Source organism: Amblyraja radiata, unplaced genomic scaffold (assembly GCF_010909765.2).
Source record: "Amblyraja radiata isolate CabotCenter1 unplaced genomic scaffold, sAmbRad1.1.pri S118, whole genome shotgun sequence".
Taxonomy (NCBI): domain Eukaryota; kingdom Metazoa; phylum Chordata; class Chondrichthyes; order Rajiformes; family Rajidae; genus Amblyraja; species Amblyraja radiata.
This window is the reverse complement of record NW_022630104.1, coordinates 800,514-872,203: the sequence shown is the minus strand read 5'-3', so window position 1 is coordinate 872,203 and position 71,690 is coordinate 800,514. Positions and strand designations below refer to the sequence as shown.

Genomic DNA, 71,690 nt, shown 5'->3' with positions numbered 1-71,690 from the left:
GTGAGGGAGGAAGGGAGGGAGGGAGGACAGGGGAGGGACGGAGGGGAGGGAGGGAGGGAGAGGTCAGCAAGCTGTTTTCCCCTTCTCTCCCTCCCCCTCTCGCCTCCACTCTCTCCCCCACTATCCTTAAGGGGATGAAGGGGTGACCGCGGCTGACAAGGGACGTCAGTGACAGTATAAAAATAAAAGAGAAGTAGTACAACGTAGCAAAGATGAGCGGGAAGCAAGAGGATTGGGCAGTGTTTAAAGAGCAACAGAAGAGATTAGTATGCAGACTTAAAGCACCCGGCATTGGGGGTTCAGTATTGATGTGGATAGAGAACTGGCTGGCAGACAGGAAGCAAAGAGTAGGAGTAAACTGATCCTTTTCAGAATGGCAGGCAGTGACTAGTGGGGTACCGCAAGCCTCAGTGCTGGGACCCAGCTATTTACAATATATATTAATGATTTGGACGAGGGAATTGAATGCAAAATCTCCAGGTTTGCGGATGACACGAAGCTGGGGGCAGTGTTAGCTGTGAGGAGGATGCTAGGAGGCTGCAAGGTGGCTTGGATAGGTTGGGTGAGTGGGCAAATGCAGGGCAGATGCAGTATAATGTGGATAAATGTGAGGTTATCCACTTTGGTGGCAAAAACAGGAAGGTAGATTATTATCTGAATGGTGGCCGATTAGGAAAAGGGGAGATGCAACGAGACCTGGGTGTCATGGTACACCAGTCATTGAAAGTAGGCATGCAGGTGCAGCAGGCAGTGAAGAAAGCGAATGGTATGTTAGCATTCATAGCAAAAGGATTTGAGTATAGGTGCAGGGAGGTTCTACTGCAGTTATACAGGGTCTTGGTGAGACCACACCTGGAGTATTGTGTACAGTTTTGGTCTTCTAATCTGAGGAAATACATTCTTGCCATAGAGGGAGCACAGAGAAGGTTCACCAGACTGATTCCTGGGATGTCAGGACTTTCATATGAAGAAAGAGTGGATAGACTCGGCTTGTACTCGTTAAAATTTAGAAGATTGAGGAGGGATCTTATAAAACTTACAAAATTCTTACGGGGTTGGACAGGCTAGATGCAGGAAGATTGTTCCCTATGTCGGGGAAGTCCAGAACAAGTGGTCACAGTTTAAGGATAAGGGGAAAATCTTTTTGGACCGAGATGAGAAAAACATCTCATCGGTGAATCTGTGGAATTCTGTGGAATTCTCTACCACAGAAGGTAGTTGAGCCTAGTTCATTGGCTATATTTAAGAGGGAGTTAGATGTGGCCCTTGTGGCTAAAGGTATCAGGGGGTATGGAGAGAAGGCAGGTACAGGATACTGAGTTGGATGATCAGCCATGATCTTATTGAATGGCGGTGCAGGCTCGAAGGGCCGAATGGCCTACCTCTGCACCTATTTTCTATATTTCTATATTTCAAGGAGGACTCATTTGAGAAGATCTGGGAAAATGTTTCTATGTAAGCTAACCAAGAATATAAAGCAGGATAGTAAAAGCTTCTTTGGGTATGTGAAGAAGAAAAAAATAGTTAAGACCAAAGTTGGACCCTTGAAGACCGAAAAAGGTGAATTTATTATGGGGAACAATGAAATGGCAGATGAGTTGAACAGTTACTTTGGATCCGTCTTCACTAAGGAGGACACAAACAATCTTCCTGATATAGTAGTGGCCAGAGGATCTGGGGTGACGGAGGAACTGAAGGAAATCCACATTAGGTAGGAAATGGTGTTGGATAGACTGATGGGACTGAAGGCTGATAAATCCCGAGGGTCCGATGGTCTGTATCCCAGGGTACTTAAGGAAGTGGCTCTATAAATTGTGGATGCATTGGTGATCATTTTCCAATGTTCAATAGATTCAGGATCAGTTCCTGCGGATTGGAGGATAGCTAATGTTATCCCACTTTTCAAGAAAGGAGCGAGAGAGAAAATGGGGAATTACAGACCAGTTAGCCTGACTTTGGTGGTGGGAAAGATGCTGGAGTCAATTATTAAAGAGGTAATAATGGGGCATTTGGATAGCAGTAAAAGGATTAGTCCAAGTCAGCATGAATTTATGAAAGGAAAATCATGATAGACTAATCTTCTGGAAATTTTTGAGGATGTGACAAGTAAAATGGATGAAGGGGAGCCAGTGGATGTAGTGATTCTAGACTTTCAGAAAGCCTTTGATAAGGTCCCGCACGGGAGACTGGTGACTAAAATTAGAGCACATTGTATTGGCGGTAGGGTGTTCACGTGGATAGAAAATTGGTTGGCAGACCGGAAGCAAAGAGTAGGAGTGAACGGGTCCTTTTCAGAATGGTATGTAGTGGCGAGTGGAGTGCCACAAGGCTCGGTGTTGGGGCCGCAACTGTTTACCATCTCTCCCTCTCACCTGTTGTCCACTCCCCGGTCTCTCTGGAGTATCCAGCTCCCTCCGGGAACGTTCTGGAAATTTCTGGAAATATCTGCTCTCCTGAAATCCAGAAATTTGTGCCTGGTCCGGCATTTCCTGACAATTTGGGGGAGGGGGAGAGAGGGGGGGGGGGGGAGAGAGGAAGAAGTAGGAAGTGAAAGGGGGAGAGAGGGTGGGACAGAGATAGGGTGGATAGAGAAAGGGGGAGATGGAAAAAGAGAGTAGGGGGTAGAGAGAGAGTGGGAGAAAGAGGGAAAGTGAAATGGGAAGAGAGGGAGAGACGGGCGGTGGAAGAAGTGGGGATAGAGGGAGGGAGAGAGAGAGAGCCATTAGTTAGGGGCTGAGGATTCACCCTGCCTCCCTTTCTGATCCCCGTGTTGCTGAAGGTTATTCAGCCCATCTAAATCGGTGCTATCCCCTTAACTCCACACACCCACCCTTCAACTCTGACCCTAAACAGTTCCATGGACAGAGGAGGGGGAGAGCGAGAGAGGAAGCGGGAGAGACACGGGGAGAGAGAGAGGGAGAGGGAGGGAGATACAGATGGAGGGGTGAGATAGTATGACTGTGTCATGGTGGGGGTGGTGTGGGTCTCTCTCTCTCTCTCTCTCTCTCTCTGTCTCTCTCACTCTCTCCCCGCCTCTCTCTCTGTCTCTCTCTCTCTCTCTCTCTCTCTCTCTCTCTCTCTCTCTCTCGCTGTCTCTCTCTCTCCCCACCCCCCTCCCCCCCTCTCCCTCCCTCTCTCTCTCTCTGTCTGTCTGTCTCTGGATAGAGTGGATGCAGACAGGATGTTTCCACTAATGGGAGAGTCCAGGACCAGACGGCACAGCCTCAAAATTAAAGGACCTTCATTTAAGAAGGAATTGAGGAGGAATTTCTTTAGCCAGAGGGTGGTGAATCTGTGGTGAATTGTTTGCCACACACAGTCCCCCAGCAACCCCCCCCCCCCCACCCCCACCCTCACATCAGTCTGAAGAAGGGGTTTGAGTCGAAACATTGCCTATTTCCTTTGCTCCATAGATGCTGCCTCACCTGCTGAGTTTCTCCAGCATTTTTGTCTACCTTCGCTTTTCAAGCATCTGCAGTTAGAAACATAGAAACATAGAAAATAGGTGCAGGAGTAGGCCATTCGGCCCTTCGAGCCTGCACCGCCATTCAATATTATCATGGCTGATCATCCAACTTAGTATCCTGTACCTGCCTTCTCTCCATATCCCCTGATACTTTTAGCCAGAAGGGCCACATCTAACTCCCTCTTAAATATTTCAATTTCAATTCCAATTTCAAAGCACTTTATTCGTCCCCGAGGGGCAATTTAAAAGGGCGCATTACAGTAGCTTTTTTTTTTTTAAAGGGACACAATCAACAAACATAAGCAGCACGCATACTGCAGAATCAACCAGCACACGCATTTCACAGACACACTACACAATCATACAACACACACCGCACAACAACATTCAACACATAGTAATAGTTTTTAAAGTGCTTCCTTAGGTTATTATTTCATTTCATATGTTCATGAGTCAATGATCAGCATTAAGAAGCTGGACAGCCCTGGGGATGAAGGTTGCCTTCCTCCTCTGTGTCCGGCAACCTGGACAGCGGAGTCTGCGTCCTGAGGGGAGCCACTCAAACTCAGGAAACAGGATGTGAGAGGGGTCCTGAAGAATCCTGCGTGTTAGCTTTACAGACTGTTGGTCCCATAGGGCAGTGAGAGTTCGGACGAGCTGCTCAATGATTTTTGAGCAGACCTTGACCACATTCAACAGGAGGTTTCTGTTTTGCAGGGTGATGGAGTGGAACTAGCTAGTGAAAGAGAAGGTTATTACATTTTCAATGAATGCGTAGTAGAATGTGGTGAGAATGTCTTTGTTAATCCCAAATTATTTCAGCTTCCTGTGTAGGTACAGTCTCTGATGGCACTTTTTAAGGATTTCCTCTGTGTTAGAGGAAAACATTAGCAGGTTGTCGAAGGCTGTTCCCAGGTATTTGTATACCTCCACTATCTCCACTGGCTCCTGCTGGATGATAGTGGTGGCTGCCTCAGCCATCTGTCTCTGTTGGGGGGAAAAGGTCACAATCATGTCCTTGGTTTTGCTTATAGTTAGCTCAAGACAAGACTTTTCACACCATACTATAAAGTCCTGCAGGGCTGAGCTGTGATGTTGTGTATGGCTGGGAAGCAGAGACAGGAGGACTGTGTCATCAGCAAATTTTACAAAGTGGCAGTTTGGCTGGGTGGATCTGCAGTCATCAGTGTAGAGAATGAAGAGAAGTGGGGAGAGGACACAGCCTTGTGGAGAGCCAGTGAAGGTGAAGAGGGTGTCGGACAAGGTGTGATCTATTGGTGAGGAAGTCTATAATCCACAAAGTGAGTTGGTGGTTGAGGTGGAAACGGGTGATGAGCTTCTCAGCCAAAATATGTGGCTGCATGGTGTTGAATGCTGATGAGAAGTCTGCAAACAGAAGTCTGGCTGTGGTCTTGGGGATTTCCAGATGCTTATGGATGGTGTTTAAGATGAATATTTTTGCGTCATCGACACCCCTTCCAGCCTGGTAAGCAAACTGCAATGGATCCATCATCGAGCCAGTTGCATTGGTGATGTGCTCCTTGATGATCCTCTCCATGCCCTTCATGACCAGGGAGGTGGGAGCCACCGGTCTATGGTCATTCAGGACCTTGGTGGTGCCCTTCTTTGGGATGGGAATCACTGTTGAATGTTTCCACATCGCGGGGACTGTGCTGCTGGTCAAAGAGCCCTGGAACAGATGCTGGAACACACCACCCAGCTGCTCAGCACAGTGCCATAGGGTCCGCCCACAGATGTTGTCTGGCCCTGGAGCTGTGTTCTTTTTAGTCCTTTTGAGGGCTCTCACCACCTCTGATGTGTTGATTTTGAGGCCGGAGTCATCAGGTCTGAGTGTGGAGACGATTTATTCTAGCTCGGTGCTATTGTCCTTTTCAAATCTGGTGTAGAAGGCGTTGAGATAATTCGGGAGTGAAGTGAAGCTGCTTCCTGCTACCTGAATGGGCTTGCGGCTGGTAGAGACAGAGTTCACTGCTGCCATGTTCTTAAGGCCCTGTCAAGCCGCACGGAGATTCCCCTTTCCAAAGGTCTGCTCCACTTTGTTCTTGTATTTCAGCTTGGCAATTTTTATGGCCCGCTTGACCTCTCTGTTCACCTCCTTCTTCTCAGCTTCAGAACCGGTAAAAAATGTTCTATTTTTCTTATTCAATATGTTTTTTAGATCTTTAGTCACCCAGGGGTTATTGTTATGGAAGATTGTGACCTTCTTGGAGGGGATAATATTGTCAACACATAAAGTGATGTATGCTGAGACTGTATCCGCTTGCTCACTGATGTTGGTGGAGGAGGATGTGAGGGTATTCCAGTCTGTGGTTACAAAACACCCTTGAAGCCTGTCAATACTGTCCGGTGTCCACTGTTTGATATCCTTGATGGCTTTCTCTGTTCTGCTTTACCACAGGTGTGTAGGCAGGAGCGAGCAGTATGCTGCTGTGGTCAGCAGAGCCTAGGGGAGGTAGGGAGACGGCTCTGTAGGCGTCTGGGACTGACCCATAGCATTTGCCTAGTGTTTTCCCTAGACGGGTGGTGCAGTTGACATACTGGTAGAATCCTTTAAGTGACTTGTCAATTGAACAGTGATTGAAGTCACCCATGATGAATTTGGGGGCGTCCGGAGATATCAGTTCGAGTCTGTCGAGCATATTTCTTATATGTTCCGTAGCAGTGGATGCATTTGCTCTGGGGTGGATATAAACCAGAATGAAAAACAGTTGTGGGAATTCCCTGGGAAGGTAGAAGGGGCACAGGGAGACAGCCAATAGTTCAATGTCAGGGTTGCACAGTTCTTCTCTGACAACAACTGTTTTGCACCAGCGTGGATTGATGTAGAGGCAGACACCACCGCCAAGGTGCTTGCCAGTCAGTTCAGTATCACGGTCTAACCTTACAGGAGACCCGAAGCCATCTATGTGCATGCTGTCACTGTTGTCACTCCCAGTCAGCCATGTTTCAGTGAAAGCAAGAATGGAAGCAGTCCGGTATTCATACATGTGAAAAACGTTAGCTTGCAGTTCATCAGTCTTGTTACGCAATGAGCGCACATTAGCAAGGATCACTGAGGGAAGTGCACGGTGCTTACTTTCTCCTTGCCTAAGTCTTGCTTTAATTCCACCCTTCTTCTTCCTCCCCCGTCTCGTTACCTTCTTTCTATTGTTGTGCAGGTTGCCTGTCCGGTCGGTTGGGAGTTTACATTGTAGCTCCTCCGGCAACTTGTCTATGGCAGGGGCTTGGTGAGAGTGAAATTGCAGCTGAAGTAAAAAGTCCCTGCAGTAAGTAATCCGTTGGTTGTCCGGAAGAGTATATCCATATGATGCAGTGGGCAGATAATCCAAGACGAACAGTAGGAGCATAAGAGTCCATAGTGTCCATGTAAAGTCCATACTTTGGAGCAATGAACGCAAAAAGCTAGCTGGCTAATTAACGTTAGCTCTTTGGTCCGGTGTGTGTGTGTGTGTGAGGTAATGGCAGCGCCCGCACAAACACACCACGAAAGTACTGAACTATACGGCAGCAGTTGACCGTCAATCGATACCCGATGTACTTAAACGAAACAAAACACTCTCACAAACTCACGTAACGTAACGTAACGAAGAGACAAACATTCAAAGCTAATCTCTGCACCGACCGGTCGACCGCACGAGCAGTGACCCGGATGAACTGGGCTCAACTACCTTCTGTGGCGGAGAATTCCACAGATTCACCACTCTCTGTGTGAAAAACGTTTTTCTCATCTCGGTCCTAAAAGATTTCCCCCTTATCCTTAAACTGTGACCCCTTATTCTGGACTTCCCCAACATCGGGAACAATCTTCCTGCATCTAGCCTGTCCAACCCCTTAAGAATTTTGTAAGTTTCGATAAGATCCCCCCTCAACCATCTAAATTCTAGCGAGTGCAAGCCGAGTCTATCCAGTCTTTCTTCATATGAAAGTCCTGACATCCCAGAAATCAGTCTGATGAACCTTCTCCGTACTCCCTTTATGGCAAGAATGTGTTTCCTCATATTAAGAGACCAAAACTGTACACAATACTCCAGGTGAGGTCTCACCAAGACCCTGTACAACTGCAGTAGAACCTCCCTGTTCCTATACTCAGTTCCTTCTTAAACAGTTGTGGAGGCCAATTCAGTGGATATATTTAAGGCAGAGATAGATTGTACAGGTGTCAGGGGTTATGGGAAGAAGGCAGGAAAATTGTGTTAGGAGGGAGAGATGGATTAGCCATGATTGAATGGCGGAGTAGACGGGATGAGCCGGATGGCCTAATTCTGCTCCTATCACCTATGAACTCTCACCATATCTGTCTCTCTGTCTCTCTCCCTGTACCTCTATCAGTGTGTGAGTGTCTCTCTCTCTCTCTCTGTCCTGGGTGTGTGTTTCGCTCCCCGGCTGAAGGTGGTGGAATGTAGTCAGACTGGATGGGACAGCTGCCTGGCAGAAAACGCCCAGTGATCCCAGTGTGTGTGTGTGTGGGGGTGTGGACAAAAAATGCTGGAGAAACTCAGCGGGTGAGGCAGGATCGATGGAGAGAAGGAATAGGTGACGTTTCAGGTCTGGAAAGGCTTTTTGTTAACTTGTCAGCGGACAGACAATACATGATTACAGTCGAGCTGTCCATAGTATGCAGAAACAGGATAAAGGGAATAACGTTTGGTGCAAGACAAAGTCCTGTAAGGTCCAATTATAGATAATCCGAGGGTCTCCAATCAGGTAGATGGGAGGGCAGGACTGATCTCTGGCTGGTCAGATGATTCCTCAGTTCCATGAAAAGAACTGGGAAGAAACTGTACCTGATTCTGGAGGTGCGCATTTTCACAATTCTGTTCCCCTTGCCAAGAGACAATAGACAATATGTGCAGGAGTAGGTCATTTCGCCCTTTGAGCCAGCACCGTCATTCAATGTGATCATGGCTGATCATCCTCAATCCTGCCTTCTCCCCATATCCCCTGACTCCGTATCCCTATCTAGCTCTTCCTTGAAAGCATCCAGAGAACCTGCCTCCACCGCCCTCTTGAGGCTGAGAATTCCACAGACTCACCACTCTCTGTGAGAAAAAGTGTTTCCTCGTCTCCGTTCTAAATGGCTTACTCCTTATTATTAAACTGTGGCCCTTGGTTCTGGACTCCCCCAACATCGGGAACATGTATCCTGCCTCTAGCGTCCAAGCCCTTAACAATCTTATATGTTTCAATGCCTGATGGGGGAAAGGAGAAGAGGGATTGACTGGAGTGAGAGTGTGTGAGTGAATGGGAGCGTTTGTGTTAGTCAAAGAGTCATACAGAGTGGGAACAGGTCCTTCGGCCCAACTGGCCACATCGTCCATCATGCCCCATCTACACTAGTCCCACCTGCCCGCGATTGGCCCATATCCCTCTAAACCTGTCCTATTGATTGCACCTGTCCATATATTTCTGAAACGTTGGGATATTCCCAGCCTCAACTACCGCCTATGATGTGCGTGTGTGAGCGAGAGAAATGGAACGATGCTGTGTCTGTGTGTGATTCTCCCATGATTCTCCCATTCCCGAGCCTGTAGCCCTCTTTTCCTCCCTCGCTCCCTCTCCCTCCATTCCTCCCTCCCTTTCTCACCATCACTCCCTCTCTCACTCACTCACTCTCTCCCTCCCTCTCCCTCCATCCTTCCTCCCTCTCTTCCTTCCTCCCTCCATCTCACCTCTCGAGGCCTCCCGCTCTCCGCAGGCCTGTCCCCCCTGCTCTCTCCCCGTAGCTCGGATTCCCGCGTGTGAACTCGAGTCTCCCTCATCCTCGACCACCCCTTGCCCCTCGGACTCAGCTCCCTCTCCTCTCTCGGCAGTCCCTGGTGAGAGGGTTAGAGACTCGTTAGTCGGGGGGGGGGGGGGCTTTAACTCCTTCCAGGCCTTTAGGCTTAAGGTTTTAGGCCTGTGTCTAGCCTGTAGGCCTAGGCTTCTAACCCATGGCCAGGACAGTGGACCAGGCTTTGGGCTCCATTCGAGGCCTGTAGGTCTAGGCCTTTAGCCACTTCCAGGTATGTAGGCCCAGGCTCTTAGGCCTGTGTCTAGCCAGTAGGCTCAGGCTTTTATGCAACTTCCAGGCCATTAAGCCCAGGCTATGTCCTACATTCACGGCGAGTAGCCCCACGCGTTGAGGCCTGTGTCTAGCCTGCAGTTTAGCTGAAAGATGCAGCATGGAAAAAGGCCCTTCGGCCCACCGAGTCCGCGATGACCAGCGATCCCCGCACACTTACACTATCCTACACGCTAGGGACAATTAACATTGACCAAGTCAATTATCCTACAAACCTGAACATCTTTGGAGTGTGGCAGTAAACCGGAGCACACGGAAAAAACCTACACAGATCACGGGGAGAACGCACAAACACCGTACAGACAGCACCCATAGTCAGGGTCAAACCCGGGTCTCTGCACTGTGAGGCAGCAACATTGCACCACCGTGCCACCCACTTCATAACACAGTATCCTGTAGGCTCAGGCTTTGTGTTGCATTCAAGGCCTCTAGGCCCAGCCATTGACGCCACTGTCTAGCCGGGAGGCCCATGCTTTTAGCCACATACAAGCCAGTCGGCCTAGGTTTTTTGGCCTGTTTCTAGCCTCTAGGCCCGGACTTTGAGGCCTCTGTCTAGCTGAGGCCTGTAGGCCTTAGGTTTAGGCTCCATTCAGGCCTGTAGGCAAAGGCTGTTCGGCAGGCAGCGAAAGCCTGGATTTGAAGTGAGGGAGGGAGGGAGGGAGAGAGGGAAGGAAGAAGGGAGGGAAGGAAGGAGGGAGGGAAGGGGAGAGGAACGGAGGGAATGTGGGGAATGTGGGTGGAGGAGCTGGAGGGAGAGGAGGCCCAGGCTGTATATCCACTTCAAGACCTGTAGGCGTAGACTTTTAGGCATGCGACTAGCCTCTAGGCCTGGACTTTGAGGACTCCATCTAGCTTGCAGGCCCAGGTTTTAACCAATTCCAGGCATGTAGGGCCCAGCATTAGGCTCCATCTCAGCCTCTAGGCCCAGGCTTTAGCTACCTCCCAAACTGTAGGCACAGGCTTTGGCTCCAAGACCTGTAGTCCCAGGCTTTGGTTTCCATCTCAGCCTCTATGTCTTGGCTGTTCGGAAGGGCAGGGAAAGCCAGGATTTGAAGGCCATGGGTTTGGGTGGAAGGTTGAGCCGGGCCTAATGCCTTAGGCTCTGTGGGCCTCACCTCCATCTCCCACTCGGGCCGCTCCATGCGGCGGTCCAGCTGCCCGGCCTTCTCCACCTGGCAGGAGGCTTGGCCAATTCCACGATCAGGAACAACTCCTGCCCTCTCCTCCTCTCGGACTCCTCCTCCTGCTCCCATTCGGGGCCGGGCCTGGAGGTGTAGGCATCACACTCCCTCAGGCTTCAGGCCTCGACGGGCTGACATCAGTCCCCTGAGGTCACCCACAGTTACCGGAGAGGCTCAGTGCCCAGAGTAGGCCTGGCTAACTCACTCACTCAATCATTCACTCACTCGCTCAATCACCCACTCCTCCCCCACTCACTCACTCACTCACTCACCCACCCACTCGCTCAATCACCCACTCACCCACCCCCGCACTCACTCACTCAATCACCCACTCAATCACCCACTCAATCACTCACGCACCCACTCACTCACTCAATCACCCACCCCGCCACTCACTCTATTCCTCCTCAGTCTCCCTTCCTCCATTAATCTCTCCCTCATATTGCCTCCTTCGATCTCTCTTTCCCTCTCTTCCTCACTCAATCACTCCTTCCCTCAATCCCACCGCGGGTGTCCAAGGGTGGAGAGCCAGATCTCACCATTCGGAGTTGAGGTGGAACGACCGGGACGGGAAGCGGTGACTCCGGATTAATCCTGACGCCTTTCACCAGCGAGAAGAAGACAGAGGAATGACGAAGAGATGGCCCACGATGGGGAACGTCTCCTTAATTTGGAGAATTCAATGATCATGTCATTGGGCTGTAAACTGTGAGGCGCTGTTCCTCCAGTTTGCGTGTCACCTCACACAGGCAATGGAGGAGGCCCAGGACAGAAAGACCAGTGTGGGAATGGGAAGGGGAGTTAAAATGGTTGGCAAGCAGGAGATCGCAAGTGTTGGGTGAAATGCACGCCTAGTCTAGATACAAGGAACAGCAGATGCTGGTTTACAAAAAGAGCCACAATCTCCTGGAGTAACTTGCACCTCTGGAGAGCATGGACAGGCAACATTCTAGATCAGGACCCTTCTTCAGACTGCTTGGTGTGGGGATGGAGAAATGTGGAAAGGAGAGGTGGGAGTGGTCGTCTTAGATTGCCTTCCCTCTGCAGATGCGGCCTGACCCACTGAGTTCCTCCACTGCTGTAGAGGGAATGGGCAGACGACGTTTTGAATCAGGACCTTTCTTCAGACTGATTGGAGAGGATGGGGGGAGGAAGCTGGAAAAGAGAGATGGGGGCTGGGCAGAACCTGGCAAATGATAGCTGGACACAAAACTCAGCGGGACAGGTAGCATCTCTAGAGAGAAGGATTGGGTGATGTGTCAGGTTGAGACCCTTCCTCAGAAGTGATAGGTAGATATAGGTGAGGAATACACAAGAAACTGCAGCTGCTGTAATCTTGCATAGAACACAATTTAGTTAGATGCACAGAATCTCTAGCCCAGAGTGGGGGTATCGAGGACCTGAGCTCATGGGTTCAAGGTGAAGGGGAAAGGATTTAATAGGAATCCGAGGGATAACTTTTCAACAGTGGGTGTATGGAACAAGCTGCCGGAGGAGATAATTGAGGCAGGGACTAGCCCAACGTTTAAGAAACAGTTATAGACAGGTACATGGATAGGACAAGTTTGGAGGGATGTGGACCAAATGCAGGCAGGTGGGACTTGTGTAGCCGGGACATGTTGGTCGGTGTAGTCAAGTGGGGCCGAAGGTCCTGTTTCCACACTGTATCATTATGACTCGAACACGAAGTGCTGCAGTAACTCAGCGGGTCAGGCAGCATCTGTGGAGAACATGGATAGGTGACGTTTCAGGTCAGGACCCTTCTTCAGACTGGCACTATGTTAACAGATGAGGGCGTGATCAGCAGATGAGTGGAGTAAGTGACAGAGGCGAGAGAAAATGAAATAAAAGGATGTGCGATAAAGAGAGCGGAATGTATATGTGCAGCTTTAAGGGACATTGGTCAGGTAGCATTTAGAGTATTGCATACAGTTATGGTGACTCCACTCCAGGACTGTTGGGAAGGGTGCAGAGAATGGTTTAAAAACAAGGAACTGCAGATGCTGGTTTACAAAAAATGACACAAAATGCTGGAGTAACTCAGCGGGACAGGCAGCATCTCTGGAGAGGACTGGGTGACATTTCGGGTCGAGACTGAGGAGGTTCTCGACAAGAAACGTTACCCATGCCTTCCAGCATTTTGTGTTTACCTAAACAGCGCCTAGCCACATGGCGGTGTGCCAGCAAGCTGGAGGAGCGTGCATAGGCCTTGCCACACAGTGGGCAGGTGAAGGGGCCTGGCCGGTGTGGACTCGCCAGAGTTCCAGCAGGTGGTCAAGGCGGGTGAAGCCCTTACCACAGGACGGGCAGGGGAAGGGACGCTCACCGCTGTGGGTACGCCGGTGCTGCCACAGACTGGACATGCGGGTGAAACACTTGCCACATTCAGCGAAACACAAAGGGTCTCTCTCTGGTGTGGATCCGCTGGTGCTCCTGCAGCCCCCATGCTCTCATCATAGTGGGAGCAACTGCACGCCGGTGTGGGCCCGCCGGTGCTGCCAAAACACCCGCGAGCTGTCAAACGCCTCACCACAGTACGGGCAGTCTTAGAGCTGGTCGCCGGCGTGCACCCGCTGGTGGGACAGCAGCTTGGAGGAGCGGGTGAAGCCCTTGCCGCACTGGGCACAGGTGTATGGCCGTTCGCCGGTGTGGGTGCGCTGGTGCTCCAGGAGGCTACTGGATCTGGTGAAGCCCCTGCCGCACAGGACACAGGTGTAGGGGCGCTCGCCTGTGTGGGTGCGCTGGTGCCTTAACAGGCTGCTGGAGTGGGTGAAGCGCTTGCCACACTGGACGCAGGTATATGGGCGCTCGCCGGTATGGGTACCTTGATGCACCAGCAGCCCGCCGGAGTGGGTGAAGCTCTTGCCACACTGGGCGCAGGTATAGGGACGCTCGCCGGCGTGGATGCGCTCATGCACCAGCAGGCTGCTGGAGTGGGTGAAGCTCTTGCCACACTGGGCGCAGGTGTAGGGACGCTCGCCGGTGTGGGTGTGCTCGTGCTCCAGCAGCTTGGTGGTGCTGGTGAAGCCCTTGCCGCACTGGGCACAGGTGTAGGGATGCTCGCCGGTGTGGGTGCGCTGGTGCTCCAGCAGGCTGTCGGATCTGGTGAAGCCCTTGCCGCACTGGGCACAGGTGTAGGGACGCTCGCCGGTGTGGGTACGCTGGTGCCTCAGCAGCTTGGTGGTGTTGGTGAAGCCCTTGTCGCACTGGGCGCAGGTGTAGAGGTGCTCGCCGGTGTGGGTGCGCTGGTGCTCCAGGAGGCTGCTGGATCTGGTGAAGCCCTTGCCGCACTGGACACAGGTATAGGGGCGCTCGCCTGTGTGGGTGCGCTGGTGCCTCAGTAGGCTGCTGGAGAGGGTGAAACTCTTGCGACACTGGGCACAGGTGAAGGGGTGCTCGCCGGTGTGGGTGCGCTGGTGCTCAAGCAGCTTGGTGCTGTTGGTAAAGCCCTTGCCGCACTGGGCGCAGATATAGGGGCGCTCGCCAGAGTGGGTGCGCTGGTGCTTCAGCAGGCTGCTGGAGAGGGTGAAGCCCTTTCCACACTGGGCGCAGGTATATGGGCGCTCGCCAGTGTGGGTACCTTGATGCACCAGCAGGCTGCCAGAGTGGGTGAAACTCTTGCCACACTGGGTGCAGGTATAGGGGCGCTCGCCGGTGTGGGTGCGCTTATGCACCAGCAGGCTGCTGGAGTGGGTGAAGCTCTTGCCACACTGGCCGCAGGTGTAGGGACGCTCGCCGGTGTGGGTGCGCTGGTGCTCCAGCAGGTTGTGGGAGTAGGTGAAGCCCTTGCCGCACTGGGCACAGGTGTAGGGGCGCTCGCTGGTGTGGGTGCGCTGGTGCTCCAGCAGCTTGGTGGTGTTGGTGAAGCCCTTTCCGCACTGGGTGCAGGTGTAGGGATGCTCGCCGGTGTGGGTGCGCTGGTGCTCCAGCAGGCTGTCGGATCTGGTGAAGCCCTTGCCGCACTGGACACAGGTGTAGGGGCGCTCACCGGTGTGCGTGCGCTGGTGCTCCAGCAGGCTGTCAGATCTGGTGAAGCCCTTGCCGCACTGGACACAGGTGTAGGGGCGCTCGCCGGTGTGGGTGTGCTGGTGCCTCAGCAGCTTGGTGGTGTTGGTGAAACCCTTGCCGCACTGGGCGCAGGTGTAGGGGTGCTCGCCGGTGTGGGTGCACTGGTGCGCCAGCAGGATGCTGGATTGGGAGAAGCTCTTGCCACAGTCAATGCAGGTGTATGGACTCTCGCCTGAGTGCACGCGGTTGTGCCGCAGCAGGCTGCTGTAGCGGGTGAAGTTCTTGCCGCACTCCGAGCAGTTGAAGGGGCGTTCTCCTGTGTGTACCCGCCGGTGGGCCTCCAGCATGCTCGGGCTCTGCCATGCCTTGCCACAGACGTCGCACTCATAACGCTTCTCCTTGTTGTGCCCCGTCATGTGGTCCTCCATCGAAGCTCAGCCCGCACACTGAGCAGATGGGGTGTTCACCGGCACACTGGCCGCCCTCAATGGCCGCTCATGTCCCCGTCTCTCCTTCCACAGCAACGGCTCCTAAACCCTGCAGGAGGGGAACACAGAGGGTCATCATGGTGGCAAACAGGACATTACTATAACATATTGGGTGCGTTTATGGCGGAGGAAAGCGTTATATATAATTCTGCTCAGCACACTGGCGCAGTTGCTGCCTCACCGCCAGAGACCCGGGCTCGATCCTGACTACCAGTGCTGTCTGTGCGAAGTTTGTACGTTATCCCCTTGACCTGCGTAGGTGTTTATTCCTTGGGCTCCGGTTTCCTCCAATATTTCAAAGACGTTCAGGTTTGTAGATTAATCGGCCTCTGCAAAATTGCTAAATTGTCCCTAATGTGTGTCGGATAGTGCTAGTGTATGGGGTGATCGCTGGTTGGCACGGACTCCAAGTGCCGAAAGACCTGTTGTTTCCGCGCTGCATCTCTAAACTAAACCAAAGAAGGTTGTCGACTCAAAACATAACCCATTCCTTCTCTCCACAGATGCTGCCTGTCCCGCTGAGTTACTCCAGCACTTTGTGTCTATCTTCTCCACAGATTCTGCCTGACCTGCTGAGTTACTCCAGCACTTTGTCATACAGTCATACATTGTTGGAAAGAGGCCCTTCGGCCCAACCCGTACCCGCACTCCTAGATCCCTCGGCTCCACACATTCCCCCAGCGTCCCTCCATTCACAGTGAAGATCCTGCCCTGATTTGACTTCCTGAACTGCAACACCCTCCCCACCCCCAAACAATGTTACCTCCTCCCTGTCCCCTTACCCCTGCCCCTTACCCCTGCCACCTCCTGCTCCTTACCCCACTTTGCTCCCTCCCCCCTCCTCCCCACCAGGCTCCCTACCCCGTTCCTTGACTCACTTGACCCCTTCCCCCAGTTCCCTGCCCCCCTCATTCATCCCCCTCGGCACCAAACCCACTCCCCCTTGAATCCCTCCCCCTCCCTTTGCTCCCTGCTTCCCCCGCTACTCACTTCACCCCTTTTCCAACCCCCAGACTCTCGCCCCTCTCAGCCGCCCCCCGCTCAGATATCCCTCTCTCTCCCCTCTCTCTCTCTCCACCCTCCTCTTTCTCCCTCTTTCTTTCTTTCTTTCTCTCTCTCTCCCCCCTTGTTCTCACCGTCCAGTGCGGGCCGGCTCCATCTTGGCCCAGACGTCATATCCGGGCTGAGGCTGCCCCGCTGCTTCGTCCCTCTGTCTGCGGGGCAACGGTCGGAGCCGTGCGTCATTTCCGGGCAGCGGGCCCTGCGGGATGGGGGGAGGGGACCAGTCCTCCGGCCAGACCGCGGCCTCGCACCCGGGAGATAGTGACTGGGCCTAGATTTCGCTCCTCAAGTATCTTTGTTGGCAACCGTTGCTAGGGCGAGATGGGCGGCTCCGATTGGCGGAGGGCGCTGCCTGTCAGAGGGGCGGGGCTAATGCGTGACCTATAGGACGCGGTCACCTGCGGCGGGGACGCGTCTCTGATTGGTCGGACGCAAGGGAGGGGGTGGGACATGGTCCTCTGTGACGTTGGGGCCGGGAGAAGCGGAACCTGCTCCCATTGGCCGCTGGCGCTGCCCGTCCTGGCGGCGGGAGGCCGCGGTGCAGCGTCTCTGGTCCTCTGGCTGCAGCTCCCCCTGTCGGTTGAAGGCTGCGTTGCAAGGATACAAAGATGGAGTTAAAGGGAAAGAGTTAAAGTTAAGAAAGACACCAGAATTAACAGGGCAGAAAGTGCAGGATCGGATAGTTGAGCAAGGAAAAGTGAAATAGGAATTTGTGGTGTGCCTCCGAGATGGAATCTTAGAGCAGCTTGTATTGGAACCTACTAGGGAGAAGGCAAGTCTGGATTTTTAGTGTCGTGCAATGAACCTGAGGGAACTCGAGGTAAATGAGCCATTCGGAGGTAGTGACCATAATATGATCAGTTTTATTTGAGACGGAGAAGGGAAAATCGGAAGCGTCAGTATTAGCCATGAGGGAGGAACTGGCCAGAGTTGACTGGAAAGATACCCCAGCAGGGATGACAGTGAACAACAATGGCAGGTATTTTTGGCAATAATATAGAAGGTGCAGGATCCGTTCATTCCAAAGAGGAAGAAAGATTCTAAGAGGAGTAAGAGGTGACCGTGGCTGACAAGGGAAGTCAAGGACAGTATAAAAATAAAAGAGAAGAAGTATAACGTAGCAAAGATGAGCGGGAAGCCAGAGGATTGGGGAACGTTTAAAGAGCAACAGAAAATAACTAAAAAGGCAACATGGTGAGAAAAGATGAGGTACAAAGGTAAGCTTGCCAAGAATTTAAAGGAGGATAGTAAAAGCTTCTTTAGGTATGTGAAGAGGAACAATTTAGTTAAGACAAATGTGGGTCCCTTGATGACAGAAACATGTGAATTTATTATGGAGAACAGGAAATGGCAGATGAGTTGACCAGGTACTTTGGATCTGTCTTTACTAAGGAAAACACAAACAATCTCCCAGATGTACTAGTGGCCAGAGGATCTGGGTGATAGAGGAACTAAAGACAATTCACATTAAGCAGGTAATGGTGTCGGGTAGTCAGACGGGACTGAAGGCTGATAAATCCCCAGGGCCTGATGGTCTAAATCCCAGGGTACTTAACGAAGTGGCTCTAGAAATCGTGGATGCATTGGTGATAATTTTCCAATGTTCTCTAGATTCAGGATTAGTTCCTGTGGATTGGAGGGTAGCTAATGTTATCCCACTGTAGGTCGCTATTGGCACCCAGACAACCGCTAACTTTGAGCCCTGGGGAGTCCAGAACTGTAAATGTATTTTAGACGTGGTCCTTAGTCCTTCACTAAGTCTTTATTAAGACACTACATTCACACGTCCCAGCACTGACCACAACTGGTCTACGCACGTACTGGAACCAAGAGGGGGAGGGTGCATGCAGATACTACAGTTATACTACCTAAGGTGGGAGTGTCAAATGGTAATGAGGTAGCTACATATTTGGTTGCATGCATAACCACCTACATCCTTTCCCGTAGAATAAACAGCAGCAGGGTGATTATACAAGCCTGCAACATAGTAACAGTATCAATTAATCAAACAGCACAATATTAAGCAAAGTCGCCATACCGATCAGGGGGCCGGACAACTCTACCTGAGCGGGTCCGTACAGCACCCACACCCTCACTCCCCTCCCCCAAAGAGAAAGGCAGAGGCGGAGAACAACGTGGGGACTGCGGATCAGACAGAAAAACAGGAGACTGGCCAGAAACCGGTGGACTGCTAGATGGCGACTGCCGAGGCGGATAAGAAGAAGATGAGGAAGAAGGAGAAGAATCAGAAGGGGAAAGACGTGGAGGAGACGTGCCAGCCGGGGAGGCGAAACTCGGAGGCACCGTTAGAGGCACGGTAGGGGCACGAACAACAACAGGACTAGGCGGCAAAATCCGAGGAGGAGAGTCGAGCCACGGAGAGGGAGGCTCCGGGAATGGAAGCGGAGGCGCAGGCTCCCGGACAGCTAACAGATGTTGGCGACTGCGACGGTACACAATGCCCTCGTAGTCTACTAAATAGGAACGGGGTGAGTCCGCCACTCCTACTACAGCGGCAAGCTTGGAAAACCCGATAGGTGACTGCAAACGGACAACCTGACCCGTCGTGAGGGGGGGTAGGGGGCGGCAAGACTTGTCGTGGGACCGGCGCTGGATTTCGTGGCGTTGAGAAATACGGCGGTGGACCGCATCAGGGTGGCGTACCACCGGCACAAGCGACTGCTGAGCGATCGGCAATGGCGGCCGGAGGACACGGGACATGAGCCGCTGAGCAGGTGAACCCAAAACACCGTCTCTAGACACGTTTCGCAGATTTAACAGTCCCTGATAAAAATCGCAGTTTGACAAGCGAGACTGCTCTAGCAACGTCTTCGCGCTGCGCACAGCACGTTCAGCCAGTCCGTTACTCTGAGGGAATTCAGGGCTGCTAGTAAAGTGAGTAAAGTTCCATTTCGTAGCGAAGGCAGCAAATTCGGCGCTAGTAAATTGACGGCCGTTGTCAGTCTGGAGCTTGACCGGGGAACCAAAGATAGCAAAATGACGTCGCAGCTTGCCGATGACCATCTCCGATGTGATGGTGGGAAGAAGGTCCACTTCAAACCAGGATGAATATGAGTCCACCAACACCAGGTAGTGCTTCCCACGCCACTCAAAAATATCTGCAGCCAGTGAAGACCAGAGCATGTCGGGGGCCGGCTGCTGCAACAGGGGCTGCCGCTGCTGGTGAGGGGCCATGGAGTTGCACTCGGAGCACGCCGCCACTCGAGCCTTGATATACTTGGCCATGGCAGGCCAATAGTACTGCCCTTGAGCATGAGCAACGGAAGCTTCAGCGCCCGGATGCCCCCAAATGAGCAGCAGAGTAGTAAGCATCATAGAGTGAGGCAGGGATCACCACCTTGTGACCTTTCACGACGATACCCTCCCGAACCACAAGCTCATCCCGAAGCAGGAAGAAGGGGCGCACGCCAGCAGGCAGAGAGGCAGGCTTGCGGGGCCACCCGCGCAGAATGACAGCAGACAGCCGTTGCAAGTCAGGGTCGGCAGCAGTGTGCTCGAGCAGGCACCGCAGCTGCTTTGAAGGAACAAAATTCATATTCAGAACGTGCAAGTCCTCCTGCTCGTATGGACGCTGGGCACAGGAGGACCGAGGTGCCCTCGACAGAGCATCGGCAACATGCATCTCGGTACCCCTCCTATACACAATGTTGAAATCGAACCGCTGTAGCTGTAGCATCATCCGCTGCAGACGGGCCGGGGCAGCATGAATAGGTTTGTTTAATATCGTAACCGGCGGCTGGTGGTCTGTTTCCACCGTGAACCGAACCCCAAAGAGAAAGTCCCGGAACTTAGAGCACGCAAACACCACAGCAAGGAGCTCCTTCTCAATTTGGGCATACCTTTGCTCAGTGTCCGTCATGGTACGAGAGGCAAACGAGACAGGCTGCAGAGAATCTCCATCACATAGCTGCACCGAGACCAAAACGAGAGGCATCGCAGGTCACCACAATTGGTAGTCGGAGATCGAAAAACCGGAGAACCGGAGAACCGGAGTGCTGACCAGCATTTTGTTCAAAGTGTCAAACGACTGTTGGTGCTGCGGACTCCACGACCAGGCAACATCCTTCTTTGTCAGGAGGCGCAGCGGCGCACTGAGCTCACTTAGACGCGGAACAAATTTACCCAGATAATTTACCATACCGAGAAACCGCTGCAGGCCAGCGACATCAACAGGTGCAGGGAACTCGGAGATGGCAGCAGTTTTTGTTGGGTCAGGCTTCAGGCCACGAGAGGTAAAGATGTGGCCGACATACGACACTTCAGACAACCGGAACCTACACTTGGACGGGTTCAGCTTGAGGTTTATCTGGCGAGCCCGGTCGAGGACCCGTCGGAGATTTCGGTCGTGCTCCGTGACATCCCGACCATACACGAGGATATCATCGACAATGATGGAACATGGCAGCCCGGCAAACAATTGCTCCATGGAGCGCTGGAAGACTTCGCTCGCCGAGCTTATCCCAAAAGGCATTCTTAAAAACTTGTACCTCCCAAATGGCGTTGCAAAAGCTGTCAAGTCAGTTGACTCCCTGTGCAGTGGAACCTGCCAAAAGGAACTCCTAGCATCGAGAACTGATAATACGGTGGCTTGACCAACCTGGGCCGCAACATCCTCAACAGTCCGCATAGGGTAGTGGGGCCGCTTAATATAACCATATAACCATATAACAATTACAGCACGGAAACAGGCCATCTCGGCCCTACAAGTCCGCGCCGAACAAATTTTTTTTCCCCTTAGTCCCACCTGCCTGCACTCATACCATAACCCTCCATTCCCTTCTCATCCATATGCCTATCCAATTTATTCTTAAATGATACCAACGAACCTGCCGCCACCACTTCCACTGGAAGCTCATTCCACACCGCTACCACTCTCTGAGTAAAGAAGTTCCCCCTCATGTTACCCCTAAACTTCTGTCCCTTAATTCTGAAGTCATGTCCTCTGGTTTGAATCTTCCCTATTCTCAAAGGGAAAAGCTTGATCACATCAACTCTGTCTATCCCTCTCATCATTTTAAAGACCTCTATCAAGTCCCCCCTTAACCTTCTGCGCTCCAGAGAATAAAGACCTAACTTATTCAACCTATCTCTGTAACTTAGTTGTTGAAACCCAGGCAACATTCTAGTAAATCTCCTCTGTACTCTCTCTATTTTGTTGATATCCTTCCTATAATTGGGCGACCAAAATTGTACACCATACTCCAGATTTGGTCTCACCAATGCCTTGTACAATTTTAACATTACATCCCAGCTTCTATACTCAATGCTCTGATTTATAAAGGCTAGCATACCAAAAGCTTTCTTTACCACCCTATCTATATGAGATTCCACCTTCAAGGAACTATGCACGGTTATTCCCAGATCCCTCTGTTCAACTGTATTCTTCAATTCCCTACCATTTATCATGTACGTCCTATTTTGATTTGTCCTGCCAAGGTGTAACACCTCACATTTATCAGCATTAAACTCCATCTGCCATCTTTCAGCCCATTTTTCCAAATGGCCTAAATCACTCTGTAGACTTTGGAAATCCTCTTCATTATCCACAACACCCCCTATCTTGGTATCATCTGCATACTTACTAATCCAATTTACCACCCCTTCATCCAGATCATTGATGTACATGACAAACAACAAAGGACCCAACACAGATCCCTGAGGCACCCCACTAGTCACCTGCCTCCAACCCGACAAACAGCCATCCACCATTACCCTCTGGCTTCTCCCATTCAGCCACTGCTGAATCCATCTTGCTATTCCTGCATTTATACCCAACAGTTTAACCTTCTTAACCAACCTTCCATGAGGAACCTTGTCAAAGGCCTTACTAAAGTCCATATAGACAACATCCACTGCTTTACCCTCGTCAATTTCCCTAGTAACCTCTTCAAAAAATTCAAGAAGATTAGTCAAACATGACCTTCCAGGCACAAATCCATGTTGACTGTTCCTAATCAGACCCTGATTATCCAGATGCTTATATATATTATCTTTAAGTATCTTTTCCATTAATTTGCCCACCACTGAAGTCAAACTAACAGGTCTATAATTGCTAGGTTTACTCTTAGAACCCTTTTTAAACAATGGAACAACATGCGCAGTACGCCAATCCTCGGGGACTATTCCCGTTAATGGCAGTGTTCAAGTCCTTCGGGTTGATGCAGACCCGTATTTCATTCTTCCCTTTTGTTATAGTGGCAACCATCGTAGGCACCCAGCTAGTGGGCTTACTGATAGCTTCTAGCACCCCCAAGTTTACCATTCTGTCCAGCATCGCTTTAACTTTGTCTTTCATCGCGAAAGAGACCCTATGAGGCGGACGGCACACAGGAGTTATGGAGGAATCAGTAGTAATTTTATATACAAGCGGCAGCTTACCGAGCTGATCATCGAAGAGGTCAGGGTATTCAGAGACAGGGTCCAGCACCACCCTCACCTCATGGACTGTGCTGTCGAAAGCAACCAGACACAGATCCTGGCATGCTTGATTGCTCAGCAGAGGCACACAATCACAATCCAACACAAAAAAAGACAGGTCACGAGATGTCTTCTGTAGCTTGCAGTGGAAAGTTACCCTCCCCACAGGTGTCAACTCCTCCCCTCCGTACGCTCGGAGGACAGAGCGGTCTGCAGTCAAACTTTCATTAGACCTTATCTGGTGGAAGAGTGATGTTGATATTACGCTGACCTTGGCACCAGTGTCCAATTTCGCAGAGAATGTCTTGTCATTAACAGTAACAAGCACCGATGGGTCGGGGAGTCGAGTCTGGTTGTGCAGCAGAGCGTAAACACTGGCATCCCCCATAGAGATGCTGGAGTCTGACTCGGGGGCTGACTCCTCAATGTACTGAGAATCAAGGACACTTTCAATCCTCTGAAGATTGTTTAACACCTGGCGAGGAGGCTGAGCGACGTTCCCATGGGAACGACAGGCCGCCGCAAAGTGGTTCTGTTTTCTGCAATAGTTGCAGGCTTTTCCATAAGCAGGGCACAGAGACTGTGGCAAATGTCCATACCCACAATTGGGGCACTTCCTGGCACTCTGAGGGCGAGGGGCAGGAGCTGGGCGAGGCTGTGGTTTAAAACTGTTCGGTGGCCGCCGCGGCACAGACAGAGCAGCCACGCTAACGGCACGGTTCCCAGATCCTCTCTCCCCACGAAACGGAGTAACAACCTCAGCAATGCGACAAGTATGCACAGCTTCGTTCAACGTGAGGTCAGGCCTCCGTAATAAATCAGCCCGCAACTTCTGGTCTAACATGCCAGTAACTAACATGTCCCGCGTGAGCTGGTCACACAACTCACCAAAACGACAGCGCTGAGCTAGATAGCGGAGGTCGGCAATGAAACATTCCACAGGTTCCTCAGGCTGTTGCTTGCGAGAAAAAAACCGAGCCCGCTCCAAAATGCGGTTCGAGGGAAGGTCACAAATTTCAGTAAACTTCCTCAACAGACACACCGGGTCGTCAGGAGACTCGGCTGGCTCAGCAATCTGGTCATCTTCGCACAGGACCGCTGGACTGTACACAAACGACTTAGCCCGCCTCATGGCATCAGGCCCAGCAAGGTTCAATAGCAGCGATGCTTTGACAGCAGCAGGGTCATTACGGTGTGCAATATTCACATAATGGGTGTAGGCCATGACGAACGTGTCCCATCGCTCTGCGATGTCGGCGTCAAAGACTAACGGGGAAGGCTTGCGACAAGACGAAGCCATCACTACACACACACTCAAAAAGCAAAATAAAACCCGATATACGAGAGGCGCAGATTAAACGCTTCTGACACCATGTAAAGGTGTTTTTGGCGTGGTCCTTAGTCCTTCACTAAGTCTTTATTAAGACACTACATCCACACGTCCCAGCACTGACCACAACTGGTCTACACACGTACTGGAACCAAGAGGTGGAGGGTACATGCAGATACTACAGTTATACTACCTAAGGTGGGAGTGTCAAATTGTAATGAGGTAGCTACATATTTGGTTGCATGCATAACCACCTACAAGAACTATGGGCCACAGTTTAAGGGGCAACAGGTTCTGGCCCCGTTCCTCTTCACCCTGTATACTGCAAACTTTAATTATAAGTCTGACACATTCTACGTACAGAAATAGTAAGATTAAACGAGAATTTACCAGTTCGAAGTTTGATCATTATTTTATGAGGAGTAACGTTGAGGGATTACGTGAAGAACCCGCCAAGACGCATGCGTGTCATTCTTCACAGCAGCGGTGTGAAATCACAGATAACAGTAATGACTGAACATAGTAAGATTAGAGAAGAGGATACCAGTTGAACTTTATGATCAAGGGTGGGAGCGGAGGGCACGTAATCCCTCAACGTTACTCCTCATAAAATAATGATCAAACTTCGAACTGGTAAATTCTCGTTTAATCTTACTATTTTACTTCGGAGTCACGTAAGTGACTACGTGAAGATTTCAAAGCTCTGTGATTTCATGCCGTGGAAACGAGTCCATGCATCACATCTGCCTTAATTGACTAAGGGAGGAATTGTGTTAACATGTTTAAACGTGAATCCGACATTGAAATCCATGATAAATTTATTAACAACAAATTATAGCCCCTATTTTATGGGGTGAAATCATATTACAGAACTTAAAATTGATTCTGCAAAATTCCAGGTTTAACCACTTTAATCTATGGTAGAATTGTTGGAACGTTTTTTCCCTTGACCATCCTGCTGTCTCCAAGATTTGGTCCATCGGTACGTCCAACTCCATAGCTGCCGATGTAGCTGCAGCCCTGGTGTAATGAGATTTGAATATGTTAGTATCCACTCCAGCTGTTGTTAAAACCTGTTTCAGCCATCTGGAAATAGTTTGAACCGACACTTTTTTGTGGGGTTGCTTGTGGCAGATTAGTAGTGCCATCTCATTGCCTCTGATGTTTTTGGTGTTCTCCATATATAACAATAAATGTCTTATTATACAGAGACGATCATCTATAGGGTAGGCCCTAAATTCTATGTTGTGGCCTGATGATCCCGGTCTGTTCTGTTTGACTAATTCGTGAATATGAAAAGTTATATTTCTTGTTGAAGAAGTCATATTGTCCAACCTTAACTTATGTAAAGACTGTACCCTTTGTGCTGTGACCAAAGCCAACAGCATGACTATTTTATGCGTCAGTTTTTGCAGGGATAGAGCTGTTGCTGGAGACCAGTTCCTTAGCAACGTTAGGACAATACTCGCATCCCATATTTGAGAGTACCTGGTTCTGGGGGGATTGATATTAAAAATGCCCCTCATAAGTTTGGTTACCAGACAAATTCAATGAGTCCCAACAGAATGACGCTCTGATCCTCGCCATAGATATGCTGAAAGGGCACTTCTGGCGCAGTTAATGGCACTGTAACTGAGCCCCTCATCATAATGGAGGCCTGCCAGGAATTCCAGAACAGACGTTATGTTCATCGAGCTGTAAGTGATGTTGTTTCTGTGACAATATATCTCCCATTTCCTGATGTATACCAGATATTATTTTTTGCTGGACTGCTTGTGAGCCGCTGAGATAATGTTCAATGTTCGGTCCGTCAATCTTAGTTCCAGTAGAGGTTTCTTTAGACTCTACAAATTAATAAGTTTGTTGTTTTATGACATGGATGGCTATCCCCAGTTACGGGATAAACCAACAAATCTGGTCGTTTCAGAATGGTGATACATGGTTCTAAGACCATGTCGAGTATCACAGGGAACCATGGTTGAGTAGGCCAATCGGGCACTACCAAAATACCAGACGCCGAGTCTTGTTGTATTTTGCGTAATACCCGACTGATGAGGCAGAAAGGAGGGAATGCATAGAAAAACAATTTCCCCCAATGCAGCGAAAAAGCATCTATCGCTGATGCCCCGGGGTCTGGTTCCTAAGAAACATAGTTTGGTAACTGGTGATTGAGTCTAGATGCAAATAGATCGATATCTGGTGTTCCATACCGCGCTACAATTTCAGCAAATACTTTTATATCCAACATCCATTCGATGTTTTCATTGAATTTGCGTGACCTGGGACTGCCACTGAATTTAGGTTACCTGGTAGGTAAATAGCTGATATCCAAATATTTCTCTGGATGCACCATTGCCAAATTGTATTAGCCAGATTGTCACATGATGTCGATTTGATTCCACCCATATGGTTAATATATGCCACCATGGTGGTATTGTCAATCTGTAGTTTAACATGCTGGTGATATATTCCAGAACAGTATGACTTTAGGCCATAGAACGCACCCAACATTTCCAGGTAGTTTATGCCAAGTGTCTGTAGTAATGATGCCTCCTGTGCATTCCATCTACCTCCACAGCTGGAGATGGAATTGGTTGCACCCCAACCAAGCGCATTGGCATCAGTTTGTAGCACCACTGAGGGGTTACTGATAATAATAGGGCTGGAACAATGCCGAATGTTATCCCTCCACCATTTTAATTCCATAATTGCTTTGATTGGTAGCTTCATTGGTCTGTCGAAATGACCAGCATTAATTTTGAGTGCTTGTATTTTTGCCCTTTGTAAATTTTAATAATACAAAGGTCCAAATTGTGTGGCTGGAAAAGCAGCCACTATTTTGTCAATCACCCTTGCTACCAATCTGATAGATGGTTCACTGATGTCAATGAGGTTGTTGCAGGCCTCAGTTAAGACTGTAGCCTTGTCCTTTGGTAAAGTCACCGACATGTGAACTGAGTCAATAGTGAACCCCAAATAATCCATTATGGTGGAAGGCGTTAGTTTAGATTTAACTGGATGGATGATAAACCCCAGTTTCTCAAACAATTGTTTGGTGGCTGATACAGCTAGTTTGACTAATTCCAAAGTTTTGCCCACAATCAATATGTCATCTAGATAGGCCATGATCATATGTTTTTGTTTCCGAAGAAACGCTAGGGCTGATTTCAAGATTTTTGTAAACAGCCTGGGGGCTGATGTTAACCATTTGATAGAGCTCTATACTGCCAGTGCTGCCCCATCCAATTGAATTTTAAATAACGTCTGTGGTCAGTCCGTATAGGCACTGAATAGTAAGCATCTTTTAAGTCGATGCTAGCCATGAAGTAGCCTTGTTTGGCAGTAACAAAGGTTTCCATTTTAAAATGAATATATTGCACATATGTATTCTAGTTGGTCAAATCTATGACAACCACCATCTTTTTTGTTTTTGGTAAAGATATTAGACACAAATTCCAGAGAATCGTGTTGGGTTTTTTCAATTACCCCCTTTGCGTGAAGTCTCACCAGTTCAGCATGTGCTTCTAATTTTTCTTTTCGTAAAAGTACGAAGTTCGGTTCGGTACATGCTGAACTGGGGGGCTATTTTTGTGTACAAATTCAATGGTATATCCCTGGATACTGTTTAGGATATAAGTGTCTGTTGTCAATGCACTCCATGCCCCCCAAAAGAAGTGTAATCTCCCACCGATATGTGTATTATCCACACTTCCTATAATTTGCAAGGGACCAGACTCACCTACCTCCATGGTTACCAGTGGAAAGTTTACTTCTTCCTCTGTGGTCTTCGAGGAGGTTGACGCGCCGGTGTCCGGGTTTGGGTTTGGGTTTGAGGTTTGCGCATTTTCCACGAAGGCCGGTCTGGGCCATGGCCTAAAAAAGACTGCTGTCCTGTACGCCCGGCCTTTGAGCTTTCACCAGCTTCTCCTGTTCTGCTGGTGGGTGCGTAAGGGTGCTGTCTGTGGCTGTGGGAGGTCCTTGCTGTTGTCGCCTTTATGAGCCCCAGGGTTTTTGCCTCCTCATCGAGCTCCTTAACCTGCTTGGACAGGTTTCCACCAAATAATAATATTGGTGGCTTTGTGTCTCCAGGTTTGCACAGGCCTGCAAATTTTGGATTTAAGGCAGGTCAGATGGCACTCTACTGATACTATTGATTTCATACTGCGTATTGCAGAATAGTGCCAGTGCATCCTGTTGTTCTTGCGACATTTCCTTCCCATCCACTGTGCGAGTGAATGCTGTGAACCCTGCTGTTAGTAGTTTTAGTATTCTCTGGAGCTTGACATCCATGCTTCTAACTGCTGCTCCGACGTGTTTCCAGATACAATTATTCACGACTGGAACATTCAGGGATACGCAATTTCCTGGTGCCAGATATTTGGCAGTGGTGTCCATCACAGCCTGTTCCTGTAGTTGCTTGAATGACAGGACATCAATGCTGGCAGCTAGTTTCTGTTCTAGGTTTCGTCCAGTCTCATCCGGCTGTATGTAGTTGGACACCATGTCCAGTAGATTTTTCCCCTTCCTGCACACTTTTAGTTTGTTCAGCAAACCCCTCTTCGGGGTCAGCCCAGAATTGATCCCCCAGTACTCCCCTCTGACGAGGGAGATCCACTGTGCAGCCCTACGTAAGGTGCTGCTATGGGTGTTATATATGACCCACGGTGACTAGACTACATATCCCGGAGTCTGTCACGTTGGAGCATTTGCTCCATGAGCCGCTCCATCCAGCGCGCACGGTCGCTGGCCGCTCGCGGCTCCTCAAAGTCAGACTCATCTGAGTCAACGGCTCTGTTTCTTTTTCTTTTTGCCTTCCCGCCCGGCCGCGGTGTTGATCTGGCCGGTGCGGGGGCTAAGTCGGGCACAGCTGATCCCATTACGGGTGATTCCTGTGCCACAGGCCGCTGCTGGCTGCCCGCAACTCCGCGGTCCTCCCCCGCCAGATTTGTCGCAGCTCTGGTTGACTTTTTGGATTTGTCCATCTTTTCCCCAGCTGTGAAACAGTATGGGAACAATAATGACTGCAGAGTAACCACTTACCTGTCGGTCCCAGCTTTTAGACTTGCTGCTGCGGGGGAACGTCGTTCCACCCCGCCTGTCGTTTCGCAATGCTTGTAGCGATAAACACGCATGCGTCCTGGCGGGTTCTTCACGTAGTCACTCACGTGACTCCGAAGTAAAATATTCAGATGACACAGCGATTGTGACATGTGTAAGAACGGGCCTGAGGAGGAATACAGGAACTTGACCAGTGTCTTCTGTGCCTGGAGTAAAGAGAACTGTCTCGTCCTGAACACAACTAAGACTAAAGAGATGGTGGTTAACTTTGGCAGGTCCAAGCTCCCCCTTCAGCCGGTCAACGCTGCAGCGGCTGACATTGAGGTGGTGCAGACATATAAATACCTTGGAGTGTACCTGGATAACAAACTGGACTGGTCTGTCAACTCTGACAAAAAAGGCCAGAGCAGACTCGTTTTCCTCAGAAGGCTCAAATCCTTCACTATGCGCAATGATATGCTGCACATGTTTTACAACACTGTGGTTGCAAGTGTTATTTTCTACGCTGTTGTCTGCTGGGCTGCAGCATTAGTGTAAAAAACAACAGGACGCTGGACAAACTGGTTAAACGAGCTAGCTCAGTGCTGGAGGGGAGGGTGGACTCTGGGATGGATGTGCTTGAGAGGCGTATGAGGCGCAAGGTGCAGGTCATCCTGAAAAACCATATAACCTTATAACCATATAACAATTACAGCACGGAAACAGGCCATCTCGACCCTTCTAGTCCGTGCCGAACACGTATTCTCCCCTAGTCCCATATACCTGCGCTCAGACCATAACCCTCCATTCCTTTCCCGTCCATATAACTATCCACTTTATTTTTAAATGATAAAAACGAACCTGCCTCCACCACCTTCACTGGAAGCTCATTCCACACAGCCACCACTCTCTGAGTAAAGAAGTTCCCCCTCATGTTACCCCTAAACTTCTGTCCTTTAATTCTCAAGTCATGTCCCCTTGTTTGAATCTTCCCTAAACTCAGTGGGAAAAGCTTATCCACGTCAACTCTGTCTACCCCTCTCATCATTCTAAAGACCTCTATCAAGTCCCCCCTTAACCTTCTGCGCTCCAAAGAATAAAGCCCCAACTTGTTCAATCTTTCTCTGTAACTTAGTTGCTGAAACCCAGGCAACATTCTAGTAAATCTCCTCTGTACTCTCTCTATTTTGTTGACATCCTTCCTATAATTAGGCGACCAAAATTGTACCCCATACTCCAGAATTGGCCTCACCAATGCCTTGTACAATTTTAACATTACATCCCAACTTCTATACTAAATGCTCTGATTTATAAAGGCCAGCACACCAAAAGCTTTCTTTACCACCCTATCTACATGAGATTACACTTTCAGGGAACTGTGCACAGTTATTCCCAGATCCCTCTGTTCACCTGCATTCTTCAATTCCCTACCATTTACCATGTACGTCCTATTCTCTTCTCTACTCTTCCAACTGGCATAAATCTCTCTGTAGACTTTGAAAATCTACTTCATTATCCACAACCCCACCTATCTTAGTATCATCTGCATACTTACTAATCCAATTTACCAAACCATCATCCAGATCATTGATGTACATGACAAACAACAGTGGACCCAACACAGATCCCTGTGGCACCCCACTAGTCACTGGCCTCCAACCTGACAAACAACCATCGACCATTACTCTTTGGCATCTCCCATTAAGCCACTGTTGAATCCATCTTGCTACTCCACCATTAATACCCAACAATTGAACCTTCTTAACCAACCTTCCGTGAGGAATCTTGTCAAAGGCCTTACTGAAGTCCATATATACAACAGCCACTGCTTTACCCTCATCAATTTCCCGAGTAACCTCTTCAAAAAATTCAAGAAGATTAGTCAAACATGACCTTCCAGGCACAAATCCATGTTGACTGTTCCTAATCAGACCCTGTTTATCCAGATGCATATATATATATTATCTCTAAGCATCCTTTCCATTAATTTGCCCACCACTGACGTCAAACTAACAGGTCTATAATTGCTAGGTTTACTCTTAGAACCCTTTTTAAACAATGGAACAACATGCGCAGTTCGCCAATCCTCCGGCACTATTCCCGTTTCTAATGACATTTGAAATATTTCTGTCATAGCCCCTGCTATTTCTACACTAACTTCCCTCAATGTCCTAGAGAATATCCTGTCCGGACCTGAAGACTTATCCACTTTTATATTTTTCAAAAGTGTCAGTACTTCCTCTTCTTTGAATCCCATAGTTTCTATATTTACTCCACTTGTTTCCCTTACCTCACATAATTCAATATCCTTCTCCTTGGTGAATGCCGAAGAAAATAAATTGTTCAATATCTCCCCCATCTCTTTTGGCTCTGCAGATAGCTGTCCACTCTGACTCTCTAATGGACCAATTTTATCCCTCGTTATCCTTTTGCTATTAATATAGCTGTAGAAACCCTTTGGATTTACTTTCACCTTACTTGCCAACGCAACCTCATACCTTTTTTTAGATTTTCTAATTCATTTCTTAAGATTCTTTTTACATTATTTATACTCCTCAAGCACCTCATTTACTCCATGCTGCCTATAAATATTGTAGATCTCTCTTTTTCCGAACCAAGTGTCCAGTTTCCCTTGAAAACCATGGCTCTTTCCAATTTTTACTATTTTCTTTCAACCGAACAGGGACATAAAGATTCTGTACCCTTAAAATGTCACCTTTAAATGTCCTCCATTTCTCTTCCACATCTTTCTCATAAAACAAAATGTCCCAATTCACTCCTTTTAAATCCTTTCGCATTTCCTCAGGTAGCCTTTCTCCAATCAAAAAATCTCAACCCTAGGTCCAGTTCTGACCCTCTCTATAATTATATTGAAACTAATGGTATTGTGATCACTGGACCCGAACTGTTCCGCAACACACACCTCTGCCACCTGACCTGTCTCATTTCCTAACAGGAGGTCCAGCACCCCCCTTCTCTAGTAGGTACCTCTATGTATTGCTGCAAAAAACTATCCTGCACACATTTTACAAACTCCAAACCATCCAGCCCATTTACAGAATGTGTTTCCCAGTCTATGTGTCATAGAGTGAAACAGTGGAAACATGCCCTTCAGCCCAACTTGCCCACATCGACCAATATGTCCCAGCTACACTAGGCCCACTTGCCCACGTTCAGTCCATATCCCTCCAAACCTGTCATATCCATGTACCTGTCTAACCTTTTCTTAAAGTAGGGATAGTCCTGGCATCAACAACCTCCTCTGGCAGCTTGTTCCATACACCGGCCACCCTTTTTTTGAAAAGGTTACCCCCCTATTAAATCCGTTGAATCCTATTAAAGATTCCTATTAAATCTTTCCCCCTTCACCTTGAGCCCATGTCCTCTGGTCCTCGATTCCTTCACCTGGGGTAAGAGATTCTGTGCATTTAACTAAATGGTGTTATATGCAAGATTCCAGCATCTGCAGTTTATTGTGCCTCCCTCACCTATCACTTCTGAAGAAGGGTTTCAACCTGAAACGTCACCCATTCCTTCTCTCTAGAGATGGTGCCTATCCACCTATCACTTGCCAAGCTTTGTCCAGCCCCCATCTCAGTCTGAAGAAGGGTCCTGACTCAAACGTCATCTTTCCATTCCCTCTAGAGCGGTGGAGGAAATCAGTGTGTCAGGCTGCATCTGTAGAGGGAATGAAATCTAAGGCAACCACTCCCACCTCTCCTTTCCAACTTTCTCAACCCCCCACACCAAGCAGTCTGAAGAAGGGTCCTGACCTAGAAAGTTGTCTCCAGGGGTTCAAGTTACTCCAGAAGAGAGGGCTTGTACATCGGGCCATCTGTGGCGGCGACTACGGAGGTTTCATGGCCCTGACCACTGGTGAACAAAGGAGGAAGATTGTGTTTTTTTTACTTGTATAGCCGTATGGTAAATCAAATATCACTGTACCCTATTTGGTGCAGGTGACAATAAATGTGAACTTGAACTAGTATTATGTTTGCATATTCTGTTGTGCTGCAGCAAGTAAGAATTTCATTGTCCTCTCTGGGACATCTATATAATTAAAGGATTTGCTGGCCTGCACTCCGCTTGAAGTGCTGTGAGATTGTACTTGCTGCATGCACCCTGCTTGGAATGCTGTGAGGTTGTACTTGCTGCCTGCACCCTGCTTGGAGTGATGTGTGGTTGGAGTTACTGCCTGCAACCCACTTGGAGTGCTGTGAGGTTGGATTTGCGGCCTGCACTCCGTTTGGAGTGCTGTGAGATTGGATTTGCGGCCTGCACTCCGCTTCAGGTGCTGTAGGATTGGATTTGCAGGCCTGCACTGAATGATGACTTTTGAGGTAAATTCTCAGATTTTCTTTGTTAAAATGTGACCACACGACATCTCTATATTAAAATCTAAAGCAAAGAGGCAGTGAGCAACAGAACACAACAAGAGACACAACAAGAAATAACTGAACTTAATACATCTCATCTCTAACAGTTAAATTGTTGTGATATTCATATTTTAAACTTTAATAAATCCTTTTTCCACTTGCCATGCCTGCATGTTCTTCATCATAATGGGAAGCTAATAGGCAGGAATGGCTGCGCTGTCGGAGAGCCCCAAAAGAGTGCATGGGGGGGAGGTTGAGGGGAGATGGACTGAATGCGTGGGGGGGGGGGGGGGCAATGGCAAGGAGCAGAGTGGTGGGGGGTGAGGGGTGACTGAGTGAACTGCCACCTCACCAGACGTGACAGGAATGCCAGCCCTCCAGCCATGAGTAAATGAACTGCCAGCCCACCAGCCATAAGTCACTGGACTGCCAGCCCAGCAGCCATAAGTAAGTAAACTGCCAACCCACCAGCTGTAAGTGACTGAAGTGCCAGCCCACCATCCATGACTTAGTGAAATACCAGCCCACCAGCCATGACTCACTGAACTGCGAATCCAAGAATCCATTCAGTCCACCATGTCCATACTAGCCCTCGGGAAACCAGTCCCGTCAGCCCACAACACCCATATTAGTGCTCCAGAGATCCACGCAAGGATAGACTTTCCTCCTTCATTGCTGTGATCTGTAAAAAAAGATGACATTTGAAATATGCCCCCCCCCAACCCCCACTGGCCAGCAATATTGGAATTGGTGGAGAGGTGGAATATTGCATTGGGGGCCCAGCCCTCCCGTGTGAAGCTGGGACCCAACGGGTCCCACTTAGTCTAGTATATATGTACCAGAACACCCACAAAATATCTCGCAGTATTGCTCTTTGGTTCAGAGGTTTGGTACGTTGGCACCGGCCCAGTCTTTTAGGTCCCAGGCCTGTGTTCTCGGATTCCAGGCCTGTTTCGTAGCTGTTTTATAGGCTTCAGACTCTTTCTTCTCCTCCCCTCCCTCCTATCCTCCCCTTCCCACTTCCCTCTCCTCTCCTCCCCTCTTTCGCCCCTTTTCCCCCGTCTCCTCCCCTTTCTCCTCACTCCTCTCCCTTTCCTCCCATCCTCTCCGTCCTTTCCTCCCCTCTCCACACCCCCTTCCTCCCCTCTCCACGCCCCCCTTTCCTCCCCTCTCCCATTCCTCCCCTCTCCCTTTCCTTCCCCCTCCACCTTTCCTCCCTTCTACCCCTTCCTCCCCTTTCCAACCTTCTACCCCTTCCTCCCCCTTTCCTCCCCTCTTCTCCCCTACTTCCACCCCCTCCTCCCCCCTTTCTTCCCCTCTACCCCCTTCCATCCCCTCGCCCCCTCTCCTTTTCTCTCCTCTTCTCCAACCCTCCTTCCTCCCCTCCCCCCTTTACTTTCCTCCCCTCTCCTCCCCCCCCCCCACTTTCCTCCCCGCCCCTCTCCTCCCTCCCTCTCCTCCCCCTCCCTTCCTCCCCCTCCATCTTCCTCCCCTCTCTCCCATTTCCTCCCCTCACCCCTTTCTTCTACTCCCCTCCTCTCCCCTTCCCCTTTCCTCCTCCCCTTGACGACAGCGGCTGATTGGACGATGAGTGACCGCATCATGTGATTGGACGACAAGTGACCGCATTACGTGATTGGACAGGAATCCCCTTGGAGACAGCGTCTGATTGGCCGCGTAAAGGGCGGGAGGCGGGACAGAAACCGTTTGCATTCGAACTTGGGAGAGAGGGAGGGAGGGGGAGAGAGAGAGAGAGAGAGAGAGAGAGAGAGAGAGAGAGAGAGAGAGATGAGAATGAGAGAGATGAGAGAGGAAGCAGAGAGAGGGAGAGAGAGACACAGAGAGAGAGAGACACAGAGAGAGACAGAGAGAGGGAGAGAGAGAGAGAGTGAGAGAGAGAGAGAGAGAGAGAGAGGGAGGGAGGGAGGGAGGGAGGGAGGGAGGGAGGGAGGGAGGGAGGGAGGGAGGGAGGGAGGGAGGGAGGGAGGGAGGGAGAGAGAGAGAGAGAGAGTGGGAGGGGGGGGAGGGAGGGAGGGAGGGAGGGAGAGGGAGAGGGAGAGGGAGAGGGAGAGGGAGAGGGAGAGGGAGAGGGAGAGGGAGAGAGAGAGAGAGAGAGGAATGATGCAGAGAGTGAAAAAGAATATGGAGGGGAGGGATTTCTCCACCTATTCCTCCCCTCTCCCGCTCTCCCGCCATCTCTCTCCCTCACGAATCACAATCAAGAGAGTTTATTGTCATGTGTCCCAGAAAGGACAATGACATTCTTGCATTGTTGCAGCACAACAAGATATTGTCAGCATAAATACAGAACAGTTCAGTGTGTCTATAGCATAAATAAACAGATTATATAGTTAGATGGCGAGTTTAATGGTCTGAAGGCTGTGGTGAAGAAGCAGTTCCTGAACCTGGATGTACCAGATTTCAGGCTCCTGTACCTTTTACCTGATGGCAGCGGAGAGATGAGTGTGTGGCCAGGATGGTGTGGGTCCTTGATGATGTTGGCAGCCTTTTTGAGGGAGCGACTGCGATAGATCCCTTCGATGGTAGGGAGGTCAGAGCCGATGATGGACTGAGCAGTGTTTACTGCTTTCTGCATTTTTTTTCCGCTCCTGGACACTTATGTTGCCGAACCAAGCCACGATGCAACCAGTCAGTATGCTCTCTACTGTGCACCTGTAGAAGTTCGAGACAGTCCACCTTGACATACCGACTCCGTAATCTTCTCAGGAAGTAGAGGCGCTGGTGTTTATTTTTTTATAATTCTTTATAGTTGCATCAGTGTGCTGGGACTAGGAAAGATCTTCGGAAATATGCACGGCCAGGAATTTGAAGTTCTTGACCCTTTCCACCATCGTCCCATTGATATAAACGGGATGGTGTGTCCCTATCCCACCTCTTCCAAAGTCCACAATCAGTTTCTTGGTGTTGCTGGTGTTGAGAGCCATGTTTTTGTGCAGGCACCATTTGGTCAATCGGTCGATCTCACTTCTATACGCTGACCCGTCACCATCAGTGATTCATCCCACAACAGTGGTGTCGTAGGCGAACTTGATGATGGAGTTTGCACAATGTCCATCTACACAGTCATGAGTATAGATTGAGTACAGCAGGGGGCTGAGCACGCAGCTTTGAGGTGCTCCCGCGCTGATTGCTATAGAGGATGACACATTTCCACCAATACGGACAGACTCTGGTCTGTGGATCAGGAAGTCGATCCAATTGCAGAGCGATGTGCAGAGACCCAGATCTGAGAGCTTGGTAACCAGCTTGGATGGGATGACGGTGTTCAACGCCGAACCGTAGTCAATGAATAACAGCCTGACATATGAGCTTCTGTTATCCAAGTGGTCCAGAGCGGAGTGGAGAGCCAGTGAGATTGCATCCACTGTTGATCTGTTGTGGCGAACAGCGAACTGCAGTGGGTCGAGGTTCTTGTCGAGTTTGGAGTTGATATGCGCCATAATCAACCTCTCAAATCATTTCATCGCCACACACGTTGGTGCCACTGGTCGATAGTCATTGAGGCACATCACCTTGCTCCTCTTGGGCACCGGTATTATTGATGCCCTTTTAAAACAGGTGGGAACCTCATACCTCATAAGTGAGAGGCTGAAAATGTCCGTTAAAACTCCAGCCAGTTGATCCGCACAGGTTTTTAGAACACGGCCGGGTATACCATCAGGTCCAGGCGGTTTCCGAGGGTTCACACTCCCTGAAGGATGTTCTGACGTCGGCCTCTGTGACTGTGACTGAAATACCATCACGGTGAATGGGGGCTCGGGAAGGCACATCTGTGTTCTCACTATCAAAGCGTGCGTAAAATGCATTGAGCGTGTTAGGGAGTGATGCTTCGCTGTCAAATGAACTGCCTCCTGATTTCGCCTGAGAAACATAGAAAACAGGTGCAGGAGGAGGCCATTCGACCCTTCGAGCCAGCACTGTTATTCATTGTGATCACGGCTGATTGTCTTCTGTGAATAACCCGTGCCTGCCTTCTCCCCATATCCCTTGACCCCACGAGCCCCTAGAGCTCTATCTAACTCTCTCCTAAATCCATCCATTGACTTCGCCTCCACTGCCCTCTGTGGCAGGGAATTCCATAATTTAACAACTCTCTGGGTGAAAAAGTGTTTTCTTACCTCAGTCTTAAATGACATCCCCTTTATTCTAAGACTGTGGCCCCTGGATCTGGACTCGCCCAACATTGGGAACATTTTTCCTGCATCTAGCTTGGCCAGTTCTTTTATAGTTTTATATTTTTCTATAATATAACCCCTCATCCTTCTAAAGTCCAGTGAATACAAGCCTAGTCTTTTCAATCTTTCCTCATATGGCAGTCCCGTCATCCCAGGGATCAATCTCGTGAACCTACGCTGCACTGCCTCAATCGCAAGGATGTCCTTCCTCAAATTAGGAGACAAAAACTGTACATAAAACTCCAGAAGTGGTCTCACCAGAACCCTACGGAAAGACATTCTTGCCATAGAGGGAGTACAGAGAAGGTTCACCAGACTGATTCCTGGGATGTCAGGACTTTCATATGTAGAAAGACTGGATAGACTCGGCTTGTACTCGCTAGAATTTAGAAGATTGACGGGGGATCTTATAGAAACTTACAAAATGCTTAAGGGGTTGGTCAGGCTACATGCAGGAGGATTGTTCCCGATGTTGGGGAAGTCCAGGACAAGGGGTCACAGTTTAAAGATAAAGGGGAAATCCTTTAGGACCGAGATGAGAAAAACATTTTTCACACAGAGAGTGGTGAATCTGTGGAATTCTCTGCCACAGAAGGTAGTTGAGGCCAGTTCATTGGCTATATTTAAGAGGAAGTTAGATGTTGCCCTTGTGGCTAAAAGGATCGGGGGTATGGAGAGAAGGCAGGTACAGGATACTGAGTTGGATGATCAGCCATGATCATATTGAATGGCGGTGCAGGCTCGAGGGTCCGAATGGCCTACTCCTGCAGCTATTTTATATGTTTCTATACAACTGCAGAAGAACCTCTTTACTCCTATACTGAAATCCTCTTGTTATGAAAGCCAACATTCCATTAGCTTTCTTCACTGCCTGCTGTACCTGTAAGCCAACTTTCAGTGACCGGTGTACAAGGACGCCTAGGTCTCGCTGCACCTCCCCCTTACCTAACCTAACCCCATTGAGATAATAATCTGCCCCCTTGCCTTGTAGGAGGTGATGGCATTCAGGCCCTGCCACAGTTGCCGAACATCCGTCTCATCCTCCAGCTTGGAGCAGGTCCCCTTTGGCCTTTTTGGTGGCCTTACCAAGGTTGTATCTGAACTACTTGTAGACCTCTGTATTTCCAGACCTGAATGCCCTGGATCTGGACTTCAGAAGAGTGCGGCTCTCATGGTTCATCCAAGGCTTCTGGTTAGGTACCACGCGGAAGGTTTATGTTGGGACGCAGTCCTCCTCACACATTTCTTTATGAAGTCTGTAACGACTGTGGCATATTCATTCAGGTCTGTTGCCGAGTCCCTGAATATTGCCCAGTCTGGACTCCACCAGTCCTGCAGTTGTTCCTCTGCAACCCCCCCTCCCCGACCAGCTCTGTACAGTCCTCACCTCTGGGGGTGCGCTCTTCAATTGCTGCCTGTCGGCAGGAAGCAGCAGCACCACAGGTTGGTCGGATTGACCAAAGTGAGGGCGAGGGATAGAGCGATAGGTGTCTTTGACGGTGGAGTAGCAGTGGTAGAGGGTGTTTGATCCTCTGGTGCTGCAGGAGACATGTTGGTGGAAGTTAGGGAGTGATTTCTTCAGGTTGGCTTTGTTGAAGTCCCCGGCTACAGTGGTAAACACCTCGGGATAAGTCGTCTGGTGCTTGTTGACCACGGCGCGCATCTCCCCCAGTGCCAGATGGACATCAGCCTGGGGTGGGATATAAATCGCGGTCAGGATGATGGAGGTGAATTCCCTCGGTAGGTAGAAGGGACGGCACTTTACAGCCAAATGTTCCAGGTGTGGAGAGCAGGAGTTGGATAGGACTGCCACGTCTGAGCACCACGCCGAGTTGATCATGAGACAGACACCCCCTCCTTTCCCTTTCCCAGCTGCCGGTGTATGGTCCATGCGATGGATAGAGAAACCTTCAGACTGGACTGCTGAGTCTGGGGAGCTGGGGGTCAGCCATGTCTCTAGAAGACAAAACCAAAGAGGCCAACGTCAGGCGACGCCATGATAGTTGGAAACTCCATTGTTAGAGGTACGGACGGGGGTTCTGCGGCAACAGAACGGGATGCGAGGATGGTGTGCTGCCTCCCTGGTGCCAGGATCCAGGATGTCATGGACAGAGTGCAGAAAATCCTCAAGAGCGAAGGTGAACAGCCGGATGTGGTAGTGCATGTCGGCACAAACGATGTCGGAAACATGGGGATGAATATTCTAAAGAATAACTTTAGAGAGCTCAGAAAAATGCTGGTGGTTATCTCCGGTTTGCTTCTAGTTCCTCGTGCTGGCGATAGCAGGAATATGGACATACAGGACCTAAATGTGTGGCTGAGAAACTGGTACACGGGGCAGGGATTTAGATTCTTAAATCACTGGGATCTGTTATGGAGGAAGGGGGAACTGTACAAAAGGGACAGATTGCATCTTAACAGGTGGGGGAACATCATTCTGACAGGCAGGTTTGCAACTGCTACACGGGTGGTTTTAAACTGAATAAGGGGGGGGGGGAGGTGTCAAATGGGATAGTCAAGGACGGAGTTAAAGGGAAAGAGAGTAAAGGGACAGTTAATGCGAAAGAAAGCTCACAAAGGGATAGGAGAGTATGGCAAAGTGTAATAGGGATCGATGTGAAAGGTGAGATGCGTAAGGAATTAAAAGTATTGTTTATGAATGAGCGAAGTATAAGAAGTAAGGTGGATGAGCTTGAGGCTCAGTTAGAGGTTGGTAGATGTGACATTGTGGGGATTACTGAGACGTGGCTGCAGGAGGATCGGGCCTGGGAACTTAATATGCAGGGTTATACATCTTATAGAAAGGACAGGCAGGTGGGCGGAGGTGGGGGGGGGGGGGGGGGGGGAGTTAGCTCTGCTGGTGAGGAATGGAATTCAGCCCCTTGCGAGGGAAGACATAGGGACTGACGAGGTAGAGTCACTGTGGATTAAGTTGAGGAATTGTAAAGGCAAGAAGACACGAAATGGTGTTATCTACAGACCCCCTAATAGTAGCCCGGATGTAGGGTGTAAGTTGCAGCAGGAGTTAAAACTGGCATGTAACAAAGGTAATGCCACTGTGATGATGGGGGAGTTCAATATGCAGGTAGACTGGGAAAATCAGGTTGGTTCAGGACCCCAAGAATGAGAGTTTGTAGAATGCCTCTGAGATGGATTCTTAGAGCAGTTTGCAATGGAGCCGACCAGAGAAAAGTCAATTCTGGATTTAGTGTTGTCCAATGAACCAGATATGATGAGAGAAATGGAGGTAAAGGAACCGCTTGGAGGTAGTGATCATAATATTAGTTTTAATCTGCAATTTGTTAAAGAGAAGGTTAAATCGGAAATGTCAGTGATGCAGTTGAACAAAGGGGACTATGGAGGCATGAGAGAGGAGCTGGACAAGGTAGACTGGAAAGGGATCCTAGCAGGAATGACGGTGGAACAGCAATGGCAGTAATTTCTGGGCATAATCCGAAAGACGCAGGATCATTTTATTCCAAAATGGAAGAAAGATTCTAAGGGGAGTAGGAACAACTGTGGCTGACAAGAGAAGTTAGGGATAGAATAAAACTAAAAGAAAAGATGTATAACACAGCAAAGAGTAGCCGGAAGCCAGAGGATTGGGACACTTTCATCGGACAACAGAAGGAAACAAAACGGAATGCGGGCTCAAAAGATGAAGTACGAAGGGAAGCTGGCCAGGAATATAAAGAAGGACAGTAAAAGCTTATTTAGATATGTTAAGGGGAAAATAGTAGCAAATTCAAATGTGGGTCCATTGAAGGCAGCCACGGGTGAAATTATTATGGGGAACAAGGAAATGGCAGAAGACTTGAACAGGTACTTCGGATCTGTCTTCACTAAGGAAGACACAAACAATCTCTCAGGTGTACTGGAGGACAGATGATCTAAGGGGGTAGAGGAACTGAAAGAAATGTTCATTAGGCGAGAAATAGTATTGGGTAGGCTAATGGGACTGAAGGATGATAAATCTCTGGGTCTGATGGTCTGCATCCCAGGGTCCTCAGGGAGGTGGCTCTAGAAATAGTGGACGCATTGGTGATTATTTTCCAATAATCAATAGATTCAAGATCAGTTCCTGTGGATTGGAGGATAGCTAATGTTATCCCAATTTTCAAGAATGGAGCGAGAGAAAAAACGGGGAATTACAGACCAGTCAGTCTGACTTCGGTGGTGGGAAAGATGCTGGAGTCAATTATTAAAGAGGTAATAATGGGGCATTTGGATAGCAGTAAAATGATTAGTCCAAGTCAACATGTATTTATGAAAGGGATATCATGCTTGACTAATCTTCTGGAATTTTTTGAAGATGTGACAAGTAAAATGGATGAAGGGGTGCCAGTGGATGTCGTGTATCAAGAATTTCAGAAATCCTTTGATAAGGTCCCGCACTGGAGACTGGTGACTAAAATTAGGGCACATGGTATTGGGGGTAGGGAGTTGACATGGATAGAAAATTGGTTGGCAGACAGGAAGCAAAGAGTAGGAGTGATCGGGTCCTTTTCAGAATGGCAGGCAGTGGCGAGTGGAGTGCCTCAAGGCTCTGTGTTGGGGTCGCAACTGTGCACCATATATATTAATGATTTGGAAGAGGTAACTAAGAGCAACACTAGCAAGTTTGCAGATGACACAAAGCTGGGTGGCAGTGTGAACTGTGCAGAGGATGTTAGGAGGTTGCAGGGTGACTGGACAGGTTGAGTGAGTGGGCAGATATATGGCAGATGCAGTATAATATAGATAAATGTGAGGTTATCCACTTTGGTGGCAAAAACAAGGGGGCAGATTATTATCTCAATGGGGTTAAATTAGGCAAGGGGGAGGTGCAGCGAGACCTGGATGGCCTTGTACACCGGTCACTGAAAGTTGGCGTGCAGGTACAGCAGGCAGTGAAGAAAGCTAATGGAATGTTGGCCTTCATAACAAGACGATTTCAGTATAGGTGTAAAGAGGTTCTTCTGCAGTTGTATCGGGATCTGGTGAGACAACATCTGGAGTATTGTATAGTTTTGGTCTCCTAATTTGAGGAAGGGCATCCTTGTGATTGAGGCAGTGCAGCGCAGGTTCATGAGATTGATCCTGGGATGGCGGGACTGTAATATGAGGTAAGATTGAAAAGACTAGACACACACACACTAACACCCCCCCCCCCCACACACACGCACTAACCCCACCCACACACTAACCCCCACACATACACTGAAGCCCCCACACACACACTAAGCCCCCCCCCCCCAAACACTAACCCTCACACACACACTAACCACCCCCACACACTAACCCCCGCACACACACTAACCCCCACACACTCACTACCCCGCCCCCCATACACACCAACCACTCTCTCACACACACTAACTCCCCCCTCCCACACACACACGAACCACCCCCCCCACACACACACTAACCCCCAACACACACACGACCCCCCCCCCCACACACACTAACCCCCAACACACACACGACCCCCCCCCCCCCACACACACACTAACCCCCAACACACACACTAACCCCACACACACTAACAACCTCACACACACTAATCCCCGCGCACACACAATAACCCCCTCCTCCCATGAAATTATATTAATATTATTCATTGGCGGATCCTTTTACCCCATCCCCGCCCCATTCACTCACGCATACTCCCAACTCGCAGGCATGTCTAGAGAGGGAGAGGTGGGGTGGGGGGGGGGGGGTAGAGAGAGAGGACAGAGAGAGAGGGGACAGAGACAGAGAGAGGGGGCAGAGGCAGAGAGAAAGAGAGAGAGGGGGAAAGGGGTGGAGAGGGGGGAAGAAAAGAGAGGTCACGAGAGAGAGGCAGGGGAGAGAGGAGATAGGGTGAGAGGGGAGGGGGGAGAGAGGAGAGCGGGAGGGTGAGAGGAGGGGTGTAGGCAGGGGGGGGGAGAGGGGGGGAAGAGAGCCCCCAGCTTGCAGGCGCGTCTAGAGAGGGAGAGGGAGGGGGGCAGAGAGAGAGGGGGCAGAAACAGAGAGAGGGGGTGGTCATTGGCGCGTCATATTTTCGAGAAGATGTGACAACACACAAACAAATAAATAAACACACACACATATCCAAGATCAGGGTTTTATAATTATGGAGATAGATTGATACAGATATAGAGGAAAGCTTATCAAATTCAAATTTATTGTCATGTGCCAATTAAGGTACAGTGATATTTGAGTTACCATACAGCCATACTAAGTAAAAAGCAACAAGACACACAGCCACATAAAATAAAATTTAACAGAAACAACCACCACAGCGGAATCCACATTCCTCACTGTGATGGAAGGTAATAAAGTTCATCTTCCTCGTTTGTTCACCCATGGTCGGGGCTGTTGAACCCGCCGCAGTCGCAGCTGCCGACGGTCCGATGTCCTAAATCCTCGCGTCAGGATGACGGAAACTCCGGCGTCTGGAAGGATTACCGGAGCTCCGGAGTCGGCCTCTCCTTACCGGCTTCACGGTGTTAAAGTCCACAGGCCCTGAGGTTGGAGCTCCTCACGGGCGATCCTCGCCAAAGGAGAACAATCGCATCTCCGTCGAGGTAAGTTTACTCCAATCCCTCCTCCTCCCCCCCCCCCTCTCCCCACAAACTGGAGGGACAGCACCTCGTAGCTTACAGCCCAGTGACATGAACATTGAATTCTCCAAATTAAACGGACATCCCCCACCCCCACCCATGTAAAACAAACCTAGAACCACTAAAACATACTTAAAATACGGGATTAACCCTGGCGCCTTTTGCCAGCGAGAAGAGCAATGACAAATAAATGAGCCACGGGGGGGGATGTCCGTTTAATTTGGAGAATTCAATGTTCATGTCACTGGGCTGTAAGCTATGAGGTGCTGTCCCTCCAGTTTGTGTGCCACCTTATGGAGGAGGCCCAGGACAGAAAGACCAGTGTGGGAATGGGAAGGGGAGTTAAAATGGTTGGCAACGGGGAGATCCAGCAGGCCTTGGCGGACCGAGCGCAGGTGTAGGGTGAAATGCACGCCTAGTCTAGATACAAGGAACAGCAGATGCTGGTTTACATCTGGTTACCTGGAGTAACTTGCACCTCTGGAGAGCATGGACAGCAACATTCTAGGTCAGGACCCTTCTTCAGACTGCTTGGTGTGGGGGTGGAGAAAGTTGGAAAGGAGAGGTGGGAGTGGTCGCCTTCCCTCTACAGATGCGGCCTGACCCAGAGTTCCTCCACCACTTTAGAGGGAATGGAAAGACAACATTTTGAGTCAGGACCTTCTTCAGATTGATTGGAGAGGGTGGGGGGAGGAAGCTGGAAAAGAGAGATGTGGGCTGGGCAGTCTGGCAAGTGATAGGTGGACACAAAATGATGGAGTAACTCAACGGGACAGGCAGCATCACTAGAGAGAAGGTATGTTTGAGTTTGAGACCCTTCTTCAGAAGTGATAGGTGGATATAGATGAGAGAGACACAAGAAACTGCAGCTGCTGGAATCTTGCATAGAACGCTTGCATAGTCAGGTGCACAGAATCTCTAGCCCAGAGTGGGGGAATCGAGGACCAGAGGACATGGCTTCAAGGTGAAGGGGAAAAGATTAAATAGGAATCTGAGGGGTAACTTTTCAACAGTGGTGGGTTTATGGAACAAGCTGCTGGAGGAGGTAGAGGCTGGGATTATCCCAACGTTTAAGAAACAGTTATGGACAGGTACATGGATAGGACAAGTTTGGAGAAATATGGACCAAATGCAGGCAGGTGGGACTAGTGTAGTCGGGACATGTTGGTCGGTGTGGGCAAGTTGGGCCAAAGGTCCTGTTTCCACACTGTATCACTCTATGACTAACGCAAAGTGCTGCAGTAACTCGGCTGGTTAGGCGGCATCTGTGGAGAACATGGATAGGTGACATTTCACAAAGTGCTGGTGTAACTCAACGAGTCAGGCAACGTCTGTGGAGAACATGGATAGGTGACATTTCGGGTCAGAACCCTTCTTCAGACTGACACTATTTTAACAGATGAGGGGGTGATCGGCAGATGAGTGAAGTAAGTGACAGAGGCGAGAGAAAATGAGATAAAAGGGTGTGAGATAAGAAGAGAGGAATGTATATGTGCAGATTTATGGGACATTGGTTAGGTAGCATTTGGAGTATTGCATACAGTTCTGGTAATTCCATTACAGGAATGATGTGGAGGCTTTGGGGACGGTGCAGAGATGGTTAACCAGAATGGTTTAAAAACAAGGCACTTCAGTTGCTAGTTTACAAAAAAGGACACAAAATGCTGGAGTAACTCAGCAGGACAAGCAGCATCTCTGGATAGAAGGTGACATTTCGGGTTGAGACTGAGGAGGGTCTCGACAAGAAACATTACCCATTCCTTCCAGCATTTGTGTTTACCTAAACAGCGCCTATCTATCCACGTGACGGTGTGCCAGCAGGCTGGAGGAGCGGGCAAAGTCCTTGCCACAGAGTGGGCAGGTGAAGATGTGCTGGCCGGTGTGGACTCGCCGGTGCTCCAGCAGATGGTCAAGGTGGGTGAAGCCCTTACCACAGGACCGGCAGGGGAAGGGATGCTCACCGTTGTGGGTACGCTGCCACAGGCTGGACATGCGGGTGAAACACTTGTCACACTCAGCGCACACAAAGGGTCTCTGGTGTGTATCCGCTGGTGCTCCCGCAGCCCCCATGCTCTCTTGTCACAGTGGGAGCAGCTGCTCGCCGGTGTGGGTCCGCTGGTGCCGCAGCAACCCCCATGAGCTGTCAAACGACTCGCCACAGTACGGGCGATCATAGTGCTGGCCACTGGTGTGCACATGCCGGTGAGACAGGGCGTGGGAGGCCATGGCAAAGCGCTATCCACACCTGGGGATGGATCGGTCGCCGGCATGCACCCGCTGGAGGGACAGCAGACTGGTGGAGCGAGTGAAGCCCTTGCCGCACTGGGCGCAGGTGTAGGGGCGCTCGCCGGTGTGAGTGTGCTGGTGCTCCAGCAGCCTAGTGGAGCGGATGAAGCCCTTGCCGCTATGGGCACAGGTGTAGGGACGCTCGCCAGTGTGGGTGTGCTGGTGCTCCACCAGGCTGCTGGTGTTGGTGAAGCCCTTGCTGCACTTGGTCCAGGTGTAGGGGTGCTCGACGGTGTGGGTGCGTTGGTGAACCAGCAAGCTGTTGGAGCGGGAAAAGCCCTTGCCGCAATCGCTGCAGGTGTATGGCCACTTCCCGTGGTGCAGGCGCCCATGCACCTTCAGTTCTGTCGACGACTTGAAGCTTTTGCCACAGCTAGAGCAGGTGAAGGGCTGCTCACTGCTGTGCACCCACTGGTGCTCCCGCAGCCTCCACAACTGGGTAAAGGTCTTGCCACAAGTGGAGCAGGAATAGGGCTGCGCGCCCGTGTGAATCCACTGGTGAATCTTCAGGACATTCGCCGTCTTGAAGCTCTTGCCACACTCCGAGCAGTTGAAGGGGCGTTCTCCCGTGTGAACCCGCCAGTGAGTCTCTAGCTCGCTTGGGCTATGGCAGGCCTTGCCACACACATTGCACTCATAACGCTTCTCCTTGTTGTGCCCCGTCATGAGGTCCTCCACCGAAGCTCACCCCCTCAAAGCTCAACCCGCACACCGAGCAGATGGGGGGTGCTCACTGGTACCCTCGCCACCCTCAATGGCGGCTCACGTCCCCGTCTCTCCGTCCACAGCAACGGCTCCTAAACCCTGCAGGAGTGGAACACAGAGGGTCAACAAGCTGCCAAATAGGACATTACTAACGTGTGAACATTACTAGTGATTGAAGGTGGTGGGGGGGGGGCAGGGGGGGGTGAGAGGGATATGGGGGGGAGGGAGTGGGAGATGAAGGGGTGAGGGTAAGGACGGAGGGGGTGAAGGGTGGTGGGAAGGATGGGAGAGATGGTGAGGAGGCAAGTGGGGAAGGGGGATGGGGATGGTGGAAGGGAGGGGATGGGGAGAAGAGAGGGGGTGAAGGAGGGCAGTGGAGAAGTGAGGGCTAAGGAATGGAGGGTTATGGTCTGAGCGCAGGTATATGGGACTAGGGGAGAATACGTGTTCGGCACAGACTAGAAGGGTCGAGATGGCCTGTTTCATAGAAACATAGAAACATAGAAATTAGGTGCAGGAGTAGGCCATTCGGCCCTTCGAGCCTGCACCACCATTCAATATGATCATGGCTGATCATCCAACTCAGTATCCCGTACCTGCCTTCTCTCCATACCCTCTGATCCCCTTAGCCACAAGGGCCACATCTAACTCCCTCTTAAATATAGCCAATGAACTGGCCTCGACTACCCTCTGTGGCAGGGAGTTCCAGAGATTCACCACTCTCTGTGTGAAAAAAGTTCTTCTCATCTCGGTTTTAAAGGATTTCCCCCTTATCCTTAAGCTGTGACCCCTTGTCCTGGACTTCCCCAACATCGGGAGCAATCTTCCTGCATCTAGCCTGTCCAACCCCTTAAGAATTTTGTAAGTTTCTATAAGATCCCCTCTCAATCTCCTAAATTCTAGAGAGTATAAACCAAGTCTATCCAGTCTTTCTTCATAAGACAGTCCTGACATCCCAGGAATCAGTCTGGTGAACCTTCTCTGCACTCCCTCTATGGCAATAATGTCCTTCCTCAGATTTGGAGACCAAAACTGTACGCAATACTCCAGGTGTGGTCTCACCAAGACCCTGTACAACTGCAGTAGAACCTCCCTGCTCCTATACTCAAATCCTTTTGCTATGAAAGCTAACATACCATTCGCTTTCTTCACTGCCTGCTGCACCGGCATGCCCACTTTCAATGACTGGTGTACCATGACACCCAGGTCTCGCTGCATCTCCCCTTTTCCCAGTCGGCCACCATTTAGATAATAGTCTGCTTTCCTGTTTTTGCCACCAAAATGGATAACCTCACATTTATCCACATTATACTGCATCTGCCAAACATTTGCCCACTCACCCAGCCTATCCAAGTCACCTTGCAGTCTCCTAGCATCCTCCTCACAGCTAACACTGCCCCCCAGCTTAGTGTCATCCGCAAACTTGGAGATATTGCCTTCAATTCCCTCATCCAGATCATTAATATATATTGTAAATAGCTGGGGTCCCAGCACTGAGCCTTGCGGTACCCCACTAGTCACTGCCTGCCATTGTGAAAAGGACCCGTTTACTCCTACTCTTTGCTTCCTGTTTGCCAGCCAGTTCTCTATCCACATCAATACTGAACCCCCAATGCCGTGCTGTAATTGTTATATGGTTATATGGCTTCGCACCCACCTGGGGGTGCCGAACATCCGGGCACCGCGTCAAGCCCCCGTCCACCAACCAGCACAACCGGCGCCTTGACACCACCCCAAATCCGAGGGGGGACCGCCGCTGATTGGCGCTGAGGCACTTGGGGGGGGGGGGTCGACATGCATCATGGGAAGAATGTCACAGAGTGTTGCAGTAACTCAGCGGATGGGGCAGCGTCTGTGGGGAATGTGGACAGGTGCATCGTCGCCTCCCGCTGCCAGGGGGCGCTACAGTCGGAGGACCAGAGACGCGGCACCGCGGCCTTCAATAGACAGGGGGCGCTGCAGTCGGAGGACCAGAGGGTGCCCAGACCTCCTTCCTTTCATCACTCACTGACATCCCCGCCCGCCCCGGCAAGAAGGGAGGGGGGGATGAGGGGGTTGGAAGAGGACGAGGGGCCGAGCGGCGGCGGCGGCTGTTCCCACCTGAGCTCCTGTCGCTGAGTGTCCTCGTCCCGTCGGCCGCGGCCCCGCACCAGCAAAGACCTTAGAGCAGAGCAAGATAGGCTACTCCTGCGAAGTACAATGGGCTGACGTGTAGTACGCTGCGGAGGGGATCCTGGGCATTTTTCCCGCCCATTTTAGTAACCGGAGCCTACCTGACCCGACCCGACTCGCAGTGTAGATTCATAATTCTGTCGGACCCACCTCACGTGACCGGCGGCCAATCGGAGCAGGTTCCACTCCCCCCCCCCCCCCCCCCGGCCCAGACGTCACAAAAGCCCAGGTACCGCCCCCTCCTTGCGTCCGACCAACCAGAGCCGCGTCTACGGTTCAGATGACCCACTGACGGACAGCGCCCTCCACAGATCGGAGTCGCCCATTGAGACCAAGGATCCTATAGCAAGCAAGATAGACCACGGCTTCTAAATGCAATGGGCTGACGTGTCGTACGCAACTGAGCGGAATTTAGGCATTTTTTTCATCAATTTCAATAACGCGACCCGACTCGCAGTGATCAGCATTCCGGGGGAACAGTTTGAGCTAAACTATCTATATACTTTTATACTGTTTGTGTGTGTGGGTGTATGTCTTTTTGCCTTTGAAACGTATTTCCTCGAAAACCAGACGTAAAAAAGCGGAGATTTTTACAATTTCGGTAGGGATTTAACTTATGATTTCATAAATTAACTCGTCTCTAAATTCGGTCAATTATTTCCACGGATTTTGAATAATGTTGTTCACAAAACTCACTTTTACAAAGATAATGGCCGCTTGTCAGCTGCTGGTGTCACAATGCCCACGTGTCCACCAATCCAGGCCCACCTGCCTCCTGGCCCCGCCGCTGTGGATTAATGCAGCTGCTGTTCTTCAAAAGGCGCAGAAACATCGAGGACGTTCTGCAGCAAAGGCCCTACAGCTCAGCTCTAGGATCTTTGCTGTGCACACGCTGAAGACGTTTTCCCCTCACTGCCGGCGCAGCTCGTGAAGACCCGCCCCACCCATCCCCTGCGCGATCACTCAGTTGCCGGTTCCCAGAGACTCAGATGCCGATTCTCTCTCTCCGCATTTCGGAGCCCACTCACCCCCCCCCCCCCCCCCCCCCCCCTTCTCCTCCCTCCCTCACTCTCCTCTCTACCCGTCTCCGGGTTGGCCCGATCGTCTGTCCCCCCTCCCCCCCCCCCGCCTGGCTCTGTCACGCTGGCGGATGCCACGATCGGCTGGTCCCCCACTGCTTTTCACCGTCCGCAGATCGTTCGGTCTGCTGCCCCGCCCCCCTCCTCTCTCCCTCTCTCTCTCTGCCCCTCTCTCTCTCTCCGTGACTCCCAAAAGTCACCCTTGCGAGCCCTTATGAAGGTCCCTTTCGCGTGCTGCGGCACGGGCCTACTACATTCGATTTGAACATGGGAGGCCGGCGTGAACGGTGTCTGTGGCTCGTTTGAAACTGGCCCACTTGGAAGTGAGCAAGCCAGTCCATGTGGCTTAACCTCTCCGTCGCGGCCAAGCAAGCCCCCGGGCGCGGGATTGTATCTACTCGTTCGGGCCGCCTCGTGCGACGTCCTGTGCGGTTCGGTGCCTCTGGTTCTGGGGGGGGGGGGGGGGGGGGGGGGGGGGGGGAGTATGTGGCGGCACCTGATAGCAACCCAAGGTCACAACGAACGAACCATCCAGGGCGAGCGAACGAACCAAAGAGGGCGGCGTCTTAGTGGGGGAGGCGCGAGTCACGGGGTCGGTATCTGAGTTGTTATTTAAGGCCGAGCAACACCCGGGTCAGCAGAGAAGTAGGGAGCTGTATGTAAAATAATAAACACGTCTAGAGCACAGAGCTTGTGACCGACTAGTTTTTGGCTGGAATCCTGCCAGTCCCCGCCACAGGCTCACATTTCCAGTTAATTTGGACCCGGCTGCAATTTCAGAGGGTAAGTCAGTCGCTTGCTTTTGAAGTCCTGTATATCACCAGTTTTGCTGCTGCTGTCCACAAACTTACTGAGATTAGGGGGAGGGGAGGGGGGGGGGGGGGGGGGAAGAGTGATAACACACAGATAGACAGATAGATGGGTGATGAAGAAGCAGCAGCAGCAGTTTGTCAAACTTGCTCACCTTCATCAGTCAGAGTATTGAGTACAAGAGTTAGTTGGGACATGCATCATGTTAGAGCTGCTGTACAAAATATGTTGGTGTGCGTGTGGGGCAATACTTGGGGAGTGTGGTGTACTATTCCAGTCCCCAAAACTACAACAAGCATTCATTGCGAGAAGCAGTGGCGAAAAGATTAATTTATTAGTGCTGGAGTGAGCGAGCGCTTCTTTGTGAATTTCTTAGCAACAGAAGCCTGATACCAGCAGAACATTCTTCGCAACAGAAGTCTGTTGGCAGTAGGCCTTCCTTGACAACAAACTAGGCCTTTTCTAGAAACAGGAGCCTGACTCCAGTAGGCCTTTACTTGACAGGCTCCGAGGCCCATAACTTTGGTCAAAGCCCAGAGGTTAGGCCCGGGCCTACAGCATTGCCACGAGGCCTACAAAACACTGGCTCTGCAGTCCAGAACATAGGCCAAATCCCACAACACAGGCCCAAGGCCTAAAATACAGGCCCGGACTCTATAACACAGGCCTTGGGCACACAACACAGGCTAGGATGCCCAGAACTTAGGCCTGGAGCCTATATCACAGGCTCGGAGAATACAACACAACTGTGAGGCTTACAAAGCAGGCTTGGAGGCCCAGAAGGTAGACCAAAGCCCACAGGTTAGGCCAAGGCATAAAACACAGGCATGGAGCCTATAATACTACCATGGGGCCTATGAAACACTGGCTCGGAATTTCCAGAACTTAGGCCAAAGCCCACAACACAGGCCTGGGACCTAAAATACAGGATGTGAGCCCACAAAACAGGTCTGGAGTCCATAAAACAGCCTTGAGGCCTACGAAAAACAGGCCTGGAAGCCCAGAACTTCGTGCAGAGCCCGGAACACAGGCCTGGGACATAAAACACTGGGCCGACACCTACGTACCAAACCACTGAAACAAAGAGCATTATTGTGAGATACTTTTGTGGGTGCTTAGCAGATATTATATACATGTGTATTTAAGCTTGGAGCTAAATGTTTTAGAGTGAAGTTTTTTTATGCCAAAAACCAGCAATTAGACGCAGATATGCATTAATAAAAGCAAATTAAAGCATGATTGAGTTAAATGTCCCCTTCTCTCTCTCCCCCTCTCTCTCTCTGTCTGTCCCTCTTTCTCACACTCTTCCCCTCTCTCTCTCAGTCCCCCCTCTCTCCCCTTTTCTCTTCTCCCTTCTCTCCACACTGTACTGCGTGCTCTAATTCTACACTCGACAAGATAATGCTGTTCTCTCTCCTCCCCTTCTCTCTCCCATTCATTTCTCTCATCCCTTTCTCTCCCCCTCCCTCTCTATTTATCTCTCCCCTGTTTTCCCACTTCCCTCTCTCTCTCTCTCTCTCTCTCTTCCCTTCTATTTCTCTGTCTCCCCACTCTCTCTCTCTCTCCTACCCTCTCTGTCCCCCTCTCTTCCCCCCCCCCCTCTCTCTCTCGCCCCCCACCCTCCCTCCCTCTCTTCCCTCTCTCCCCCCCCCTCTCTCTTCTCTCTCTTCCCCCTCTCTGGAAGTGGGCTGGAAGTTGACTCACGGCTATTCCTAAAAATTCCATCTCAAGCAGGGTGCAAGGCCAAATTCAAATCCATTTTCCTACCATTTCAAGCAGGGTGCATGGCCACCAAAGTCAGGTGCAGTTTCCTACCACTTCAAGTAGGGTGCAAGGCCACCGAATTGATGCAGTTTCCTACCACTTCAAGCAGGGTGCACGGCCACCGAATTCAAGTGCAGTTTCCGACAACTTCAAGCAGGGTAGTCACACAGAGAGTCTTGAATTTATGGAATTCCCTGCCACAGAGGGCAGTGGATGCCAAATCATTGGATGGATTTAAGAGAGAGTTAGATAGAGCTCTAGGGGCTAGTGGAATCAAGGAATATGGAGAGAAGGCAGGCACGGGGACGATCAGCCATGATCACAATGAACTTGGCTTGCTCGAAGGGCCGAATGGCCTCCTCCTGCACCTATTTTCTATGTTTCTATATTTTTTATCTTGTTTGAGGAAGGACATACATGCAATTGAGGGAGTGCAGCCTAGGTTCACCAGGTTAATTCTCGGGATGGCGGGACTGACATACAATGAAAGAATGGGTCGACTGGGTTTGTATTCACTGGAATTTGGAAGGATGAAAGGGGATCATAGAGACATATAAAATTATTATGGGATTCAACAAACTAGATGCAGGAAACATGTTCCCCGTGTTGGGGGAGTCCAGAACCAGTGGTCACAGTTTAAGAATAAGGTGGTCGGCCATTTAGGACTGAGATGAGGAGACACATTTTCGCCCAGAGAGTTGTGAATCCGTGCATTCTCTGCCACAGAAGGCAGTAAAAGCCAATTCATTGGATGTCGTCAAGAGAGAGTAAGATTTAGCTCTTCGGGCTAACGGAATCTATCATGGTGAATTTATTATTGAGAACAAGGAAATGGCAGATAAGTTGAACAGGTACTTCGGATCGGTCTTCACCAAGGAGGACACAAACAATCTTCCTGCCGTACTAGTGACCAAAGGCTCTGGGGTGACGGAAGAACTGAAGGAAATCCACATTAGGCGGGAAATGGTGTTGGGTAGACTGATGGGACTGGAGACTAATAAATCCCCAGGGCCTGATGGTCTGCATTCCACGGTACTTAAGGAAGTGGCTCTAGAAATCGTGGATGCATTTTCCACTGTTCTATAGATTCAGGATCAGTTCCTGTGGATTGGAGGGTAACTAATGTTATCCCACTTTTTAAGAATGGCAGGAGAGAGAAACAGGGAATTATAGACCAGTTAACCTGACATCGGTGGTGGGGAAGATGCTGGAGTTAATCATAAAAGATGAAATAGCCGCACATTTGGATAGCAGTAACAGGATCGGTCCGAGTCAGCATGTATTTATGAAGAGGAAATCATGCTTGACTAATCTTCTGGAAATTTGTGAGGATGTAACTAAGAAAATAGGCAAGGGAGAGCCAGTAGATGTAGTGTATCTGGATTTTCAGAAGGCATTTGATAAGGTCCCACATAGGAGATTAGTGGTCAAAATTAAGGCACATGGTATTGGGGGTAGGGTGCTGACATGGATAGAAAATTGGTTGGCAGACAGGAAACAAAGAGTAGGGATTAATGGGCCCCTTTCATAATGGCAATCCGTGACTAGTGGGGTACGGCAAGGCTCGGTACTGGGACCGCCACTATTTACAATATACATCAATGATATAGATGAAGGGATTCAAAGTAAAATGAGCAAATTTGCGGATGATACAAAGCTGGGTGACATTGTGAACTGTGAGGAGGATGCTATTAGAATGCAGGATGACTTTGACAGGTTGGGTGAGTGGGCAGATGCAGTTTAATGTGGATAAATGTGAGGTTATCCACTTTGGTAGCAGAAACAGGAAGGCAGATTATTTTTTTTTCAACGGTGTCAAGTTGGGAAACAGAGTTTCCTTTATTGTCATTCAGACCGAAGTCTGAACGAAATGTCGTGCCTGCAGTCATACATACATACAATACAATAAAAAAACAACAATAAACACATATTAACATCCACCACAGTGAGTCCACATAGCACCTTCTCACTGTGATGGAGGCAAAAGTCTTAGGGCTGCAGTCTCTACCCTCCTCTTCTCTCTCTGCGCTGAGGCGATACCCCACCGGGCGATGTAGAGGGGGCAGACATACCCCCATCCATATAAACAGGACTGAGGTGGAGCGCGTCTCCAACTACAAATTCCTCGGGGTACACATAAGGGGAAGTACAAAGGGATCTGAGGTCCTTCAATTCAATTCAATTCAATTCAATTCAACTTTAATGTCATTGCACAAATACAAGTATGGGTACAACGAAATGCAGTTTAGCGTCAGTCCGTAGTAATAGTGCAATATAGAAATAAAAATACAGAATAATCAAACAATGTGGACGGAGAGACTGGAGAAATCTATCGGCGGGAGTCCGAGTTCAGCAATGTGATGGTATTATTGTAGAAGCTATTCCTCATCCTACTAGTACGAGACATGAGGCTCCTGTACCGCCTCCCTGATGGGAGGAGGGCAAACAGTCCATGGTTGGGGTGGGAGGGGTCTTTAATGATCTTTCCGGCCCGTCTCAGACACCGTTTTCGGTGGAGGGCATCCATGGCAGGGAGCGGGGCACCGATGATGTACTGCGCGGTTTTCACCACCCGTTGGAGTGCCTTCCTGTCCGCTACAGTGCAACTGCTGTACCATACCGTGAAGCAGGTGGTCAGGATGTTTTCGATGGTACAGCGATAAAAGTTGGTCAGGATCTGGGGGGACAGGTGAGCTTTCTTGAGCCTCCTCAGGAAGTAAAGGCGCTGCTGCGCCTTTTTGATCAGCTTGGAGGTGTTGAGGGACCAGGACAGATCCTCCGAGATGTGTACCCCGAGGAATTTGTAGTTGGAGACGCGCTCCACCTCAGTCCTGTTTATATGGATGGGGGTATGTCTGCCCCCTCTGATCTTCCTGAAGTCGACAATAATTTCCTTCGTCTTCTTGGAGTTGAGGACGAGGTTATTGTTGGCACACCAGGTTGTCAGGTGCTGGACCTCCTCCCTGTAGGCTGACTCGTCGTTGTCACTGTTCAGTCCTACCACCGTGGTGTCGTCGGCAAATTTAATGATGGCGTTGGATCCATTCTTAGGGATGCAGTCATGGGTGAAGAGGGAGTAGAGGAGAGGGCTGAGCACACAGCCCTGTGGCACGCCGGTGTTCAGTGTTATAGTGGAGGAGGTGAGGTTGTTGACCTTAACAGACTGCGGTCTGTTGGTGAGGAAATCCAGTGTCCAGTTGCAGAGGGAGGTGGAGATGCCAAGTCCGCTGAGTTTGGTGATCAAGCTGGCGGGAATGACAGTGTTAAAGGCAGAGCTGAAATCAATGAACAGCAACCTGATGTAGGAGTTGTTGTTGTCCAGGTGGGTCAGGGCAGAGTGTAGGGCCGCCGATATGGCGTCCTCTGTAGACCTGTTGGTCCGGTAGGCAAACTGATGGGGGTCCAGTGTGGGGGGGAGGCTGGCTTTGAGGTGAGCCAAGATCAGCCGCTCAAAGCACTTTGCAATGACAGGGGTGAGTGCCACTGGGCGGAAATCGTTGAGACTCCCTGTAGCTGATTGTTTGGGCACTGGCGCGATGGTTGATGGCTTGAGGCAAGTGGGGACAACACCCTGGACCAGTGACAGATTGAAAATGTCAGTGAAGACTAGGGATAGTTGTCCAGCACATGCCCTGAGCACCCGCCCGGGGATGCCATCGGGGCCGGCAGCTTTGTGCTCATTCACCTTGCTCAGTGCATCTTGTACAGCAGAGGTGGAGAGACTGAGGGTTTGTTCATTCGCGGGTGGAGCAACTTTGATGGCTGGGGTTTTGTTGTCCCGGTCAAAGCGAGCATATAAATGGTTTAGCTCGTCAGGAAGGGTGGCGTTGTCTGGGGGGGGGGGGGGGGGTGTTAACTTTCTGGTAATCGGCAATGGATTTGATTCCTTGCCACATGCGCCTGGGGTCAGAGTTGTTTTGGAAATGCTCCTCAATCCGCCGTTTGTGATTGAGTTTAGCATTCCTAATTCCCATTTTCAGATTGGCCCTGGATGAGCTGTATCCCTCAGCGTTGCCAGATCTGAAAGCGGCATCGCGAGCCTTCAGTAGGAGTCTGACCTCCCTGCTCATCCACGGCTTCTGGTTAGGGAAGGTCTTTATCTCTTTGTGGGTAGTGACGTTATCAGTGCAGAATTTTATATAGTCCAAAATTGTTGAGGTGTATGAGTTGATGTCCACTTGGGAGTTGAAGGTGGACTGGGTAGCAAACAGACTCCAGTCTGTCTGCTGAAACTGCTCCTGTAAAACAGAGACAGCCCCCTCAGGCCAAACCTTCACTGTCCTCACGGTAGGTTTCACACGTCTGATCAGAGGTGTGTATTTGGGGAGGAGGAACAGAGAGAGGTGGTCAGGCTGACCAAGGTGGGGGAGGGGGAGGGCTTTGTAGGCTTCAGTAGTGTTACCCAGAATCTTGTTTCCTCTGGTTGGGCAGGAAACATGCTGATGGAACCTGGGGAGTACAGTTTTAAGGTCGGAGGGGTTGAAATCACCCGCAACAATAAATGCCCCCTCTGGGTGAGCAGTTAGTTGTTTGCTGATTGCAGCTTGCAGCTCTTCCATTGCTAGCCTGGCATTAGCGTCCGGGGGGTACATAGACTGCAGTGATAACAGTCGATGTGAATTCTCTGTTTCTTGTTCATCAGTCAATGAAATTAAGCATGCAGGTACACGAGGCAGTGAAGAAAGTGAATGGCATGTTGGCCTTCATAACAAGAGCAGTTGAGTATAGGAGAAAAGAGGTCCTTCTGCACTTGTACAGGTCCCAAGTGAGGCCACACCTGGAGTATTGTGTGCAGTTTTGGTCTCCAAATTTGGGGAAGAACATTCTTGCTATTGAGGGAGTGCAGCGTAGCGTTACAAGGTTAATTCCATGGATGGCGGGATTGTCATATGATGAAAGAATGGAGTGACTGTGCTTGTATACTCTGGAATTTAGAAGGATGAGAGGAAAACCTATTGAAAGATTTAAGATTATTAAAGAGGCAGGAAACATGTTCCCGATTTTGGGGGAGTTCCGAACCAGGGACCAGAGTATAAGAATAAAGGGTAAGCCGTTTAGAATGTGGATAAGGAAACTCTTTTTCACACAGAGTGTGGAATTCTTTGCCTCTGGAGGCCGGTTCTCTGGATACTTTCAAGAGACATCTAGATAGGGCTCTTAAAGATAGCTGAGTCAGGGGATATGGAGAGAAGGCAGGAACGGGGTACTGTTTGTGGATGATCAGCTGTGATCACATTGAATGGTGATGCTGGCTCGAAGGACTGAATGGCCTACCCCTGCACCTATTGTCTCTGTTTCTATGTAAAAGATTTTCACTCAACATCACCGTCTAAATGTCTCATGCGACTCTCAGTCTGAGGAAGTGTCTCGACCTCGAAACGTCGCCCATTCCTTCTCTCCAGAGATGCTGCCCGTCCCGCTGAGTTACTTCAGCATTTTGCAGTTTGGACCACACTTGAGGTTTTACCACAGCTGCTGTGATTATTTCCCCTCTCCCTCCCCCCCTCCACGTGGTGTAGGAGCCGCGGGGGCGGGGCCGGCCGAGCCGTGGCAACCGTTGCTTGGGCGGGATGGGCGGCTCCGATTGGCGGAGGGCGCCGTCTGTCCGAGGGGCGAGTCATAGCTCTGATTGGTCGGACGCAAGGAGGGGGCGGGACCTGGTCCTCTGTGACGTGAGTCGAAGAGGTAGGGCCTCCGCTCGACGCCGGGAGCTCAGGTGGGAACAGCCGCCGCTGCTCGGCCCCGCGTGCTTTCCCTGCCCCTCCTCCCTCCCCGAGGGCGATCCTGCGGCCGGGACCCGATTAGCCGGAGCCCGAGGCGTGCGGGCGGAGGGGGATGTCAGTGAGTGAGTTTGGACGCCCTCCTCCGACTGCAGCGCCTCCTGTCGCCGGGAGGCCACCGTGCACCTGTCCACGTTCCCCACAGTCGCAGCCCCACCCGCTGAGTTACTGCAGCACTCCGTGACCTTCTTCCCATCATGCATGTCGCCCCCATGTGACTCAGCGCTAATCACCGGCAGACCCCCTCGGATTGGAGGTGACGTCACTTTTGACTTTGCTACTCTTTTCCCGTAACATATCAAAATAAGCTTTTACTGTCCTTCTTTATATTCTTGGCCAGTTTCCATTTTTACTTCATCTTTTCAGCCCATATTGCCCGTTTTGTTTCCTTCTGTTGGCCTATGAAAGTCTCCCAATCCTCTGGCCTCTGGCTAATCTTTGCCGTGTTATACATTTTTTCTTGTAGTTTTATCTCTCGCTTTATCTCTCTCCATCTCTCTCCATCTCTCTCTCTCTCACCCTATATATATAGGGTGATTTCACGAAAGGTCACTGGATCATAGATCCTCACCCACGTGACCGCAAAATCCAACTGGGGTACAAACGTCAATTCCAGTACATGTTATTGATGCTGAAAACGCTGACGTTTTGTAACCCAGTTGGATTTTGCGGTCACGTGGGTGAGGATCTATGATCCAGTGACCTTTCGTGAAATCACCCTATATATATATATATATATATATATATAACTAAATGTCTGATCTTGACCGCTTTTGGCCCACTGTGCTGCGATATCCGAGAGAACGCCGCCACCTACGGCCGTCATTTATGGCCACCTTGCTCAGAGCCCCCCTCCGCCTTTCGGGACCGGAGGATTTTTTTAAAATTGCCATTCTCTCTGCTGCCCCTGCTGGTGGGAGGGACTATAAAACCCGGAAGTGGTGTGCCTCCCATTCTCTGCAAGATGGAGGAAGCCAGAGGGTCATGTCTCTCTGAGCTGTGAACACATGTCTACTCAACTGTGAGTGCCCTTAATGGGGTTGCAAAATGCTTGCAAAAAGTTTCTTTTTTGGTTCTAAAATGGTTGCAAAAATTGTCTATTGGTTCTAAAAGGCTTGCAAAAAGTGTCTCTATTGGTTCTAAAATGCTTACAAAAAGTGTCTCTATTGGTTCTAAAATGCTTACAAAAAGTGTCTATTGGTTCTAACATGCTTGCAAAATGTGTGTCTATTGGTTCTAACATGCTTGCAAAAAGTGTGTCTATTGGTTCTAACATGCTTGCAAAAAGTGTGTCTATTGGTTCTAAAATGCTTGCAAAAAGTGTGTCTATTGGTTCTAAAATCCTTGCAAAAAGTGTGTCTATTGGTTCTAACATGCTTGCAAAAAGTGTCTATTGGTTCTAAAATGCCTGCAAAAAGTGTCTATTGGTTCTAAAGTGTTTACAAAAGTGTCTCTTTTGGTTCTAAAATGCTTACAAAAGGTATCTCTATTGGTTCTAAAATACTTGCAGAAATTGTCTTTTGGTTCCAAAATGCTTGCAGAAAGTGTCTCTATTGGTTCTAAAGCTTGCTAAAAGTGTTTATTGGCTGTTAACCATATAACCATATAACAATTACAGCACGGAAACAGGCCATCTCGGCCCTACAAGTCCGTGCCGAACAACTTTTTCCCCCCCTTAGTCCCACCTGCCTGCACTCATACCATAACCCTCCATTCCCTTCTCATCCATATGCCTATCCAATTTATTTTTAAATGATACCAACGAACCTGCCTCCACCACTTCCACTGGAAGCTCATTCCACACCGCTACCATTCTCTGAGTAAAGAAGTTCTCCCTCATGTATAGGTGACGTTTCGGAAGTGACCTTTCTTCAGACTCTGTTTTCAGCGACTCGCTTCGTGTGTTTTTTTTTACTCGATCCTTAAATTATTCGCTTGTAATCTCCCTTGGTGGACTCAATGTCTGTGGCGCAAGGTGTTTGTTCAGTGAGTGTCATTAATGACAATCAGCAGGTATGAGGTAATGTCGCTGGAGAAATATCGCTTTATTATCTCGGTGCCCACCAGAAGGCATCGCCACAGAGCTACAGCGATGACGGACTGAAGGAGCCAGAGGAGTTAACTGTGTCTTCCAGCTATGGGTTATCCATAGATGTATCGAATTGAAGATATATATTACCCTGTAATAGCGGCTGTCGCTGTTTTCGGTAATTTGGTTTGTCTCTGATTTCCATGTAAGCGCATTAGCTGTGAGACATTCCGTTAACTCCTGCGCTGACGGCGTTAAACAAACATTGTTTCTGTTTCAATAATTCACTTGTTTAATTTGGTCAGACATCCATTTTCCTACTGTAACTGTCGCAATTTCTACATCATGCCCGTTGTTTATCCTGGCCTGGATCACTGTCTGTACTGATTGCGCCGGATAGAGGCATGACCAGCGAGCAGGTATCAGATAATCACACCCTGATATGCTGGTCAGGAGCTGAGAAAATTGCAACCTGGGTTCCTTCCGTGGAGAGTGTGAAACCAGTTTGTGAAATTACATCTCTTCTCAATCGGACAGACCTGCTTAACTGAATATATAATCGATATATTTTCTGCACTCGTTGCCGCGTGAAGTGTAATCCCGCTTTAGACCTGTAATGCTACAGCTCATGAGATAAAGCAAATGAATGTCACGAGCTGGGATCTGACTCTATGAAAGTGTCACAACTTTACTATGATGTACACTCAGATGTTAATTCAGATATAAACGGATGATGTCGCGTAATTTTAGATCAGTTAATGTTATGTATCTTGATATCGGCCCGTTGGCGGGGCCTTTCATCGCCCGTCGCGGCTTAAAATCAACCTGCTGCATCCAGGCGATCGAGGCTCCCGATGTTGAAGGTCCCGCGAACGGGTCGATTCAATGCAGGTTTGTATTGCTTGTCGGAGAGGAATTTCCTCGCGTTGCTTGTCGATGAAGAAAAATCGATCAGCCTTCCGTTCCCGATTTTTATTTTTTTAATCGCTGGACAATTTTATAGTTGGATTAAAGTAAAAAGCGACTTCAACGCCTTCAACGTGACGGATCGCAATATCAGGACTAATCAAAAGGTAAGTCGTTTATTTCACATATAATCTTGCTTCTTGACGTGGCTTTGGTCTAATGTTACGATGCGAAAATGTTATTTGGGCCCGATACGTAGCGGCCGTGTCTTGCCTGTCGATATGGGCTTAAAATTTACGGCAATGGCAACGTTCCCATATATCACATTCCAGACATACCCACTCGCAAGATGATTTAAATCCTCGTTTTTTTTGGACAATCATTTCATAAGAGCATCTACATCGTTTATATTTTGTGATATTGTCTGTCCATAATCAATATTTTCGTACTAAATATCCACAACAGTTTTAGTCACATGTATTGTGTAATAACCATATAACCATATAACCATATAACAATTACAGCACGGAAACAGGCCATCTCGGCCCTACAAGTCCGTGCCGAACAACTTTTTTCCCTTAGTCCCACCTGCCTGCACTCATACCATAACCCTCCATTCCCTTCTCATCCATATGCCTATCCAATTTATTTTTAAATGATATCAACGAACCTGCCTCCACCACTTCCACTGGAAGCTCATTCCACATCGCTACCACTCTCTGAGTAAAGAAGTTCCCCCTCATATAACCATATAACCATATAACAATTACAGCACGAAAACAGACCATCTCGACCCTTCTAGTCCGTGCCGAACACATAATCTCCCCTAGTCCCATATACCTGCGCTCAGACCATAACCCTCCATTCCTTTCCCATCCATATAACTATCCAATTTATTTTTAAATGATAAAAACTTCTGTCCCTTAATTCTGAAGTCATGTCCTCTTGTTTGAATCTTCCCTTTTCTCAAAGGGAAAAGCTGATCCACATCAACTCTGTCTATCCCTCTCATCATTTTAAAGACCTCTATCATGTCCCCCCTTAACCTTCTGCGCTCCAGAGAATAAAGACCTAACTTATTCAACCTTTCTCTGTAACTTAGTTGTTGAAACCCAGGCAACATTCTAGTAAATCTCCTCTGTACTCTCTCTATTTTGTTGACATCCTTCCTATAATTGGGCGACCAAAATTGTACACCATACTCCAGATTTGGTCTCACCAATGCCTTGTACAATTTTAACATTACATCCCAGCTTCTATACTCAAAGATAAATAATAATTTTGATTATATTGCGATTGGATGTTTCTAGATTAATTTGTGGGAATTAAACATTAAATTCCTTCCATTTGACCTATAAGTTAATGACACTGAGATTTATAAATCATATTATAATGTGAATTCTTTTTCTGAATGAGATCAGTTTGTTATTTGGATTCTTAGGCTATTTAAAATGTTTAATCTTTTTTTCTGAAATGGACAAATGTTTAGATCTAGTAATTGAAGTTAGATGCATTTAAACTTGAAAGGAATTCGTAAAAATTGTAAAGAGCCATGGTTTTCAAGGGAAATTGGACACTTGGTTCGGAAAAAGAGGGAGATCTACAATAGTTATAGGCAGCATGGAGTAATTGAGGTGCTTGAGGAGTATAAAGGATGTAAAAAGAATCTTAAGAAAGAAATTAGAAAAGCTAAAAGAAGATATGAGGTTGCTTTGGCAAGTAAGGTAAAAGTAAATCCGAAGGGTTTCTACCGCTATATTAATAGCAAAAGGATAACGAGGGATAAAATTGGTCCATTAGAGAGTCAGAATGGCCAACTATCTGCAGAGCCAAAAGAGATGGGGGAGATATTGAACAGTTTCTTTTCTTCGGTATTCACCAAGGAGAAGGATATTGAATTATGTGAGGTAAGGGAAACAAGTAGAGTAGCTATGGAAACTATGAGGATCAAAGAAGAGAAAGTACTGACACTTTTGAGAAATATAAAAGTGGATAAGTCTCCAGATCCGGACAGAATATTCCCTAGGACATTGAGGGAAGTTAGTGGAGAAATAGCAGGGGCTATGGCAGAAATATTTCAAATGTCATTAGAAACGGGAATAGTGCCGCAGGATTGGCGTACTGCGCATGTTGTTCCATTGTTTAAAAAGGGGTCTAAGAGTAAACCTAGCAATTATAGACCTGTTAGTTTGACGTCAGTGGTGGGCAAATTAATGGAAAGAATACTTAGAGATAATATATATACGCATCTAGATAAACAGGGTCTGATTAGGAACAGTCAACATGGATTTGTGCCTGGAAGGTCATGTTTAACTAATCTTCTTGAATTTTTTGAAGATGTTACTCGGGAAATTGATGAGGGTAAAGCAGTGGATGTTGTGTATATGGACTTCAGTAAGGCCTTTGACAAGGTTCCTCATGGAAGGTTAGTTAAGAAGGTTCAATGGTTGGGTATTAATGGTGGAGTAGCAGGATGGATTCAACAGTGGCTGAATGGGAGATGCCCGAGAGTAATGGTGGATGGTTGTTTGTCAAGTTGGAGGCCAGTGACGAGTGGGGTGCCACAGGGATCTGTGTTGGGTCCACTGTTGTTTGTCATGTACATCAATGATCTGGACGATGGTGTGGTAAATTGGATTAGTAAGTATGCAGATGATACTAAGATAGGTGGGGTTGCGGGTAATGAAGTAGAGTTTCAAAGTCTACAGAGAGATTTATGCCAGTTGGAAGAGTGGGCTGAAAGATGGCAGATGGTGTTTAATGCTGATAAGTGTGAGGTGCTACATCTTGGCAGGACAAATCAAAATAGGACGTACATGGTAAATGGTAGGGAATTGAAGAATGTAGGTGAACAGAGGGATCTGGGAATAACTGTGCACAGTTCCCTGAAAGTGGAATCTCATGTAGATAGGGTGGTAAAGAGGGCTTTTGGTGTGCTGGCCTTTATAAATCAGAGCATTGAGTACAGAAGTTGGGATGTAATGTTAAAATTGTACAAGGCATTGGTGAGGCCAATTCTGGAGTATGGTGTACAATTTTGGTCGCCTAATTATAGGAAGGATGTCAACAAAATAGAGAGAGTACAGAGGAGATTTACTAGAATGTTGCCTGGGTTTCAGCAACTAAGTTACAGAGAAAGGTTGAACAAGTTAGGGCTTTATTCTTTGGAGCGCAGAATGTTAAGGGGGGACTTGATAGAGGTTTTTAAAATGATGAGAGGGATAGACAGAGTTGACGTGGAAAAGCTTTTCCCACTGAGAGTAGGGAAGATTCAAACAAGAGGACATGACTTCAGAATTAAGGGACAGAAGTTTAGGGGTAACATGAGGGGGAACTTCTTTACTCAGAGAGTGGTAGCGGTGTGGAATGAGCTTCCAGTGGAAGTGGTGGCGGCAGGTTCGTTGGTATCATTTAAGAATAAATTGGATAGGCATATGGATGAGAAGGGAATGGAGGGTTATGGTATGAGTGCAGGCAGGTGGGACTAAGGGGAAAAAAATTGTTCGGCGCGGACTTGTAGGGCCGAGATGGCCTGTTTCCGTGCTGTAATTGTTATATGGTTATATGGTTATTTAATTGATTAGATGAATTTAGCTGATGAATATGAATTTTTTTTTGGGGTATTCACTATTTGTTTTAGCGTTTAACTATAATTTCTACCTTTTTTCTAAAACTGCAAATAATAACTTGTTTCTGTTAATGCTGTTCAGTGTTTTCTTCCCCCTTTACATTTAAAAACAGATGTCTACGAAGAAGAAAGGCAAGATTGTCAATCCAAATGTTCAGCAAATGAGACTGGTTTAGACAGCATTTGCAGACTACTCCATATGTGATGATCTACAGGACTTTCTTAATGGGAAAGTAGTGGTCAGAAAGGCATGCCATGCGTGGTTTGAAGAGCAATAACTTGTAGTTTACAATGCCAAAATTGAAAAGTTGAGGAAAAACAAGGTGTACAGAGTTGCTTATTGGTTACAATCTGAGGAGTATGATGATGCTACTGATTATGATATGCCAATGTACCAGCTAGCAACTGATCTTCTCCATAAAGACTTGGTCTATTGCTAGAAATTGTAATTTATTTACCTATCTGTTGCGGACTTACAGCATATAATTTAATAATATTAAAGTTCTGATCTTGAGAATATCACATTTTTGAATTTTCAAGGCAGTCTGGGTGGTTATCACTATTTCCGTCACAACGATCAATTTTGTAATTAGCTACAATTAGGTAACGAACTAATTATATGCTTTAATTTCAGGTCATCCAATTAAGATGTTTTATATTTGTTTTAGAATGTTTCAATGTATAATAACTGAACATTTCATTCAGTTCTCTTAATTTTATGAAAGTTATGGGCTTTTGACTGTCCTTGATCACAGCTTTGGTGTTAAGTCAATGGAAAAGCAAGACGGAACAAGATGCTAATTTCCGAGTATGAAAATGGCCATAGCTTTTTTTAATACTGAAGATATGCAAGTGAATTAGGTGTCAAATTTAAGTTATTTTTATGTTTTATCTGATGAGACAAATTACAGGCTTGATTTTAAAAATCTGAAAATTGTGTAACATTCCTATACATTGGTGTTTGATGAGGTGCGAGGACACCGTGGTCCGAAGGCTGTAGTCCCTGAACTTTGTCTGGGCTAAAGGTCATTTGGACAACTAAATTTGAAGTTTGCAAACCTTCCCATCAGACAATGTTCCTCAGATACTTTTGTGCGGGCCTTATGTCAGTAATATCTCTTCTCTCCTTTACAGTGAACTTGTTGGTGATTGTGATTCTCTGTCGAGGTAAATGCGGTCTCTCCAAATTCATCACTCTCTACCTGGTGGCCATGGCAGCGTCTGATCTCCTGGTCGGCATCACCGATCCGTTTCTGCGTAAGACTAATCGAATTTACTTCACATATTCGTTGTTGAACATTACACCTATATATGCGCGGCTACCGAAGTCCTGGTCTTTACATCCAACCTCTGTCTGGTTGACGGTGGCCTTCCCCTTCGATTTGAGGCTATTTGTTGTGAGAAGCTGAAAACAAGATATTGCACTGAGAGAACGGCGACTGTTGTTATCGGTGCAGTGACCGTGCTGGGTTGTTTAGATAACGTCCCCCGGTGTTTTACGTTAGTACCTGCCTACGTGTTTGATAATCTTCCATGGGGTTGCGACACCAAACCCACCTTCTATACGTCGTCTGCATGGATCGCGTATGATGTCACACACCGCGTTCTAACCCCTTGTATCCCGTTCTTTCTGATTCTTCTGCTCAATGTGCTGACGGTCAGGCGGATTGTAGTGGCCAGCAGAGTCCGCAGAGGGCTCCGGGACCGCAGCAACTGAGAGAATGACAAGGACCCGGAGATGGAGAACCGCAGGAAATCAATTGTTTTACTCTTTAGTATCACGGGCACTTTCGTACTGCTGTGAGCAACACAGGCCATATTTTACATCTTTACATCTATTGCGAAGGCGCGAGTTAACAACACCCCCACCGGTAATTACTACATCACAAGGGTCACGTCGGGGTTCCTGCAGCAGCTCAGTTCCTGCACCAACACGTGTATTTACGTGGTGACCCAGAGTAAATTCAGGGCTGAGCTGATGAACGCGGTTAAATTCCCACTGAGTGTAATTCGTGCACTTGTACGTCCGTGACCCTCTGATCCACGCCGATAGTTCAACATACATTTGCTCCCATCAGTGTTTGTTCTCCCAATAATCCCATCCAACTGCTCAGAATCTCCACTACTCACATAGAACAGCTTGCAATGGTCATTTGAACCACCACTCGTAGAAGTTATATGTTGCACATCTCTGCAGATCTCTCCTGGTCCGAGAACACTGATGCAATTATAAAGAAAGCACATCAGTTAGAACAAGTTAGGGCTTTATTCTTTGGAGCGCAGAAGGTTAAGGGGGGACTTGATAGAGGTCTTTAAAATGATGAGAGGGATAGACAGAGTTGACGTGGATAAGCTTTTCTCACTGAGAGTAGGGAAGTTTCAAACAAGGGGACATGACTTGAGAATTAAGGGACTGAGGTTTAGGGGTACCATGAGGGGGAACTTCTTTACTTAGAGAGTGGTAGCTGTGTGGAATGAGCTTCCAGTGAAGGTGGTGGAGGCAGGTTCGTTTTTATAATTTAAAAATAAATTGGATAGTTATATGGATGGGAAAGGAATGGAGGGTTATGGTCTGAGTGCAGGTATATGGGACTAGGGGAGATTATGTGTTCGGCACGGACTAGAAGGGTCGAGATGGCCTGTTTCCGTGCTGTAATTGTTATATGGTTATATGGTTATCAGCGCCTCTACTTTCTGAGAAGTTTACGGAGAGTCAGTATGTCAAGGAGGACTCTCTCTAACTTCTACAGGTGCACAGTAGAGATCATTCTGACCGGTTGCATCGAGGCTTGGTTCGGCAACTTGGGCGCCCAGGAGCGGAAAAGACTACAAAAAGTTGTAAACACTGCCCAGTCCATCATCGGCTCTGACCTTCCTTCCATGGAGGGGATCTATCGCTGTCGCTGCCTCAAAACGACTGGCAGCATCATCAAGGACCCACACCATCCTGGCCACACACTCATTTCCCCTCAACCTTCAGGTAGAAGGTACAGGAGCCTGAAGACTTCAACGTCCTGGTTCAGGAATAGCTCTTCCCCACACCCATCAGGCTATTGAACTCAACTCAAACAAAACTCTGAACATTACTAGCCCATTATCTGTTTATTTGCTCTTTATCTGTTTATTTGTTCATGTGTGTATATATTTATAATTGTATACGGACACATTGATTTGTTCTGCAGTTATGCCTACCATATTCTGTTGTGCTGAAGCAAAGCAAGAATTTCATTGTCCCGGTTCGGACACATGACAATAAACTCTCTTGAATCTGGATTATACATCACTGAATCTGTCACTTTGGCTCAATTCGTCTCTGCTAACTCATCACCGCGTGTCCCATTTGCCCCCGACTCCCTGACATTCATTTTAACCTTTCCTATAAATGCACCCTTCCGATAATGTTTTAAATATCGCGACTGTTTCACTACAGCACGTCTGCAGGTGCGAGACTTAACTTGAGAAGCGGGGGGGATCCCTGCCGTCAGTGGGATAACATGATCCTATAAATGAATCCATAAATTAATCCAGTGTGGATAAGAGCTAATTAGAAGCACATTATCTGGACGATTTTTTTGGAATTTCGTTTTAAATGGGAAGTCGCGCAAGAATGTAAAACCGGATGGTGTTCTGTACCTTCGTGATATTTTGATCTGCTGAGTGTCATTGTCTCGCAGGCAACACAACAGGGCAACAACCAGAAGCTCAAGAACGAATCAAAGTAAATAGCCGTGTGCACCGTCATTAGAAAATTCACCGTCGAAATTGACAGACACTGTTTTGGGCTTGTCTCCACTTTCTTCTTATCGAGTCCACACACAAGATTAGAGGTCGTTCAGTCAGAGCTGAACACACTTCTCGGCATGTGTGTCTGCACAACGGTGTCTGTCTTACACTTCTTGTGCTTCTTGTACGTGGTGGTGGAAAGATTGGTGGAAACACGGCCGTGATGTGAACGCTCTTTCCTTGAGCCCAAGAGAGAGCGGCAGGAGACGCATGTTCAGACCTAGGGTCTGTCCCACTGCACGAGGTAATTCAAGAGTTCTCCCGAGTTTTCCCCTGATTCGAACTCGGAGAATGTCCGTAGCGGGTCCGTAGGAGACCGTGGATGTCTCGTAGCAGCTCGTAATGCTAACGGTAGGTACTCGAGAAATCCGATAAAGTCGTGACGTTTTTTTCAACATGTTGAAAAATGTCCACGAATAAATTAATACTCGTACGACCCGTGTATCCGCATCACAAATGCTGTCTGACCCATTGAGTACTGAACTGCCCCCCGCTGCAGGATGCAAACGATTTGGAGAGGGCGTTGAAATGTTAGCATGTTGGTGAAAATGCAAAGGCTGGAAGAAGGCAGAGTTCAATTGAGATGTGTGGTGCATGTTTCTATATGTAGAGGGTGATCGATGCCTGAAATGTTCCTCTCGTGTCGGTGGTGGAGGCTGTGAGAATCAATGGAGTTAATGTGGCATATGTATGGGCATGTGGATGTGCAAAAACCTGAGATCTCCATCAATTTGAGTAAGCAGATTACATTAATTGTTTCTTGACATCATGTTCGACGCAGACTTTGCCTTTCCACGTGTTGCATAGTAACATAGAAAGAAGGTGCAGGAAGAGGCCATTCGGCTCTTCGAGCCAGCGCCACTAGTCATTGTGTTCATGGCTGATCGTCCCCAATCTATCCAATAGTGTTATATGTCGACTAGACTAAGTGGGACCAGCATCACACGGGAGGGCTGTTCACCAACGCAATATTCCACCTCTCCACCAATTCCAATATTGCTCGCCAGTTGGGGGGGGGGGGGAGTTCCTATTGACTTGGTAAAATGCTTTCTGTTGGTTGTTGTGGGCCGAATGTACTGGTTTCCAGAGGGCTAGTATAGACATTGTGGGCCGAACGGATTCTTGGTCTGGCAGCCAAATGTTGCAACGATTTTAAAAGCCAAGCCAAGGCAAACAATTGGGCAGCAAGCAGCCACCTGACAACCAAAATTCATTTTGTGAACACAAACTCTTTTTAATAAAAGGCGAGGCAAACAATTGGGCAGCAAGCAGCCACCTGACAACCAAAATTCATTTTGTGAGCACAAACTTTTTTTTAAAAAGCGAGGCAAACAATTGGGTAGCAAGCAGCCACCTGACAAACCTTTTTTTTAAAAAGGGGAGGCAAACAATTGGGCAGCAACCACTTTACAGACGCATCGAGGGGACTCAACGTGGAGTCGACGTGCGTTCAGTGTTATTCGCAGCTCAGAGCCATGACCCTCTCGCTTCCTGGGTCTGGCAGAGACTGATTGACACACGACAATTCCAGGTTTTATAGTACCCCCCCCCCCCCACCCTGCAGCCAGCAGGAGGTAGTGGAGAGAATGGGGAATTTTGTAAAAACATTAATATCTCTCTAATTTTTCATAGACAGAAAAAATCCTCTGGTCCCGGAAGGCGGAGGGGGGCTCTGAGCGAGGTGGCCAAAAATGACGGCCGTAGGTGGCGGCGTTCTCTCAGAAATTGCGCCACAGTGGGCGATAAGCGGTCAAGATCAGACGTTTAGTAATATAGATAGAAGATATTGGATGTACACCAGACATTGTAAATAAAATAATACCACAGTGCAGAATGCAGATTTATGCTTATTATTATTGTGTGTACTGCGTTAAATCGAAAAGGTTTGTTTTTCCCATTATTGAGACAAAAAAAGCTGTACAATAAACACAATCATATCAAAAACAAGATCATTTGATCGAGCAAGAGGGGAGATTCTTAGAATCTAGTCCTTCGCATTGCAGCGCATTAGCTCCATAGAAGGGCGGTCACGGTGGCGCAGCGGTAGAGTTGCTGCCTTACAGCGAATGCAGTGCCGGAGACCCGGGTTTAATCCCGATTACGGGTCTGTTGGGAGTTTGTATCTTCTCCCCGTGACCTGCGCAGTTTTTCTCCGAGGTCTTCGGTATCCTCCCACACTCCAAAGGCGTACAGGTTTCTAGGTTAATTGACTTGGTAAAATGTAAAAATGGTCCCTAGTGGGAGTAGAATAGTGTTAATGTGCGGGGATCGCTGGTTGGCGCGGACCCGGTTTCTGGGCTGCATCTCTAAATCTAAATCTAAAAAAACTAAAGACAAATGAGATAGATTAGAGGAAACCTTGTTTGAATTTATTGTCACATGTACCAATTAATGTACAGTGATATTTGAGTTACCATACAGTCATACTAGGACAAGGGGTCCAGAACAAGGGGTCACAGTTTATGGATAAGGGGGAAATCTTTTAGGACTGAGATGAGGA

At 48.9% G+C, this 71,690-nt stretch overlaps 2 protein-coding genes across 2 annotated transcripts; both read right to left on the bottom strand.

Moving 5' to 3' along the window:
- Nucleotides 1-13,275: 13,275 nt before the first annotated feature.
- On the bottom strand, nucleotides 13,276-15,217 carry LOC116969184 (zinc finger protein 418-like). The gene is made up of 3 exons (XM_033016100.1): nucleotides 14,234-15,217; nucleotides 13,962-14,065; nucleotides 13,276-13,457 (listed from the first exon to the last, which is right to left on the bottom strand). The coding sequence occupies exons 1-3, from the start codon at nucleotides 15,163-15,165 to the stop codon at nucleotides 13,276-13,278; spliced, it is 1,218 nt and encodes a 405-aa protein (XP_032871991.1). The 5' UTR covers nucleotides 15,166-15,217.
- A 31,464-nt stretch (nucleotides 15,218-46,681) lies between these two features.
- Nucleotides 46,682-47,448, bottom strand: LOC116969177 (zinc finger protein 239-like; the record flags this gene model as incomplete). Its single annotated transcript, XM_033016095.1, has 1 exon — nucleotides 46,682-47,448. A coding segment is annotated over exon 1 (519 nt), but the record flags the coding sequence as incomplete, so codon positions are not given.
- Nucleotides 47,449-71,690: the final 24,242 nt, after the last annotated feature.

What these genes read in the sequence shown, in the direction of transcription:
- LOC116969184 (XM_033016100.1), bottom strand. Translation starts at nt 15,165, where the DNA reads ATGGAGGACCACATGACGGGGCACAACAAGGAGAAGCGTTATGAGTGC. An exon ending in CTCTCCAGCAGCCTGCTGAA is followed by an intron (nt 14,066 to 14,233) that starts GCACCAGCGCAC and finishes CAGCCTACTGAG; the next exon opens with GCACCAGCGCACCCACACAG. An exon ending in GCACCAGCGCACCCACACCG is followed by an intron (nt 13,458 to 13,961) that starts GCGAGCACCTCT and finishes GCACCCACACAG; the next exon opens with GCGAGCGCCCCTACACCTGT.